Consider the following 71,061-nt stretch of genomic DNA (forward strand, 5'->3'; position numbering starts at 1 on the left):
TTTTAATAAACATAATGCTCCATAAGGAAAATTAGATACCTCCAGGATCCCTGGCCAATCTGGCCTGGAGGAAAACTGGGGTATGATTACCTGTTCTTCTACCCTCCAGGTGGCTGCTAGTGTGGTATATTGGTTAGATGTTGGACTAGATTCAGGCAGATCTTGGTTGGGCCTGCCACCCTCTCTCCAAGCCTAACCTACCTCACAGGGTGATGAAAATAAATGGCGGAGAGCCGAACTTTGGGTCCTCATTAAGGGGGAAAAGTGGGGTATAAATATTGAGATAAATACATTCGGATGGGTTGGTTTTGATTCCCCCCCCCCACACACACTATGATCATTGCCTTCAATGTTTAGTTATGGGCTTTTTCTTTTCCAAAACTGGACACTCCTTTCAAACATGGGGAGCGAAGCTTAAGAAATTAAAATGATCGGTCCGTCTCTGCATTCCGACTTGGACCCGAAAATGTGATAGACTGCTGCTCTCTGGAGGAAGCCTGAATCTGGGACACACCCACCAGAGGGCAGGCAGGCTCCATTAGTCTTCTGTCGCCATTCTTCCTAGTTTTGTGTTTGCAGTTTAGAGGTCAGTGTGGTCTCCGGTCCGCAAACTTTGTCGTAGCTTTTCTGGCAGGTCAAGGGTAGCATTTTTTTTTTTTTTTTTGGCAATCTCTTCTGTCTGCTGGGGCTCAGTTTACATTTCAGGCTAAACTAGCATTATATATTGAACTCTTGCATGCCATTCTAATGGACACTATAATTATGATTTTGGGAAAGCCCTAGATCAGCTTCTCATACAGAAGCATATCGATGTGTATATCTTTTTATTAAGTTATTTTCTCTTAATCCCTTCTTTGCAAACTGACCTTGGGATCTTTAAGGCCTTTGGCTCCCTCATTCTTGTGTCTCTATAATGTACTGATGTTATGGGGGCGGGGGGGTGAAACTGCTTTGCCAGCTTTGAGAAACATCCTTTTCGATCCGTGCTGTCTCTTTTGGCAATCCACCTTGTGCACGCTTGGGGTCGCATCCTCCAGTCGGCTTCCCTGGATCCCAATTTACCAAAGCGCTGAAAAATAACTCACTTCTTAGCTAGGGGCGGGCGGGCCGTTTAATTCCCAGGGAAAGTTCACGGTGGCCGTCTGCCCTGCAGGGCTGCTGGCTGCGAGGAGCAGGCAGAGCCAGGCCACTGGAGCTTTGCTTAGCACTCCCCGGGCCATTCAGCTTGGCTTTTGCTCTAGGGCCATTTTGGCTTCCTGCCTTACGTGGCTAAGTTTGGCAGATGTGGACTAAGACTGAGGCTGACTGAGACCACCTCTCCCAAGTGCGCGTTGTGGAATCTATGTCAGAGCTGCTGTGGATCGAAAACAGGTGTGAATTATTAACCCACATTTAGTGAGCTGGTTCACTGTGAGTATTCTTATAGGGCTTTCATCTTACAATGCAGTTGTGGGGGGAATGCAAAATAGATTTAAAGTTCTAAATAAAAGTATTTGGTTCAAAGCATCCGAAGATGAGGCTGGTTTTGCCACCTCTTCCCAGAGGAAAAAGCCATTTGCCACTTGAGGAAAAAATTGCTATCTATGGAGTGCTTCGTGCCCCAGAGCTCAAAGAGGCAGGGCCTGGCAGTAGAGGTAGAAATCCCCCTAACACGTTCTTAAATGTAGAGGGATGGGTTTAGTACAGAACTCTCTCTAGGGGCAGACTTAGTCTCTGTATTGCAGTCAACACTTTGCTTTCCGTATTGCAGTTCTGTGTTTGGGGGGGTTGTCCTGCAGGGAACATAAGAGGCCAACCTAAAAAAAATTTAAACAAACCAATGTAACTTTTGCATTGCATCCTCATGACCGAGAAGAAAAATTGGAAGACTTAAAGGCTGAGAAACCAGAATATATACAAATGCATGTTTGGTTGCATTTTATTATTTTTTAAATTATGGGCTGTTTCATTTTCCGGTCTTGCTGGCTGGTTCATAACCAGCGGCCATTTGAGTGTGTTTCTCCCTACTCTGTTTACTCTGGAAAGCAGAGTAGAAAAGCGCAGGCTGCAGCCTCCCCTTTTGCAGCACAGCTGTCAGTGAGGGCGCAGACAGACTAGGGAACGTTTGGGTTTTGTTTTTTGCATGGTCCAATCGCATCCATGCACTGACCTGTTGCCTGTGCCACCTGCCTAGTGCTGCTGGTGTCCATGGGGGCTGACGGGGAAACGCAATCTCAAGGGAAGGGCAAGAGGTCTGATGAGTGGATCAGAAGCACAGCAGGCCTGGGTGTAGCCACCCTCTCACCAGTCGTGGAGCAGGCTGCCCGTTGGGTCACTACTAGGAGCAGCCATTAGCTTCTCTTGAGAGTCACTAGTACACAAATCTGGGGGGGGGGGTTCAGCCACTGTTAGGGTTGCCAACCTACTAACTGGAGATCTCCTGTTATTACAACTGATCTCCAGCCGATAGAGATCATTTCGCCTGGAGAAAATGGCCGCTTTGGCAATTGGACTCTATGGCATTGAAGTCCCTCCCCAAACCCCGACCTCCTCAGGCTCCGCCCCAAAAACCTCCCGCCGGTGGCGAAGAAGGACCTGGCAACCCTAGCCACTGACCTAGTGGTCCCTGCCTCATGTGACCAGATGTGTGAAAGCAGGCTGTGCGGAAGGCAGGCCTTTCGCTCAGAAGTGCTCTCCTAATTTCCAGTAGCACCTGAAACACTCCTTTGCAGTTTTGCAATGGTTTCGCTTCAGATAATTGTGAGGGGTATCAGTTTTAGTCTACTGGTGCAAAGTAAAACAAGTCCAGTGGCACCTTAAAAGACTAACGACTCTTATTCCCATATGAGCTTTTGTGAGTTGGAGCTCACTTCTGAAGATGTGAGCTCTTACAAAAGCTCATGCTGGAATAAATGTTGCGAGTCTTTAAGGTGCCACTGGACTTCTGTCCTGTTTTGGTGCACTAACTGCAGTTATCAGGGCTTACCCCTTGCAAAACTGGCGCAAAGCATAAAATAATTTTCTCTGACATACTCATACCAAAATCCACTTTTTAAAAAATTAATAGTAGTAATTTGGTGTTCTTGCAGCACCAAGCATTTCTCAAAACAAATCAAGCTCACCAAGAAATATTAAAGGTATTTTTCTCTATGGTCGTTCAGTTGTAGAAAACCTTTGCAAAATTCTTCCATACATTCTTTCTGCCTGTTCTCCTGTGGAATACCCTCCACAGCATAGAAGGGACATGGCAGTTTTGGGAAAAGCAATCAGCAAACTGATATTGTAGTCTTAATTGCACCATTCCTAACCCACCATTGTGTTTAGTCTTCCCCTCTTTAATGTTTCAGCTGCATATATATATATATATTCATATTTTGTAGCATCCCTTTTAGCCCTGGCTAATAGTTGCCCCGGCTTTCCAGGATCTCAGACTTCTTTTGGATCACTTGTTGCTTGATCCTTTTAATTGGAGATGCTGGACTGAACCGCATGCCAAGCAGATGCTCTACCACTGAGCCACAGTCCCCTCTCCAAACTTTTAAGTGTAGTTACCTCGTAAATTTACAGCATGGTCTTTAGATCCTCTTAATTGCTTATTGATCTAATCCTCCTCTTCTTTTATGTCACCTGCTTTACTGATTTCTTTGCCGCAGTGGTGCCTCTGTAATTCTGGTTTTTGTTGGAATGGATTCTGAGGATTTTAAGAATGTCGTTCAATGAAAGTAGTGAAGCGCTGTATTAAAGGGATGCTTTTGTTGGGGATCAGATGGAGAGGAGAGTCTGGTTTGAGTGTACCGCTTGTGCCAGTAGGGCTCTGGAAATTAGCGGAAAGGATTGGGGATGGGCTTGAGGAAGAATTCGCAGGAACTGCAAAACTGTTCAGATTGTGCAGGGGACTTGTCTTTTTGGCTGGTTCTAAAATCCATCAAACTAGCTAGCCGGGGAGCTCAGAAACTCAATGCAGCTTATCTGCACAGCATCAAGTAATGGTCAGGTATTAGTCTCAGCCAGTCCTGGCTCTATGATGTCTCCAATGCTAGGTATGCCAGAAGTATGCATGGAGGCTTCAAGCCACAGCAGAAAAGCTTATTAAAAATGCCACTAAACTGGTCATTGCGTCTGGTTGGGTAGGGATTATGCGGTATGTTCAGAATCCAGGGCTTTTTGCTTGTCCACGAGGCCATTAGGTTTTCTCCCCCACCCCAAAGGCCTTGTGTAGAATGCAGCCTTCAAGGTTTGCAAGGCCTTTTGTGGTGGTAATGTCCAGAAGCTGTCTATAAGGGGTGCCCTGTGTAGTTTTCAGCTTTGTGGAGGCCATTTTCAAGTTGGCAGGGTATAGGCATGGGGGTTGTTCCACTGTTGACCATGCACTGGAGCTCTGGCTCCTGTGCAGGAAAATTTCACGGACTGCAAGTGTGCAAAATACTTGCTGCACCTGGGCTACCAGTTCCTTCAAGGTCCACGTACATGCCAACCTGGACCAATGTGTGTTTTGTCATGCGTTGCTGTGCACATGTTTTTCCTGCATGATAGCACTACCCCTATTGGAAAAGTATTTGGGGTGGGGTGTTGTGGCCTTTAAAAGTCGCCTTTGGTGTCTCTCCCCCCCCCTTCCCAGGGACAAAGGCGAAGGGGTATAAGTTAAATAAATAAAGGGTTTCCTTTATTGGGCAGTTCTTTACTGTGTGGCACTGCAGACACCCCCCTCCCCATGAACATGCGGGCTAAAATCTAAGCGCCATCTGAGACATTCCATCCACTGTGTTCCCCTCAGGTGCTTAGGTCTCCAAGGAAAGGTCGGGCCACTGTAAGATGCAGCGTAGCAACTCAGAGGCGCCACATCGTCACTTCCTGGGAGCGCTGCATTAGTGACCCCAGGGCCATTCTGCGTACGCCTGCCAGGACCGCCTCTCTTTGTAATCTGGCTGTAGACTTGGGTATATTTCCTGTTCTCCCGTGAGGCCTTCAGTGCTATGCTTAGGCTGGCACCCTCGGTGGCAAAAAAAACCTTTCCACAACTCCTTTCTGTATCTTTGGGGGTGGGGAGAGTGCCACCATTTGCTTCCTTGAAAAGCATGGAATGCATTTGAGACCTCTGGGTGTTTTTACTACCCCCCACTTTAAAATAAAAGTATTCTCAAGTCTACCTAGCTTTTTCCATGTGGAGGGCCTTTCTGGCAGGGTAGACAGAGTGCATTGGTGCATTGGTAAAAAAGCCTTTACAGATTTTTACTTCCCCCCCCAATCACCTTGACCGTGTGTGCCTCTTTGTATTGCAAATGTGAGCTGCAACTATTTGGGGACAAGGGTGGGAGGGTTGGTTTATATATATATAGAATATATAAATATATATTACAGATCTGTATTTCAGTATGTTTTTAATAGTCCTTGACCCACAAGCAATGTTTCTTCTCCCCCCCCCCAAAAAAAAAATCTCGCTCCCCCCGCCAATTAAACTGTCCTTGCCAAAACTTTTTAGCTATGTCTGAGTTTTCTTCCAGTTTGGTTCAATGTCCGCCTGCCACCTTCTCTGTTTCAACTTCAGGCGCATCTGTGGGCGTTTAGATCTCGCAATGCACTTCATTCAGGGTGTGTCTTGTCAACCGAACTGTTTGAAGATTCAGGTATTCTTGAGTCTTTTATGACATAGTCATCTTTCTGGTCCCCCCCCCCAAAAAAACCCTTCAGAGTAGAGGTTGCTCAGTATATCTATGTTTATCTCTAATTGGTTCTGCTTATGTCTAATGCCACAGGGCTAGATGTTGAGGAAATTACCAAATCCAGACTGCCAAACATTTATCAGAAAACTTTAAAAAAAAAATTCCCTGTAAAGGCTGAAGGGAATGCTGGTATAGTAAGAGGGAATGTTACATGTTCCTTATTTAGAAAAAAAATGAACTGAAATTCATATGGGCTTTGCAATATGAATCACAAAATGTTTGCCATTAAGAAAATGGTCTTTGCTTATGGGGCGGGGCGGGGGGCAGCTTGTGGCGTTGCTCACCCGGGCAGGAGGGGCAGGGAGCCGCTGGGCTTGGCTAAGGCACTGCCCAGCCTGCCTTTCTGGCTGTGCTGCTTCCCGCTCTCCTCAGCTTAAAAGAGTTGGGGCAATGCCACACTGGGGGGGGGTACATCTGTACTGTAGTGCTCATAAGAGTGATACACTCCTATTTTGAGTTACAGCGCGCTTGCCAAAGAGCTGGTCCACCTCTGGTTTTTACGGAACAACACAACGTGTCATGCTATAACCTAACATGCAGTGCCTCTGACATTCTGTTGCCATGTCACGAACACCCAGTTAGGTTAAAAAAAATCACCTTCAGATACCTGAAGATGCAGGTAAAGCATCGGGGCAAGTGGGCAACTTCAGATTTTCAGTAGCTGATATCTTTTTTTGGGGAGGGGTCAATCCATTGTGTGTTGAAACGTTGTCATGTCTGTTGATTGGAGTTACTCTTTTCTTGTCTAACATTCTGTCACTTACGAGTATGTAACCTTACCAAATTAAGTCATGGAAACTCCTGAGCCAAATCTGTCCCCAAAGTTGTTGGTTTTTTCCTGCGACAGATTCCACTCCTCTTTTTGTTCATTTTCTCTATACTGGAAGGACTCTATGTTGTTGTTTTTTTAACGTGAAACAAATTTTATTGGTTCTAGTGTTGCTTTGCTTCAGTTTGAAGTGTAACTTTCACTAAACTGCAATAAATAAGCTTTGCTCCAGAACTCAAGCTTGTGTTGGCACTCTTCATGTGGTTGGTCAGTCAGTCTTTATTACGGCCCCCAGGCCATTGAGAAGCAGAAAAAAACGCTATTATTGAGTGAATTGCCTACAGAAAATTTCAGCATACATCATTCATCCTAGTATATCTTGCAGTTTAAGGGTTAGAATCTCAGTAGAATATGCAACAGGACATTATCTGTGCCCATATTTTCATTGCAGAGAACATAAATTTAGCTACAAATATAGTAGTTCTTTGGTCAGCCCCCACCAATAAGATTTTGAGTCTTCTGCTCAGAGAACAGTTTTTTATATTAACTGACTCAGGTTCCAATAAATGCAAGCCCGCTTGTAGAATCTACAATGGAAAACATGTGAACCAACGTTCCAATCAGATTAGCAGAGAAAGGACAAAATCTACAATTGGATGGGATGTTTTTGTGTCTTCCTGTCAACAGTGCAGATGGTCACTCAAACATTAAACATAGAAAGACCATAAACACTAATGTTTGATATATTGTGCTAACATAATGCACACAAACTTAAACAGCAGTTATCCAATCAGGCCCGTAAATGCACTAGCAACTTACCTCGTGTCCAGTACACAAGCATCCAACACGACTTTAAATTTCTGTTCCCACCGTGCCGCCTTTCTCCGCTGCATTTGATAAGCCAGGATCAAATGAAGACCGCTGCGCTCCCACGCATGCCCAGTCGGCGCTCGAAGCAAGGATGGTGAGCAAGGAGGCAGGGGGGAGTGGGGGGGTGGGCTGGCAGCAAGAAGTGGGCTGGCAGCAGGAAGTGGATTGAACACAGATTGCATGTTAGCACTTTAAGGCTCCAGGTGAGGAAGACATTTCATTTTATTAATTCACCGTATAAGTGGATGCTCTTAACGCAAAGAAATTGTGCTCTGGAGACGTCTCCGGAATCCTTCGGTTGAGATGAAGTGCGAACATGCAAGGAAAGCCCGCAGAAATCGGAGCTGCAAACACGCAGTGCGGACATGGTCCAGAGCTCACAGGTAAGTATGTAAAATTCAATCAACAATAATGTAATGTCCAGGACAATTATAGAGCCATAGCATGAGTCCTGAAGTAATAAACACGTGTGAAGATAACCTCCTGTCGTGCAACTTCGTCAGTTTCTTGAAGCCATGTAATTACAAAATGATTCCATGTAGCTCATAGCTTACATCTCTAACGGATTGTTAACAATGTTCCAAAACAGGATACTCTTCATTAATCTAGCTAGTGGGGGGAGCTCAGAAACTCAATGCAGCTTATTTGCACAGTCTTTCTATGTTTAATTTTTGAGTGGTCATTTCATGTTACACAGAAGTGTTTTTTTCTGTCTAACGGTGCAGATGGTAGCATGTTAGATCTAGCCAGTGTGAACACATGGCAACATCTTAGAACAGTTAATATTGATAGATACTGTGCTTATTGATGTGGAAACTTTGGAGCTGTGTTGAATAGTAAGGGAGAACACACACTGTGGGCTTTAGCCAAAGTTTATTGAAAATCCATATCCTTTATACAGTTAAGTAAAGGTAAAGGTCCCCTGTGCAAGCACCAGGTCATTCCTGACCCATGGGGTGACGTCACATCCCAATGTTTACTAGGCAGACTTTGTTTGCGGGGTGGTTTGCCAGTGCCTTCCCCAGTCATCTTCCCTTTACCCCCAGCAAGCTGGGTCCTCATTTTACCGACCTCGGAAGGATGGAAGGCTGAGTTAACCTTGAGCTGGCTACCTGAAACCGACTTCTGTCGAGATCGAACTCAGGTCGTGAGCAGAGCTTGGACTGCAGTACTACAGCTTACCACTCTATGCCACGGGGCTCATTGATCGCCAAATTAGATTTATTTAGCCCTATGGATTTTAGAAAAGGAAGGGAAAGCCGAAAAGTAGTCAGTTTCTCATCTATTGGGTTAAGCCAAGTTGGAGTATAAGGATCAGTCATTAGGCTGTAAAGAAAATTGTTTTGATCACTGAGGAACGTAAGTCAGATTCTAAATCTAAAGGCTCTAGCCAGGCCAAATGTATAAGTGATGTAAGACCAGTTTCTAATCTGAGGGCCACAGAAGATGCACACCTAGGCATTTTAAGGATTGTTCTCAAGATTTTGAATTGAATAAATTCAATAGAAGGAGTAGCCACTTGCACCCAAACTGGAGCTGCGTATAAAAGCTGATTGGTAATCTTAATGGCAAATAATTGGAGTGCCAATGGAATATACTGCGCTCCTGTTGTGTAAAAGAATTTTACAATTGCTCCAATCTCCTTTTTGGCCTTCGCTAGGATTGATACAGCCTGCAATTTCCGACATAATTTGTCACTGAAAATAACCCCCGGATATTTTATATGACCAAATTTGTTCAATTTTATATTCTCCCATCACCCATCTATTTAATGGTATGTCATTGGGGTTGGAGTGAATAGAAATTTGTATGTCTAGGACTGTGCTTTACAGTTCAAATCACACCTTTAAACTCACCTGTTCAGTCCTGCTAAATCTCTGCTTCTGTTTTTAACTAATTCTTTCAGCTCTCATAGTTCCAAAACTCTTTCCTGTTACTGTAAGGTCTGAGTTCACCTGTTGAATCCCAATCACCAAACGTCCAGACAGGGTATTCTAAGAAGCTGGTTTATTTGGGAAGCATAAGGTGAGTAGCAGGAACTTACAGGGAAAGGTACAAGGACTCCAATGGGGGGGAAACGAGCAGGACAGAAAACCAAAGGCACAGTTGGATACCAAGCCAAGCCTGGTTCCCATGACAGATTACAGTTATCACATTAACGGAGAGCAAGCAGTAATAACAACCTTGGAGGGCAGCTGCGCTCTCTGAGCAACGTCACTGCTGTTGCTAGGTAAAGGTAGTCTCTGTGCAAGCACCAGGTCATTACTGACCCATGGGGTGACGTCACATACCAACGTTTACCAGGCAGACTGTGTTTACGGGGTGGTTTGCCATTGCCCTACCCAGTCGTTTACACTTTACCCCCAGTAAACTGGGTATTCATTTTACCGACCTCGGAAGGATGGGAGGCTGAGTCAACCTTGAGCCGGCTACCTGAAACCAACTTCCATCGGGATCAAACTCAGGTTGTGAGTACTGCAGCTTGCCACCCTGCGCAAACTCCCCCCAAAAACCTTCTGTCCATGTAGTTAGACTTCCTAAAAGCATGCAAGTGATGCCCAACCCTCGACTGCCTTTCTTGGCAATGGCATATGAACAAGTTCTCAAAGCAGTTTACATTAAAAAGTAAAGCTGAAACTTTGTGAAATAATAAAAGCTAACAGTGTGTAGCGCAAAGCAATATACTCTATGAAAGAAACATGATGGAGGGGGACTCTCTTCTCACCTTAGTAATGTGAGTTGGCTTGGAGGGAGGGGAGGGGTCCTTGGCTACGGCTGCATCCAGGCAGAGCCAGAGGGGGGCGGTGCAGCAATTGCCACTTCTCAATGGGTGAATTCACACTGTTAGTGTCAGACTACTATGATATGGGAAAGTCCAGGTTCAAATCCCCGCTGTACCATTTATTTATTTTGTTATTTATAGTCCTCTTTTCTCACTGAGACTCAAGGCTGATGACTTAGTATAAGTCCAATACAATCAACGATGGGAAGTTTAACACAGCACTGCACTTGGTCTTAGCCAAAAGGCTGAGAAGCACAATTAATCAGGAGGGAGGAGTACTAGAAACTGCCTCTTTAATGTGCGTGCTGTACAACTGAGCCAGTGGTATGAGGACGCAGAAACATGCACATAACAGGCTGGTGCCCCGCAGGGCCATCTTAACAGCATTATAACCCTCCCCCCGGGCAAAGCAGTGCACTGGGGCCCCTACCTACACAACTGATCACAGGAATAAAAATGTAAACGGTCGATAAAATTAAAGATATAGTTATTAGTGCTTCCATAAAGAACAAGTCCTTTCTTACATTATACTTCAGTATTTATTCTTAATCCAAACCCAAATTAACATTAATATTGCTCATTATCTTTAGTAAAACATGCTAAATATGCAAGTCACAACATACATAGATTAGCATGGGAGCCCTATGCTTGTGGGGTCCCCAGGCAACTGCCCAGCGTGCCCATGCGTTAAGACAGCCCTGTGCCCCTGCACAGTCTTCCAGCTAACCTAAAAAAAAAACACCTTTGGCTCACCATTTTTCTGGCCCAGTTCATGCTGTTTCTCTTCCAGGTCTCTTGACTCGTATGCCACACTGAGACTGGGCAAGCTTGCACAGCCCTCCCCACCCCCAAGGTGAGCCGATTATTGAAGTGGCCAAGGTTATCGGCATATTTGGTCATTCTTAACTAAGTTTCCTTCGTAGTGGTCAAGTCATTCTACAATTAATGTCAAGCTTTGGGCCAGGACAACGCGAATTAAAATAATGTTTCTGGACAATGAATTTTGCATCTAAGGCTTAAGGTACGTATGGAATGTGGCTAACCAATTAAGTTACACATTATGCGAATACAGGGGGAAGCAGCTGTTTAATCCTTTCCTCCCCTGCCGCTTGTCATCACAAATATTTATTTGGTTAGTGGACGTGTATCCCAAGGCAATGAACACTGAAGGCCATAAAATTCACAAAATAAAACCAGCAATACAACAGGTGAGAAAGAGATCCAATAAAAGATTGTTTTGTTTTCCTGTTGTTGTTGTTGCTTTTAAGTCCTTGCCCTAAAAGATAGTTATGTGTCGGTCCTGTTGGAATTCAGTGGAAAGAGGAACTCCATGGAGTCCCACAAGCCTTTTGGTTTCTCATGACTATCTGCCTAATCCTTAATGTAGGGTCACACAGAGAACAGCATCAGTATAATCTCAGTTGCTGGGTAGATTTGTATGAAGGTAAGTGATCCTGCAGATCCCCAGACCATTTAAACTTTGCTCAAAACCAAATCAGGAGCCCTCGCAGATCTTTCAAGCCTGGGAGAATCTTTTGCAGCATTTAAAGCTAAGCAGCATTACCGCACATTCTGCTTTACAAAATGTGAAAGGACGGATTCCTGCCTCAAGATTTACAATCTTTGGATACAGCTTAAAGGAAATAGCAACAGGGGAATGCTGAAGGTGTACATAAACAGAAGGATATTCTTTTGTTTTGGCTGCTGGTGCCGTAGGCTGGATTTCATAAGAACATAAGAAAAGCCCTGCTGGATCAGACCAAGGCCCATCAAGTCCAGCAGTCTGTTCACACAGTGGCCAACCAGATGCCTCTAGGAAGCACACAAACAAGACAACTGCAGCAGATGACCGCGCGTTCTAGTATGGGAGAGGGAGAAAAACTTCTCCCTGTCCACTCTCTCAGAACCATGCATAATTTTATAGATCTCGATCATGTCTCCCCTTAGCTGACTTCTTTCCAAGCTAAACAGCCCTAAGCGTCTTAACCGCTCCCCATAGGACAGTTGCTCTAGTCCCCTAGTCATGTTGGTTGCTCTTTTCTGCACCTTCTCAAGCTCTGTAATGTCCTTTTTTTTTTTCAAAGGGGAGGGGAGAGATAAGCATTGTGCCAAAGGAAATGTGGATTCTGAGGAGTGGTTTGAAGGAGTGAAGAGGGGTGGGCATCCTACAGGCAAGTTTCTTGGCAGATAGTTCCAGGCACGAGCAGCAGCAAAAGACAAAGAGGCAGATTTATTTGAGGGTTGGAGTGAAGGTTGTGGGCAGGGACGTTTTGAGGTATGAGATGGGGGGCAACGGGCACCTAGAAGGTGAGGATGAGAAGCTTGTGCTGGATATGAGTGTGCAGACGGTAGAACAGAGAGATGACAGCCTGTGTGGTATAGTGGCAAGAATATTGGACAGGGATCTGGGAGACCAATGTCCAAATCCCCTCTGTGCCATGGTAGCTTGTGGGGTGACTTGGGGCTCAGTCACACACACACTCCACCTAACCTACCTCACAGAATTGTTGTGAGGACAAAATAGAGGAGAGAGGAATGATGTAAGCTGCTTTGAGTCCCCATTGTGGGAGAAAGGTGGGCTATCAAATTTCGGTAGCAGAACGGCAGGGTGGAGGTACAACAAGTGAAAGCCAGAGAGGAGGAGATTGTAGGAGTGAAGGGTGGAGAGTGTGAAGCAGATTTTCTCATGAAGGGATAACTCGAGAGAGGCATAGTTGGTTCTCCAGCCAAGATACCCAAGCCACATCTCGAGGCGTCCCAATGTAGACCGTGGCGATACACTCAACAGCACAGGTAGGGTTGCCAAGTCCCTCTTCGCCACCAACAGGAGGTTTTGGGAGCAGAGCCTGAGGAGGGCGGGGTTTGGGGAGGACTTCAATACCATAGAGTCCAATTGCCCAAGTGGCCATTTTCTCCAGGTGAATTGATCTCGATCAGCAGGAGATCAGTTGTAATAACAGGAGGTCTCCACCTAGTACCTGGAGGTTGGCAACCCTAAGCACAGGAGACAACTGGCACTCCCTCCTGGGGCAAGCCAAGTTGGACCTGGCAGGGGCACTAGCCCAGCTGAGGATGGTTGTGTCTTGCTTCATGCAACCAACTACCTTGAGCCAGCCCAGAAGAGAGAAGGCCGCAGACTGGCCATGTCATTACAGATCTTCTGATCATAAACAGCATCATATGGGAAAGCAAAAGAGAGAGAAGAATAAAAGCAAGCCAAGGCCATATGCCAATGTGTGGCAGCAGGCTTTTGCAGTTTCCAAGGTTTGGGGGAGCCATTTATGCCGTGCTTCCTTTGAGGAGGCCTGTTGCACAATTTGTATTTATTCATTCCTTTATACCCTACCTTTCTCCCCAGGATGGCTTATGGTGTTCTCTCCGCCTCCATTTTATTCTCACAACAATCCTGTTAAGTAGGTTAGGCTGAGTATGTGACTGGGCCAAGGTCACCTAACAAACTTCCATGGTAGGGTTGCCAGGTCCCTCTTCGTCACCAGTGGGAGGTTTTTAGGGCAGAGCCTGAGGAAGGCAGGGTTTGGGGAGGGGAGGGACTTCAATGCTTAAAAGTCCAATTGCGGCCATTTTCTGCAGGTGAATTGATCTCTATCGAGATCTCCAGCTAGTACCTGGAGGTTTGGAAATCAGTACAGGAGCGAAACCAATTTAAACAAAGTGCAAAATTATAAGCTACCACATATAGTTCAAAACAATACAAGACAAAATGTACATCAAAACCCACAAAATTCCATATATACATATGTACAAAAGTTGTTTAACAAAGTTGTCTCAATTGTGAGTACAAAATCTTCTTATTGAAGGCAAATATCAGGTGGTAAGTTAGAGATCATCAGTTTGCGGAGGACAAACCGATGATCTCTAACTTACCACCTTCCTCCCCTTTGTGGGTTTTGATGTACATTTTGTCTTGTATTGTTTTGAACTATATGTGGTAGCTTATAAAGAATTTTGCACTTTGTGTAAATTGGTTTCGCTCCTGTACTGATTTCCAAATCCCTGGATACTTGTACAGTGGTGTCTATTTTGTTCTCCCAGTACCTAGAGGTTGGCAACCCTATTCCATGGCTGAGTGGGCATTCGCACCTGGGTCTCCAGATCCTAGTCCAGGAGACTACCCCCACCGCAGGTGCAATCAATTAAAACCATTTCAAGAGACAACCATCAAGGCAGCAGGTGCAGTCTGTTTTTTTTTAATGGATTTCTTAGCCAGGCTGTAAAACCCCAGATGGAGGTACCCAATCTCCTTTTTATATACTTCTCCAAGCCAAGCGATTCCCAGCTGTGAAGTCTTTCTCTCCTTAAGTCTCCCGGTTGCCATGGATATCCCCTCCCTCCCTTGTCAACAATTGCAGACGGATTCCGATTGGCGGTTGGGGACGGTGGCTGCTTGGCAACAGCCCGAGCGTGCTTAGCAACCAGACTGATAACATAAAGCAGCTGTAGGAAGCAGAGGTGGAGAAGAGGACAGTGGCTGGAGGGGAAGAGAGGGGGTAAGTGGATGGCACCGTGGAGTCCAGGGTGGGGGTGGGTCCTGTCTTTCTACAACTGACCCGTATTGCTTAAGTGCTCCCTCTTCAAACAGCTTAGGTTTTTCCCCTTATTTTGTCTAAATTGGGGTTCCCTGATCTTCTTTTACATATACACACACACACAATATCTACCAATCAATAATTTATTTGCAGTCATAGACCATCAAATAAAGCGAATTTACACAGTTAAATAGTATAGGGTAAAACAAATACAAAATGGATTTGCTATTAAAATGGTTAAAAATGGCCCAAAAAAAAATACAAAGAAAGAATATTAGGAAAAGAAAAATTAAAAAGCCATAATATTGTTGAAGGCTTTCACGGTCAGAGTTCATTGGTTCTTGTAGGTTATCCGGGCTGTGTGACCGTGGTCTTGGTATTTTCTTTCCTGACGTTTCGCCAGCAGCTGTGGCCGGCATCTTCAGAGGATTGACACTGTCCTTCAGTGTTACTCCTCTGAAGATGCCTGCCACAGCTGCTGGCGAAACGTCAGGAAAGAAAATACCAAGACCACGGTCACACAGCCCGGATAACCTACAAGAACCAATAAAAAGCCATAACTTGACAGCAGTTATAATTGCATCCATTACATTGACCCATATTGCTTAAGTGCTCCCTCTTCAAACAGCTTAGGTTTTTTTCCTTCTTTCGTCTAAACCAGGGGTCCCTGGTCTTTTAAAAGAACCTTTTAGATAGACAGATAGAAACAGAATACAAAAAAAGAATATTAGGAAAAGAAAAATTAAAAAGCCATAACTTGACAGCAGTTATAATTGCTTCCATTACATCAACCTTGTTGAGCCTATGGGGTCTTTTGGGTAGTTTTCAGAAAGGGTAGTGGGCATCACCACAAAATGGTGACCATGGGCAGCTGTTACAAAACATTGGAAGTGCCTAAGTCCTTTAATGTGGGGGGGGGGGGCAGTTGTTTCTGAATGTGTGCTCCCTGCAGACCCTGAGGAATCTTTTTTCCAACGGAGTGGAGAAAAACCAGGACTGGCTCTCTGCTTTTCAGGGAAGAATCAGGTGGGCAAAAGGAGGTCCCTTCTCTAAACAGCATTCTTGATGTGAAAACATCCTTGTTTTTTCTGTCACTTTCCATTATGAAGAGCGCCTCTCTCTATTTATCCTTCTGGCGGACACTCAAGGATCACCCAATATAAACAGTGCGATTAGACAGCAGTAAAATGTCCAATAAATAAATGCCATAGGACTAGGATTACAAAATTAGGAATCAGATGCAAAAGAAAAAAGTATCGTAGGTGATATAAAGAATGCAGAAAATATAATTTAAAAAGCAGAAGATAATCCAGTAAATGCATGATAAAACATACATTAAACATTGGCATAAATTACAATCCTGTTCCTTTTATAAAGAAGCATCCTCCCGAACCCTGTTCTCTTTATAAAAATGCCCTCCTGAACATTTATGTTTTGCACTGTTTGCAGAATGAGATAAGTATGAGAGCCTTTGCTAGCCTCCGCAGGTGAAGGTGGGAGCCACAACAGAAAATGAGTGTGTTATCTTACCTATTTGCGTGGTGGCATCATTAGGAGGTTTAGCTCAGAAGAGCGAAGCTGTCGTGGCAGAGCCTAGTGGGAGAGGCAGGACCTGCAGATAATGATGGCCCAAGGCCATGAAGGGCTTTGTAGGTGATAACCGGTACTTTGAACTGAATCCAGTAACTGATAGGTAACATTTAATAAGGGCTGGACTGAGGAGTTTTAGTATTGGAGTCAGAAGATGCAGATGGCACCATCTCCATCTCTTCTATTTGTTTACAAAATTTGTACCCTGCCTTTCTGCCCGGTCCAGGGCCACTAGGATGGCTAACAGTTAAAATAAAGCATTACAAACTAACGTTATAAATAAAAGCCAAACTTAAAATATATATATAAAAGCACAGAAAAACAGTAATTAAAAAATAAGGCAGGAAGGAAGGAATCATCAAGGGAATGGCAGACAAAGATATTCACCTGCAGGCATAGGGTTGCCAGCTCCGGGTTAGGAAACACCTGGAGATTGGGCAGTGGAGCCTGAGGAGGGCAGGGTTTGGGGAAGGGAAGGACCTCAGTGGGGTATAATGCCATAGAGTCCACCTTCCGAAGTGGCCATTTTCTCCAGGTGAACTGATCTCTGTTGCCTGGAGACCAGTTGTAATCCCAGGAGTTCACCAGGTACTCCCTGGGGGTTAGCAACCATAGCCCCAGGTAACTGAATGAGTGGATTTGTTCAAGAGGATGGGCATCAATCAGCCATTTCATAGGGGGCACAAATTTGACCTTAGGAAAAAATATTATTGGATTTATCTTAGTTAACAGATAAGGATTCAAACTTACAGTATTTGGTGAATATTTGGTGAATATTTTTAAAGTTTGACACATACCAGCCATAGAGAGTGAAAGCAAGGTAGTGTTTTCAGCATATAAAATAATATAAATTAGGTGACCAAACAGCTTAGGTGCATGTAGATCAGTAGAAGCAAATTTCTGAGGAAGATTGTATAAAAAAGATTAAGAAGATGGAGGGCAAGACCACAGCCCTCATGTATGCCTCTGGTGACTGTGACTGAACTAGAAAGAATGATATCATTCTTTCAACGAGGAAGACTTATATAATTGCTTAATTACAAATAACAACTGTCAAGATACTCTAAAGGTGATAGGTCAGGCAAAACTAAACACAAAAGCAGTGATGATGTCATTTTTAGTTCCTTTGTCGTAGGGGCATTAAGCCTTCTCTTTGCTGGCTAAGTTCAATTTTTTTTGCCTTATGATTTCTCACTTCTTACCACTGGGGGGGAAAAGAGAGAGGGTTATTGAAAGTGAAAATAAATCTATAGTTATCTGTAACACTCTCAAATAGTTCTCCAATTTGAAAGGCGGCTATTTTCCCCATGATGGAAGGTGATCTTCCCCATGATGGAAGATGATATTAGCATATAATCAACGAGGCTGCAGCCTCTAGAAGAAAGGTAAGTAAAATCTCCCTGTGAATCAGACTGATAGTTACCATTGACTGCATGTTTAATTAAGCAGGAGTTAGCCAAGGTGCTTGTCTGATCCTTTGCTGATCGATTCCCTAACATAGCCCGTGTCAAAGGGACCAAGCCGGGCATTTAAGACAACTAGCCAAAAAGACAGGAATAACAAGAAAATTGCAGTTTCAAGTTGTCACACAATTGTTCTAAGTGCAGCTGTTGTTCAAGAATTGTTCTAAGTGCAGCCATTGTTCAAGAATTTTCTTACTAGTAGATTGAGGAGGCAAGTAAACATTTATCAGAATTAGATTCACTTAAATGGATTGGATTAAAACAGCATTAATGAGAGGGTGAGCTGAAATTAACATCGTGCCTGATTTATTCTGTGCTTGTGAAACAAGGCAGCCACTTCCAATTCTTTTGTTATTTTTATATTTTTCCCATGCTTAGAATCTCTTTAAATACCAGTTCACAAAGTTTTCATAACACGATTTACAATACTAAACCACCATAGACAAGATAGATAAATTGTCCACAATGTCCTGCAATCCAAGTCCTCAAAGAGAAATTACAGATGTCTTGCTGCACAGTGTCGTCTTGCAATATGTCTTCTAAAAGCAAGCTGACCAATAGGATTCCTCTTTTGCACAGCCGTTTAACAATCCATACTCAGCATCCACCGTAGTGAATATATGCAGGCTAATGCAATGATAATATGACAAGCAACCGGTTATGCCTTGTTTCGCTGGATTTCTGCTTCTTCAGATAATTACAATTTCATCCGATCACAATTTTGCAATTCAAAGTTCCATGCTCATGAGCCTTATACTGCTGCAAGACATCTGTAATTTCTCTTTGAGGACTTGGATTGCAGGACATTGTGGACAATTTATCTATCTTGTCTATGTGGTTTAGTATTGTAAATCGTGTTATGAAAACTTTGTGAACTGGTATTTAAAGAGATACTAAGCATGGGGAAAATATAAAAATAACAAAAGAATTGGAAGTGGCTGCGTGTTGGGATATTTTTCCTTAACAGGAGATTAGCCAGCCTCTATATACAAAACGCTCTTACTTAATTGTGAAATAAGGCAGGCAAGCCCTTCTCTGGGCCTGGCATTTGTTGTAACTGCTGCAATGGCTACGGAGGTGTAGCCCAGGAATTCTAGCTGATCCACAACCCAAGTTTCCTGATGAAAATTATATCAAAAAGTCTTAAGTACTGGGACAGGTTTGGGTTGGCCAACTTACCTCTCCAGCCCACTATGCACCAGGACACAATTTCTTAGTAGCTTACTATCAGATCACCCTGCAAGTCACAGATCCATCTTATCTATCCTATCCATATTTTTTTCTGGGACACAGAGATATTACATGGTAGTCTCTGTATTACGGAGATCAGCTGTAATTCCATGAGATCTCCAGGCCCCACCTGGAGGTTGGCAGCCCCTCTCTCCCCTCCATTCTTATCATCGCAACAACACTGTGAGGTAGGCTAGGCTGAGAGAGTGATGGGCCCAGGGTCTCCCAGCAAGCTTCCACGGCAGAATAGGTATGTAAACCTGGGTCTCCCAGATCCCAGTCTAATACTAACCACTATGTAATGCTGTGTTCATAGTCCCAGGCAGGCAGCAAAGACAGAAAATTGATCTAGTCTCTGCTGAACCGATCCATCATCTATGAGCTGTGTTCACTTTGATGGGAGTAAGTTTGCACTATATAAATTCATAACCTTATAGGGCGGGGGCCAGGAATGCCCCTCCCATGGAGTGGGAGATGGCTACTTCCCTGTGGGTCTTCTGACAGCAACTAAAGTTTGCAATGCTCAAGGAAGCCTACAACAAATAAACTTGGACAGGTGGCAAATAAAATCCGTAAATAAGGGAAAAGAGCATTATTTTAGATCTAGGAGGGGGCGACCAAATGCAAGTTTCCTTTCCTTTCCCCCTTAGAAGCTCCTTGACCCATTGATCTTGAGCAGCATAGTTTTGAATCTAATATTTGGGAGATATAAGGACGGAGATAAATTTTGCCACTGCCAATGTAGCCTTGGGATCCCTATCACTTAATTAAAAAAGGCATTATATCGGACACAGAGTTATTGAATTTATGAATTAAAAGAGAGATATATCGTGCTCTAAGGTCCTCATAGAAACGGCATTCCAAGAGCACATGAGTCAATGAGTCAATGGAGCCAGAAGAGCACGGACAAGTCCTTTCCGAGTATGGTAAATTCAAAATTCTGCTTTGCATAACCATTGAAGGGTAAATGCAAGTCTCAGCACTGCAAAGTGGGGAGCACAGTTGCCTTATTGATGCAACCAACCAAGGGCCAGTCTGACTTTCCCCCTTCTTATCCTCTATAGTCAGGAGCTGTCATGGCCACTCTGAGCGTGAAGCCAGGCCAGAGGTTCACACTCCCGGACTGGTACACCAACTGCGACCTCCTCTCGACCAACGCAGAGAGGCAGCGGTCCGCGTCCCACCAGATCAGGCAGGAGGCTCGGTTTCTTCGCAATGAAACCAACAACCAGGTGAGTTGGCGTTTCAGCTTTCTGTGTGTGGTTTACGCACACCTGCTAGCCTCTGTGGCTTGTCGTGACCCTTTGCCTTCTCTCTTTCCTCTGCAGACAAGATGGGATGAACATGACAACCGCACACGTCTTAACGAACGGATTGACTGTGTCAATCAGTGGAAGGAGGCCCTGGACAAATGCCTTACGGACCTTGATGTTGAAATCAATGCCTTGACCCAAGTAGGTTGGCTTACTCTGAGCAGGTGGGAAATTCACAGGTATGAAAGGCCTCTGGCACAGTGCCAGGCATTCTGCAAAAAGGCCACAGAACTGGGGTGCAAAATTCACCATCCTGAGAATCTTAACCCCCCTCCCAAATCCCAAGTTTCTAGCCCTTAAGACTGTGAAGAAAGGGACGATGCCTGTTGAACGTTCAGATGCCAAAAGGGAATCCCTAGAAGTTTTTTTCCCCACTGGGCAGGAGTTCTCTTCCCCCTCCCTATGACTAGCAGACCCGTTTATTCAGGCTGTGAACTCCAAGGACTCTAGGAAATTCTGGGCATTCGTGTCAGGAGATTTTAGGGGAAATCTACCCTAAACGACGTTATACCAGCACATACCTGGCATGAATATTTTTAAAGGTATTTTATGATGATATGGCAAATTCTGTAGAGTGCCCTGAAATCAGGTTGGATAAAGTGGCCTCCTGATTCATGGACTGTGTGTGTGTGTGTGTAAAGTGCCGTCAAGTCGCAGCCGACTTATGGCGACCCCTTTTGGGGGTTTTATGGCAAGAGACTAACAGAGGGGTTTTTGCCAGTTCCTTCCTCTGCACAGCAATCCTGGTATTCCTTGGTAGTCTCCCATCCAAATACTAACCAAGGCTGACCCTGCTTAGCTTCTGAGATCTGATGAGATCAGGCTAGCGTGGGCCATCCAGGTCAGGGCAATTCATGGACTAGCAGACCCAAAATGATTAACTGGTGGGAGCACTTTGCCTATGAGGAAAAGCCGAAGAGTCTAGACTTCCCAGCTTAGAAAAAAGGTGACGTGGGGAACATGATAGCGGTTTGGAAAATTGTGCATGGGATACAGAAAGTGGATAGAGGAAGAGTTCCCCCCCTCTCTCTCCTATAATGCTAGAACTTGGGGGCACCCAATGAAACTGTGATATTCTCTGCCAGTGGAGGTAGTGATGGCCATGAGCGTAAATGGCTTCAAAAGAGGGTTAAATTGATTCGTGGAGGGGAGGGGTCCATCAATGGCTACTAGCTACTGTGAGTAAAGGGAAACTTCATATACAAAGGCAGAAAATCTCTGCTAGGAACCCCCATCAAGGGAATTCCTTGGCCTCTGTGCCCAGTTTGTTGGCCTTCTAAGGCACAGGGTTGGCTTGTGAAACAGGATGCTGGACTAGGTGGACCACTGCTCTGATCCAGCTACATTCTTCTTATGTTCTAGAAGCTTAACACATTGTAGAAACCTTGTGTAGCATGCATATGGATTATGGAATAGTGTGAGGGTTTTACCTTCTTTCAGAATTTTGATCTCATTGTTCTGTATATTAAAAAAGACTGATAGCCTTATGTTTATTGCCTGTCCTTTCAAGCTGGGTTTTTAAAAATCATCCCTGCTGTAAGTTCTATGTGTAGTTGCCAGAAGCAGGGCCGTTACAGAGATGGCTCCTGAAACTGAAATGGCATGTGGAGTTACATCTCCTTGCTTGATTTTTAAAAAGCTGTAAAGTATTTTCCCCCAGCTGCCTTTTAATTCAGTTGGTTAGGAGATAGGAATACTGTCAGGCAATTGTGGGTATATGGAAACCATTTTCCTTTTTATTATTATTTTTCTGATTCTTTTGATTTTAAGGTTTCTGTACACCGCATTGATCTCCTTAACAAAGCAGTTTTTAAATATTCAGAAACCCTCATATATTTAAAACTCTCTTCACCCTCTCCAACCATTCCTAAACAAGTAATTTGGAACAAGGTGGTCAGTTTCGTGAACCCAAGAACAGATGAAGCTGCCTTATACTGAATCAGACCCTCAGTCCATCAAAGTCAATATTGTCTACTCCGACCGGCACCGGCTCTCCAGGGTCTCAGGCAGAGGTTTTTCACATCATCTACTTGCCTAGTCCCTTTAACTGGAGATGCCGGGGATTGAACCTGGGACCTTCTGCATGCTAAGCAGATGCTCTACCACTGAGCCACAGCCCCTCCCCAAAGGAGGGACAAAGGAGGATTGAGTTGTTGGGTATCCTAACGGCTGCATAATAAAAATCGGGTTCCATGCCACCTGAGAAGCCATGGAAAGTACATGAAACAGATGTTAATAAATCTTGGTTTGAAGTGTGTGGTGGTAGAACCATCACTCGACTTGTTTCTCCACATGCCAAAGTCTACTACAATCCCCTTAGGCCCACCTGTGAAATATTTCCAAAGGAAACTTGGTTGGCCTGCAAGACTCACTCAATGTCCTGTTTGCGGGAAGTCCTGTCATGTCTCCAGAGAGGTGGAAAGAAACAGGCAGTGTCAATCCCTTACTCCATTTTAGTTTCTCCTCTTCAGATGAAGGAGGCAGCGGAGCATGCCCTGCAGGCAAAGAACTTGCCGTTGGATGTGGCCATCGAATGCCTCACCCTACGAGAGAGCCGTCGAGACGTCGACGTCGTGAAGGACCCAGCTGAGGACGAGCTGCACAAAGAGGTGGGGGTGATTGATGCGGCCAAGAGGGACCTCCAACAGAAAGTGAGCGAGGCCTTTGAGCAGCTCTGGTGAGCCGAGGGGCACGGTGGGTCGAGCAGAAGGTCTTATGTTGCTCAGTGGAGGGCTGGTTGCTTGAGTCCTGCAACCTGGGTTCAAAGATTGCACAATATGGAGGGTGGAAGGCAGAAAGTGTTGTGCTTTGTCCAAGAGGCTTAAAATTGCACACCAACCATTCTCTTTGCTGAAAGTAATATTTATTAACAAGCTCCCTATCCCCAGCGAAACATGCAGGGGAGAATAACATCTCCCCCCCACACACACACACCCACCATTGCTGAGCGAGCATGAGTTACCTTGGAGTTTGCTTGCGGTGGCAGCAGTATCTGGGAGCAGCTCCCAGTGTTCACCGCAGCTGGGCCCACAGCAGCTCTCTGAGTCTGCTGTCGCCGTGCCCAGGCCCTGAGTGGGTTTGAGTCTCCCTTAAGTGGTAGAGAAAGTCGCCATATAAAAACCAACACCTCTGCTTCTGCTTCTTCTGCTTCTTTCCTGAAAGCCACCATAGTCTCTCCCGTTTTCTTGCTTCATTCTCTCCTTCTTGTGTTGCCAAATTCCAGGTGGGGCCTGGAGATCTCCTGGAATCGCAACAGATCTCCCAGCTGCCTCCCAGCACCAGGTTGGAAAATTTCTGGAGATTTGGCAGTGGAGCCTCGGGAGGGTGACTTTTGGGGAGGGAAAGGACCTCAGCCAAGGTATAATGGTATAGAGCCCGCTCTCCAAAGCAGCTGCGTTCTCCAAGGGAACTGTTGTCTGTTAATCTGGAGAGCAGTTGCAATTCCGGGTGATCTCCGGCCTCCACTCGGAGGTTGGCAACCCTAGCTACCTGGAGGAAATTGCTATTTTGGAGGGTGGAGTCCATGGCCTTAACCTTTTGAGGTCCCTCTCATCCTCAACGCCACCTTCCCCAGGCTCCACCCTCCACATCTCTAGGAATTTTCTAACCCAGAAGTGGCAACCTTATCTTCTTCCTATCCAACAGCCAAACTATCTTTATCTGCCCCTCTGTCTTAAACTTTCCCTCTCACCCCCCTGCCAGCCTCTACCTAGGAAAACTGTTAGATTCTTAAGGGCTTACTGCTACCATTCAGAGGGAGTGGATCGTTGATCATGGTCTATTGAAAATAAAGGATTCACACATGTGCACAAAAAGACACAAGACGTTTGTCTTGGTAATAAACAAGATTTACTCTAAGCTCAGGGTAAAGGAAAATCACGGGGAGCAAAACAAATAATCCTTCCTACATTCTAGTTTCCTATGCTTGCCAGAAGCATCTGGCAGGCACTAAGCTTACTCATGAGTAGGCATTCTTAAACGACAAGAAAGCCTCTCCATCCTAGCAGGCTGGCTTCCAAAAAGAGTAGTAGGGAACTGAACTACTTTCACTTCCAAACAAAGGATATTGAAAGCAGTTAAACATGCAAATTGTCGTATACGTGACCACCAGGCACTATTGCAATGGCCATCATACTGACCACTTGGTCAGTTACAATATTAACCCTTAACTTTCTGACATGTAGCAAAGCTCGCTATCTAATACCCAACAAAAACTGTGATCCAGTTGTGTGGTGCCAGCCACTGGGCCAGGCCCACTTGTATGGTAGGGAGCCCTTATGGACTTGTGGGGTGGCACCTCACTTTTATCCTGTATCTAGGGTTGCCAGCTCTGGGTGGGGAAATATCTGGAGATTTGGGGGTGGAGCGTAAGGAGGGTGGGGTTTGGTAAGGGGAGGGGCTTCAGCAGAGTACAATGCCATAGAGTCCACCCTCCTGCGTGGTGTAGTGGTTAGGCGCGGTGGACTGTAATCTGGAGAACTAGGTTTGATTCCCCACTCCTCCACATGAGGCCTGCTGGGTGACCTTGGGATAGTCACAGTTCTCTCTGAACTCTCAGCCCCACCTACCTCAAAAGGTGTCTGTTGTGGGGAGAGGAAGGGGAGGAGATTGTAAACCAGTTTGATTCTCCTTAAAAGGTAGAGAAAGTTGCCATATAAAAACCAACACTCCTTCTCCTTCTTAGCAGCCATTTTCTCTAGGGGAACTGATCTTTATTGCCTGGGCTCAGTTGCAATAGCGGGGGATCTCCAGGCCTCACCTGGATGTTGGCAACCTCACATTCTCTCTTTTCCCTGCCTCATTCTCTCCTCCTTAGCCACTCATCAGCCTACCTTTTATCTGCCTCCCATCCTCAGCTATATTTATTATTTATTTACTTCATTTATACCCCACCTTTCTCCACATTGGGGACCAAAGCAGCTTACTTTATTCCCTTGTTCTCCATTTTGTCGTTACAACAACCCTGTGAGGTAGGTTAGGCTGAAAGTATGCGGCTGGTCCAAAATCCCCCAGTGAGCTTCCTCAGCAAGATGGGAATTCGAACCTGAGTCTTCCAGACCCTACTCTGTTCTAACTACTACATCACACTGACTTTCATAGGGTGGCTGCTGTTGAACAGTAGCAAGCAACAGGCCTAGTTGAGTCATGGATGTCATGTGGTATTAAGTCACCCAGGAGTGCTTCCAGGCCTAGGCTTGCCAAGCTCCAGGTGGAACCTGGAGATCTCCCATAATTACAACTGAACTGCAGACAACAAATATCTGTGCCCCTAGAGAAAATGGCTGCTTTGGAGGGTGGCCCCTGTGGCATTATATTCAGCTGAGGCCTCTCCCCTCCTCAAACCTTGCCCTCCTCAGACTGCACTACAAAATCTCCAGGAATTTCCTAGCCTGGAGCTGGCAACCCAACTCAGGCCTAGCCCCAATGAGTTCTCCCTCAAAGGCCAAAATAGGGCTGGAAAGGGTGCTGCCCCTTCCCCCTGCCTTTTACTGACAGAACCAAGCCTGGAATCTCTGGTTGCCTACCAACAGCCACTGAAGGAATCAGTTGCTTAAAGCTACAGGAGCAGCTTTTATCATTTTCAGGTTTTTAACACCTGTGTATTTTTCACATTTTTCTGCAACCCTAGGGCCCTTTTCAGGTTTGTAGAACGATCTGTCTTGCCAGTTTGGAGCTCCAGTCACTGGATTTAAATATCCTCAGATTTGGAAGAGTTCCTTATTAGAAGACAAGATGTTGTTTAATGGCCAAATTAAGGGGGAGGAAGATAATGTTTGGCTTCCTCTTCTTAATATCCACCTGCTGCCCTTCCTTTATAGTGATGGCCTCTAGTTTGAGGCTGTTCCTTGTTTCCCTTTCATAGCCTCTTGCAGGAAGCCCGCCACCAGCTTAACTTTGACCATCGGGGGAAAATGGAGGCCCTGGAGATCGACCGGACTTGCGTGTCACTCAACGTCAACTCGCCCAACATCTCGTACAAAGTCAACCCTACTCGAGTGCCAGTTGGGTAAGGATGTGTCAGCCATTCAAAGGATCAGCCCTTGTCCTGCTTTCTACCACAACAATTAACTTGCATGCCAGTATTAAGTTTCCTGCTTATGTGTTGGCTGGACGCAAGCGATATGTCTGCTATCTCTGCAAACGGGCCTGTATTAAGCACAGAGCTGTGCAGGAGAGAACTAAGCTGGAGCACTGAAGATAGTCCAGTAGAACCATCGTTATTCTGTAGTGGTCTCTGGTCAACCAGGTTTGCAAGACCTGTGAACCAAGAACCATAATGCGATGGAGCTGCCAGATGAGGGCCACCGTACTGATGTCACATTACATTTGGCTGGTGAGGTGGGGGGGTCTATCCTTTGTCTTTAGCTTCTGCATTTTAGAAATTAAGGGCCAGTTTCCACATTATGGAGTACACGGATTGGGTCCAGGGTCCTCGCCCTGTGTAACAGTCACAGGTTTTCATGTGGGTTTCTCCAATAGGCCATGTAGCACCCCCTTTCCCCAGACTAGTTAAGGTCAGGAAAACAGCATGGAGGGAAGGTTGAAGCCCCCTTTGTCTACGCTCATCGCAGTTGCAAAATCAGACACTGGGAATTGAGGAGCTAACGTGGAGCAGGACAGTGTAGGAATCCCAGGCCCGATCTATGGATTCTCTAATGTGGAAATTGGCCACTGAGGCTGGAGGTTGCGGTGATGGCAGACATGATCAGGTTTTGTGGGTTCAGATATTGCTGTGGAGGCATGGGGAAATGGGGCATCACGACTGCCCATCTAAAGCATGTGAACCACTGGCTTGTAAACAGCAAATCTTGGATTACGTTCTATTACTCACAAAAGGTCTCAAGAGCAGGGCACATTTTCATGGGAGCATTTTGGCCTTCCTCTAAGCTCAGCACACAAACAGGAAACAGTTTCGTTGCTGGTTGTTTGGAGGGGATGATCTCCTCATAACCTCCGTGCTAAGGCTGGTCCAAATTTTGCCAGAAATAAATAAATATATCTAAACGTTTTGCTAATTAACAGTGAGCGCTGGGAAATTCTGAGCAAGCCCTGTTGAAGTCCGGGGATCCATGCTGTTGTGCTGGTCCCATTTACTTCAGCTGGGGCTTGCACAAAAGAATTATCCAGTAGGTTGCATCCCGAGGATCAAATTTCTGTCCCGTGCCCTCCATTGCATCTTTTGTCTGCACCTGCCTGGCTTTTTGGCAGAGGGGCCCTCTTTGTTGTTCTGCCTCCTCCTCTGCTGTGAGCTTGGGCACAGTTCCCATTTGGTGTGGAGGCTGGGCACTTTGCATGTGCAGTTCCTGCCACCTGTGAAAACTCTAGTGTGGGCTGTGTCCCCAAAAGGTTCAGAAAACCAAAACCCCTAACAAATATCCCTGCAGTGATACCAATCTGTAGAATGGAATCTTGAAAACCCAAACTCTGTCTGAATGACTGAACCCATCCGATCCTTTGGGCTGTTGCAGATCTATCACTCCAGAACAGTGGGACCAATATAGCCATTACAACAAGGACCGAGCTGAGGCAGAAATGAAAGCAGCCGTGGAGCTGAGGGAAGCAATAGCGCTCACTATTGCCCAGGTAAGCAACTCAGAATCCTGATGGCTGATATGCCATCGGTGTAACTTAAATTATTGTTGCATGTTTATTTCGAAAAGCTGGTGTCTTGCATTCTGGCCACGCCCTGAAAGTATTGTCTAACATTCTACAGCAATGGAATGAAGGAGGGAACGCATAGAAAAAGGGTCAGGGCTTTGCAGACCGTCATGGGCTTAGTGGCTCATGGCTCCCACTAAGTTCAATGGAGCAAAAATAATTGCATTGCAATTGAACATATGAAGCTGCCTTATACTGAATCAGACCCCTGGTCCATCAAAGTCAGTATTGTCTACTCAGACCGGCAGTGGCTCCCCAGGGTCTCAGGCAGATAAAGGTCTTTCATATCACTTACCTGCCTAGTCCCTTTAACTGGAGATGCCGGGGATTGAACCTGGGACTTCTGCATGCTAAGCAGATGCTCTACAACTGAGCCACAGCCCCTTCCCATATTATTATTATTATTTCCTAATGGGATGGGATCAAAACTTCCCTTCCCCCGTTAAGACAGTGGGGTCATCAGAGGTAACGGGTTGGTTTAAACCCCTCTCCTCCACCCCAATTGTATGTGTTCGTTAATTTAGTTGGTTGTTTAAAAAGGCAAGCTTCTGATCATCAAGGGAACAAAAATCAAGCTTGCTGTTGTGTGAACAATGACTTCTTTCCAACCTAATGTGTTATGTGTGTTCTCCTCTCTAGACAGACAATGAGCTAGAAGCTCAGCGCGTGGCATCGGAATTTGCCTTCCGGAAGAGAATTCACGAATTGGAAAGAGCCCTGGATGAACTGAGGTGGCAGGAAAAAAATGTGAGTTTCTGGATAGTAGTAGACCAGCAAACTATCCCTTGTAAATTTGAAGGTGGAATACCTTCTCTTCTGTAGATCAATGTAAAAAACATGCAGCCAAATTGATCTATGCTAGAGGTAAGAGTTACACTCATTTTGATGCTCGGAGTGCATGTTCTCCCGTGCCCTGGGCTTGTTATCTAAGGGTAATCTTCCTTCCTATCTGGATTCTCTGGTTAGTCCAAAGCTATGTAGAATCTGCATTCAAGATTTAATTGCCTTTTTTCGAATGGTTTTGCTGGGCCGAATGCTAAACATCCCTTTTTCAGACTGGCTGTGTCCCTGCCCTCTTCAGTCAGTGGACTCCTTGGGACATATCCTTTTGCACTGTCCTGACGTGTACCAACTTAGGCTAAAATGGATGATACCATGTTTTAACAAATGGTCCGCATTTTCTTGAGCAACTTTGGAGCAAAAGACTCAGTTCCTCTTACAGGACTCTGACCCTTAGCATACCTATTTTGTTGCTCGTTTTTTGAAGGCTGCAGAGAAGAGTCGATGGGAGGTGTTTTCAAAAATGGCTCTTATTTAAGTTTTACGGTTTTATTGTTCAATACCTTGGTCTAAGAACAGGGGGAAACAAAGAAAGATTAGACAAGCAAAAGTATTAAGGTATAACGTGAAACTTGAGGGACAGTGTTATACACTGGCTAAAGAGGTCCAGGTTCAAATCCTCACTCAGCCACAAGGTTCACCACATAATCTCTCTCAAGCTAAGGGGTTACCACACTTGTATTCCCAGCGATGCATTAAGAGTTTGAAAATGTTATAAAAAATACTGTTCGCACTTTGTTTGGCCCCTTTAGCTGTGAAGACGTCTTCCAACAATTTTTAGCCGTGGTATCCAAAAACCCTTTCAAAGCGATGTTTTTTTATAACATTTTCAAACTCTTAATACATCCCTGGGAATACAAAGTGCGGTAACCCCCTTCATCTACCTTTCAGGGTTGTTGCAAAGCAGGGGGATGGGGGAGAACCATGTGAGCTGCCTTTCTCTCCTTAGAGGAAGGGAAAGGTGAACATGTATAGCTAGGAACTTGCACTGATCTCACAAGTTTGTGTTGAGTCAAGATGCTTTCTAGGGTCCAAGGCTTTTGCATTCTATTCAGTCCTCTGCCATGTTTCAGGATGTTCACTCTCACACAATTTCAGGGTAATCTCTTCTCTCCGTACCAAAGGATCAAAAATTACACTGTGTCCTCTGTCTGGCAATTAATGTTCCAAGGAGATGCAACTGAGAGAGCTCTAGCTGAATTCTGAATTGTCTTAAATGCAACCAATCCACCACCAAGTGACAACTGAATACAAGTTACTGTATGCTGGCAGTAAGAACAGCTGAATGAGGGTCGATATGGCTGCAGACTGGTTAGGAGGGGGACCCACGGGAATGAAATTTTGGGACCCTGACAATGCCATTGTTTGTTGGGCCCTAACACCATATACTTTATAATCACCAGTCACCCCACCCACCCAATTCCTATCCCTACTAACACTTCTCCTTTTGGGAGTGTGCTTATGGGAGGATGAGGAAGCTGTAAATAAGTACGGGTCAGTTGGCAAGGGCAAACTGTTCCTTTCCAATCCTCTGCTGAGGACCAGGCATCTGATACCTGGCTGTACCCCCAAGAATCTGCCTAATTTCCTCTGCCCCCTTGGAAAACCAGTGCCAGTCCCAGAGACTCTGCAGCACTCTTCTGATCTGAGGAGGCCCAGGAATGGTTGGTGATGCAGAGGAGCTGCAACTCTAACTGTGCCCACAGCAGACATGCTCAGAAAATGTTTGCTGCCGCAAGCCACTGCCTGGCTTGCTTGCGCAGTTGGGTCATCCCGGCCCAAGAAACACAGTGTCCATTAAGGTGAGCCCTAGAATTGAGGGCCTTTCTCACAGACAGCACAAAGCCTTAAACAATGCTGTCTTGGTCATTTGGGGTAGGGGAAGCACCATGTGCGTGGTTCTTCCCTGGATGACAACAGTGATTTGTGTCTTTTATCTAAAAAGGAATTGCCTGTGCTCTTAGGGGAGGTAACCTCAGTTTTGACCCAACCTCTCCGTTTAGCGTTGCCAAACTCCAGGTACTAGCTGGAGATCTCCTGCTATTACAACTGATCTCCAGCCAATAGAGATCAGTTCACCTGGAGAAAGTGGCTGCTTTGGCAACTGGACTCTATGGCATTGAAGTCCCTCCCCTCCCCAAACCCAACCCTACCTCCAATATACTCCTGCTTCTAACAGTTTTCTAACAGTTAGAGTAGTTCCTCAGTGGAACAGGCTTCCTGAGGAGGTGGTAAGCTCTCCTTCCCTGGAAGTTTTTAAGAAGAAGTTAGATGGCCATCTGTCAGCAATGCTGATTCTATGATCTTAGGCAGATCATGAGAGGGAGGGCACCGTGGCCATCTTCTGGGCATGAAGTATGGGTCACTGTGTGCGTGCGTGGGAGGTAGTTTGGAATTTCCTGCATTGTGCAGGGGGTTGGACTAGATGACCCTGGTGGTCCCTTCCAACTCTATGATTCTGTGATTCTAAACATTATTGTCCTGATCTTGATGGCCCAGGCTAGACTGATCTTTGTCAGACTAGGAAGCTAAACAGGGTTGGCCTTGGTTAGTAATTGGATGGGAGACCACCAAGGAAGTCCAGGATTACTTTGCATAGGCAGGCAATCGCAAGCCCCCTGTGTTTGTCTCTTGCTTGAAAATCTTATGAGGTTGCTGTAAGTTGGCTATGACTAGACATAGCAAACTCTGAAACGCTCACAGCCTTGGACTAAAGGTAGACATAACGTTTAAAAAGGTGTCTGAGTAGGTTCTTCAATCACAACTTGAGGTTTGGCATTTTGTAGATTTGTACATCTATTAAGTTGCATGCTTAATTGACCGTCTTGGTACTCGTCCCATTCCTCAAGCAGGCTGCCTGCTTTTTTCTTATTTTAAAAATGGAACATGTATGTTTTACCTGCACGTAAGTAAATCTTTCCCTTTGTGTGTTTAGGCATTTTAAGAACAATTATAGAAATGCTACAGGAATCTGGGGAGGATGGGAAATCTCTCACCATCTACTATAAGCATGCAAAACCATTTTTTGAAATTACCTGGCCCTGGAGCAGGGAAGATACATTTGCAATGAATGTGGTGGTTTTAATTCCTTCCCATCTGCTATTTTCTGCTCACTGTAAAGCTTCCTCCATCCCCCATCATGTATCTAAAATTGGTTTCCTCCCCACCACCACTCCAACTGCAAAAATCCCAGCACTCCCCATTTTACCCACAACCAACAACCTGTAAATAGAAAGATGATGGGGGAAAGATCTCTTCCCAAACAAAGGACAGGGCCTGGCACCAACTTGTAATGCAGATCCTGACTTCCCAATCCCATCCTATACATATTGCCTCATTAGAGAAAAATATTTCTGAATAGACCCTTTTGGAGGGGAGCTTCTCACACCCTGGAAAGGCTCTCCTCAGACTTATGATCCCATTTGATGACAGTAGTTTATTCTTTGACTGTCTGTAACAGCTTTTTGGATCCTCATTAGGAGGGAACTGATCAGGTGAGTGCCGGCGTGGACTATTGCTGGACTGGGATCTGGGAGGAGATCCAGGATCCCACCCCCTCTCTTCCATGGGTCATTTATGCATGGGTACTTTAACACCCCCTCCCCGTCTGTCTCGGTTGTCCCTTGGAGTTATGCATGAGTTTTCCCTCCATTAGGGATGACCTCGCTGCCAGCCCTCATAAAATTCCCGTCCCTCTATTAACCCTATTCTTCCCTCTCCCCTGAGCTCAGCCCGCTTGAAATCCCCATGCATAAGGCAAAGTGCAGGACACAGAAGCTTGGTTTCTCTCACAGCAAGCAGACAGCCAATTACAAAGCAGCATGTCAAGGGGTGGGGATTCAAATGCTTCCTCTGAGTTCTTTCTGAGCAGAAGACTTTTAAAAACAAGGCTTGCGCCCCCCCCCCCCCCGGTCCTTTCAATTAGCTCTGTTTTTTATTTTTGTTCTTAAAGGGAAAGGTAGTCCCCTGTGCAAGCACCAGGTAATTCCTGACCCATGGGGTGACGTCACATCCCGACATTAACTAGGCAGACTTTGTTTAAGGGGTGGTTTGCCGTTGCCTTCCCCAGTCATCTACACTTTACCCCCAGCAGCAAGCTGAGTACTCATTTTACCGACCTTGGAAGGATGGAAGGCTGAGTCAACCTTGAGCCAGCTACCTGAACCCGACTTCCGTCAGGATTGAACTCAGCTTGTGAGCAGAGCTTTTGACTGCAATACTGCAGCTTATCACTCTGTGCCATGGGGCTCTTCATTTTTGTTCTTAACATGCTATTAAAATGCTTTTTATGTGGCAATTGGGTTTTGGAGGGGGGAACTTTTCTCTCACTACAGCCTATTACAAAGCAGCATTTCAAGGGGCGGTGATTCAAATACTTCCTGATTTGAGCTTGGAGACTGCTGGTGCATAGCCTGCCAACAGGAAAGTGTGGGTACAGTGAGCAACGAACCTTAAGTAAAACTACTATGCATAAACTACCATGGAAGCTCGCTAGGTGACCCTGGGCCAATCACTGTCTCATGGCTGACCCTGCCTCACACTTTGTTGTGAGGATAAAACAGAAGAGGGGAGAACAGATCCCCATTGGAAAGAAAAGAGGGGTATAAATGTCTAAATAAATAGGTGTGCCTGGAGCTTGCTGAGCATACTGCATTGTGCCCCGATGACCTGTGGTCAGCCCCTCTTCCCATCATGATCTTGATTTCCTCAGACCCTCGAAGAAATTGCTGAGATGGAGGAGGACATCAGGCGCCTGGAGGAAGATATCCGAAGGAAGATGTGGAACCTGAAGCTAGCTCACACCCGCTTGGAGACCAGGACTTACCGGCCCCATATGGAGCTGTGCCGTGACCAGGTACTTTGAGCATCGAAGGGAGGAAAAGGATCAGGCTGCTTTCCCTTAAAGAGGGAAACAGCGGGTGTGAAGTGGCCAGTGATGTAGGTTTTCTGGGAAAGAGAAATATTTCCCAGTTCAAATTTAAACACATGAAGTATTTAAATAATGTTAGCAAAAGAAGGCAAACATAACCCGTACAAGCAGTGGGGTCTGACCATGCTTTATATCCCACATTTAGCCCACCTAACACAATGGATTTGCAAGCACAACAGCCCAGGGAACTATTGATAGACTATATTGACATATGGGCGGTGGAAATTTTTCCATGGAAAAATGTACCGTCAGAAGAAATTTGTCAGCCCCCATATCACTGGAAGTGGCTGCCAGAGTGGTGTAGTGGTTAAGAGCGGTAGTTTGGAGCGGTGGACTCCTGGAGAACCGGGTTTGATTCCCCACTCCTCCACATGAAGCCAGCTGGGTGACCTTGGGCTAGTCACAGTTCTCTTAGAGCTCTCTCAGCCCCACCTACCTCACAGGGTGTCTGTTGTGGGGAAGGGAAGGTGATTGTAAGCCAGTTTGATTCTTCCTTAAAAGGTAGAGAAAGTTGGCATATAAAAACCAACTCTTCTTCTTCCATTCGCTGGCCCTGAACAGAAGAGGGCAGTAAAACTAGGGTTGCCAACCTTCAGATGCTAGCTGGAGATCTCCCACTATTACAAGTCCCTCCCAAAACCCTGCCCTCCTCAGGCTCCAGCCCAAAAATCTCCGGGTATTTTCCAACCCAGAGCTGGCAACCCCAAGGCAAACAGCTGCTGGCCTAGATTGATGACCAAGACAAGGATACTACGTGTTGTATCTTTCAAGAATCTTTGTTTTAACTTGGGGCCATATCCAGAGTGTGAGCGCACCGTCATGCTCAGAGCATTTGCTTCGCCCACCTGCAGCTTTTGTTTTTTTAAAAAAAGACTAACAGTGCATTCCTATGCAGTTACACTCGTCTAAGCCCACTGAAATCAATGGGATTAGAATGGAGTAACTCTTTTTAGGATTAATATAAGAAAGGCTCTGCTGGATCAGACCAAGGCCCATCAAGTCCAGCAGTCTGATCACACAGTGGCCCAACCAGGTGCCTCTAGGAAGCCCACAAACAAGACAACTGCAGCAGCATTGTCCTGCCTGTGTTCCACCGCACCCAAAACAATAGGCATGCTCCTCTAATCCTGGAGAGAATAGGTATGCATCATAACTAGTAGCCATTGCACTGTAAGTCTTTTGAATTTGGGATATGACAATTTCCTTTTCAAACACAAGCATGTTTTCAGAATAGGATACTTTATGGTTCTAAAAAAAGACCTCTGCTACATAATACTGTCCAAAAATCATGTGTGCCTGTGCTCCAAACCCCACTTACCAGCAACAATTTCTCCCTTGCTCCAGACAGATTTCTCAAAACCACTTTCATCTTTGATGCTGAAGTAATCTTGAAGCGTTTCTCCCAAGCCAGTGTGACTGTGAGCATGGCCAGCATGATGTAGTAGTTAAGAGTATCAGGCTAGGAACTGGGAGACCCAGGTTCCATGGATCCCAGGCAACCTACTGTCACTCAGATAAGGTCACAGAAAGACACCCTGCGTGGGTCTCTAAACCTGGGCAGATTTGTATGGTCCTGGAAGAATCATCATCAAGTCTTTATGGCATTAGCAAAAAAAAAAGCCATAGCAACAATACAGAATAAGGTGGGAATTCCACCAAAATAAAACCAATAACATTAAAATTAGCAACATAATTTAAAGAATTAAACATTTCCCATAAAATACGAAAATGCAAATACAAATTCATCATTAAAATATATATCTAATAATAGGAAGGAAAGATCATACAATCCAGAGACAACTAAAAGATGACAGGTGACACAGAGTAGAGCAATTATTGGTCATAGATATTACGGTCAGCATGCCCCATCATCTTTTTATGCTTCATGATGGCGGCAGCAAGTCTTGCCATTTGGAAAGTGGTGAATTTGTCTCTGTATTTCAATAATATGACTAATTTCTCCTGATCTGACCTTCCTGGAAAGCGGGATAATATGGTCTGCAGAAATCGGTAATGCTCATCCTCATCTTTTGGACTAATTTGTATGGGTATAAGCAACTCTTCAGATCAGGAATCCAAACTTATTGAACCTTTGGGTCCTTTTGGATTCTGAAAACAGATTGTGGGTTCCACCAGAAAATGGCTTTTATAACTGGGCAGTCACAAAATGGTTGCCATGGGGACCCAGGCCAATCACCAACTGGAGTTTCCAGGCCAAATGTCCATCCTATGATGGAGGCATGTGCATCTTCTGAAGCACCTTCTGCTGCCATAAGCTTTGCTTTGAGAAAAGGAGGAAGTAGGAACCAGGGAATGCATTGGTGAGCGCCCTGGTGCTCACCGGGGGCACCGTGTTGGAAATTGCAGGTTCAGATGATTTTTTCCCCCCAGATTGTGTCAGCCTAGCCATGGTTGAGGAAGATGAGCAAAGTTGGCAGATAGAACAACTGCATTACCTAATGCTAGCATTTGGTGCGGATTAACCCTAATGGCCCTTGGCTGTTTTTCAGGCTCAGCATGGATTGACCGATGAAGTTCATCAACTGGAAGGAACAATTGCAGCTTTGAAGCAGAAGCTGGCACAATCTCAGTACGTGTCTCAGTTTTCCTTGAAGGGCAAAAAAAAAGGGGGGGGAAAGGAACATAGGATCCCTTAAACCACGCCTGCTTTGATTTTGGCAGCTCAGCAGGGCGTCACCTTGATTCAGTAACAAAACTGTTGCTGCAAGTAGAGTCATGGGATTATTCTTCAGGAGCTCTTAAATATCCAGCCAGCAGTCTGGCCCTATGGAGATAAATGGGGCCATGTACTAGAAGCTCCATCCACGCAAGTACAAGCATAACATGGTTGTAAAGAAGAGCCCCACAGGGTTGATAGAGCCTTGTTTTAAACCTGCTTGTCCTTGAACACATGAAGCTGCCTTATGTTGAATCAGACCCTTGGTCCATCAAAGTCAGTATTGTCTACTCAGACTGGCAGTGGCTCCTCAGGGTCACAGGCAGAGGTCTTTCACATCACCTACTTGCCTAGTCCCTTTAACTGGAGATGCCGGGGATTGAACCTGGGACCTTCTGCATGCCAAGCAGATGCTCTACCACTGAGCCACAGCCCCTCCCCTTCCCCCGCTATTATAAGTGCATGAGCATTCATGAGCACAAGTAGATTGTTCAGATGGGAATGGGTGACGTGCACACAGACTTCCCATTCCCTGCCTGTGCCTGTTCATGCTGTGCACTCATGTGTTTGCATGCGTTAGCAGGTTAAAAACAAGGTTTAGTTGGACCTTGTGGGGATTCTCCATGCAAAAGCTGAGCATCTGAACTTGATCGGGTTGAGCTCAAGGTATGCGCGCAAAAGGTACAACTTGTGTAGCTGTTTTAAATTTAAAAAGGCAGTCCGATGTGAATGACTTTCTATGGGAAATACAAAGAAGTTGCAAAAATGGTCATCACATTAATAGTAGTTTTTGAGGAGGGGAGCATCTCTGTGTCCACAATCTGATTTCCAGGGGCTGCAAGCAGCAGTAGATTACTATATAACACTAGGGGACAAAGCATGTATACGATATGCACACAACAGATACTGTACATGGTTTTTCCTCTCCTAAAAGGTAAAGGTCCTCTGTGCAAGCACCGGGTCATTCCTGACCCATGGGGTGACGTCACATTGTTTACGGGGTGGTTTGCCAGTGCCTTCCCCAGTCATCTCCCCTTTACCCCAGCAAGCTGGGTACTCCTTTTACCGACCTCGGAAGGATGGAAGGCTGAGTCAACCTTCCGCCGGCTATCTGAAACCGATTTCCGTCGGGATTGAACTCAGGTTGTGAGCAGAGCTTTGGACTGCAGCTGACCACTCTGCGCCACGGGGCTCCTACATCAATCTAAACTCTTGCAGGGAAAAAGCCATGTGTAAAAGTTTCCTATCACGGGACTAAAAATCCAGTTTCCTCCAAGGTTGCTAGACCTTATTAACATACAGCTACTGAAATGGAAAATACAATCTCATGAATGCCTCTCCATTGATAATGAAGAGGTTTTTTCCCTTACGGTTCAGCACGCATGTCAAACAGATGGTTTGCTGAGTGGGTCCTTTTGGATTTCCTCTCAAGAGAGGCATGTGCAGTTTTACTCTTTTAAAATTATTATCGTCATCTTGTTGAATCTGCCAGCAGAAGCACTTTCTTTGGCAGGAGGGGCCTTCCCCTGGTACAAGGCGCTCAGAAGAGCATCTTATATCATGAGTAGGCAACTTCCGCTGGAGGCAAGTGCCTCCACTAGTGGAATGGATCTGTACACCAGCGTGGTGTAGTGGTTAAGAGCGGTGGTTTGGAGCGGTGGACTCTAATCTGGAGAACCGGGTTTGATTCCCCACTCCTCCACATGAGCAGCAGACACTAATCTGGTTAACCAGGTTGGTTTCCCCACTCCTACACGTGAAGCCAGCTGGGTGACCTTGGGCTAGTCACAGCGGTCTTAGAGCTCTCTCAGCCTCACCTACCCCACAGAGTGTCTGTTGTGAGGAGGGGAAGGGAAGGTGATTGTGAGCTGGTTTGATTCTTCCTTAAGTGATAAAGCTGGCATATAAAAACCAACTCCTCTTCTTCTACAATCTAACCCTAATTCCCCCCCCTCTAAATTTTCTTTGAATACAGTTTGGACCAGCAGCATGTTAATTTTAAAATTAAAGAGCCAGAAGCTTTGGCCTTCTATGCACAGGTTGTTTCCGTGGCAATCACCCCCCCCCACTACTTTGGGGCTTTGTTTTCATTATGCATGTCTTTTCTGACCTTTAGAAGTCACATCTCTCTCTCCCTGCATTTTCTGGATGCTGCTTCTGGCAGCATCCAGTGTGGAGAGAGTGAAGTGACTTCTAAAGCTCGGGAAAGATGTGCATAATGAAAACAAAGCCCCAAAGTAGTGTGTGTGTGTTATCACCACGGAAACAGCCCGTGCAAAAAAAGCGTTTGATTCAAAGGTCAGCCCTAATCACCTCATCTTGCCTTTCTACAGGGATGCTTTGGATGCTCTGTACAAACACTTGTACCGCATCCAGGCAGACATTACCTACAAAACCAACTCCCTGATGCTCGATAACAAATGCATGGACTCCAGACGGAAGCTGACGGTCCCTGCTGAGAAATTTGTGCCGGAGGTGGACACGTTCAACCGGACCACTAACCGCACCCTCTCGCCCCTCAAGAGCCGGCAGCTGGAGCTGGCGTAGTATACTGGGCTCAATGTGTGATCCCTGAAAGAATGCTGAAGAGAGAATTGGTTTGGAAAGTGGGTGCCATTTCCCTCCTAATGGCTCCATGTCAAGGTAACCTGCCACCTGTGACGAGTTCGAATGAAGTTTGTTTCCTCCTTTTTCTTTCTGCCCCAGAGTTGTATGCCTGCCCCTTTCTTTGACTGTTTAAAGTGGCAACCAATAAACAAACCTGACCTCAGTGACTGGCTTTGTTGTGCCCTTGGCCCTCTGCAAAATGTTTCTGGCATTTCAGGTTCCCAGTCTTAATGGTTGTATCCATTTAAATTTTGTAAGGTGCGATGCGGGAAATCCAACCGGCTTCCCAGATAATGTGCTGTAACAAAACCAGCAATAAAGACAAGCCAATCACCTGCTTGCATCTCACAGAGCATGCGTGTCAGATCAGGTTGGAACATCATGGGCTGAAAACTTTGCTTCTAAAATTTTTGTAACATCAAGCTGGCTAAGTAGTTCTGGTGAACTCAAAAGCCCGCACAATGTTTTGTGGCAACTTGGTTGGTCCTAATAAAAAGCATTACACATATTTTGACTTGTTTGGGAGATTTTGTGTGGACCACCATGACTGCAAAACCTTCTTTTTTCCTATGTCAAAGATACCTGATTTCAGCCACGGAAATAAAGAATTGTCAACAGAATAAAAGCAGAGATGAGTAAAGACTGTAATCTCAAAACAAGGCAATACCCTCTGATTTGGCTTTAATTCTGCAACACCTTACATTTATCTCAAACACTAAGGAACTTCCAGGGAAACTGTGTTTCTTGTTTGGAGTTTGAAACCATTTTGGATGGCCTTGGAGTGGTTTCTGCATTTTAGTGAAATACCAAAGAATGGAGGGGCTGTGGCTCAGTGGTAGAGCATCTGCTTGGCATGCAGAAGGTCCCAGGTTCAATCCCTGGCACCTCCAGTTAAAGGGACTAGGCAAGTAGCTGATGAGCAAGACCTGTACCTGAGACCCTGGAGAGCCGGTGCTGGTCTGAGTAGACAATACTGACTTTGATGGACCAAGGGTCTGATTCAGTATAAGGCAGCTTCATGTTCATGTGATAATATGGACCGAGTTTAGCTTTGCCACTAGTGAATGTGTTGAGTTGTTACCAAACCCCATTCACACTGCAATAAAATTAAGCTTGCTTGCTTCCCTGAGAAATGCCCACAAGATCATGGCCTGAAAGAATGGCTTTTCCCCACTCTCTTTATCTTTAATTTTTTTGGTAACATCTAGCCTGGTGAAGAGTTCTGGCCAGCTTGAAAGCTTGCACTGTAATTTTTTGGGGGTCAATTTTGTGGTTGTTCCTAATAAAAGATACTATGTGTGTTTCAGTCTTTTTAGCATTCAGGTGGCACCTTTGAAAGATCAACATTTATTTCAGCATGAAAACAGACTAGTCTCCAAAGATCCCCACCCCCTCAGATTCCTGTTCATGGCCACTGCAAAATAAAACATCTAGTGATACCTTTAAAGTCTAACTTCTATTTCAATATGTGCTTTCAGCCCATTCTGTAAGACATCTGATGAAGTGAGCAGTGACACACAAAAACTCATGTTTTAGTAAATGCTGTTAAGTCTTTAAGCTGCCATTAGATTTTTTTTTAATTTGCCAGTAGCCATGAACAGGACCTGGGGGTGGGGGTCACCTTTAGAGGGGATGTACTAAAAGGAATGACAGGATTGCCCACTAGAAACAATGGAAGAGGACTGAAGGCACATTGCAGATAATGGGAGCCAGGAATGCCAATTGACTTGCATGGACTTACAGCACAAAGAGTGGAATGACAGTCCCTAGGAATCGAATCAGTGCTCTGGGACTGGAATGACAAGTCGCAGAGTAGAATGACAGCACCTGGGAGTAGCAGAAGTGTTATGGGACTGGAAAGCCAGCCCCCAGAGTGGAATGATGGTCCCTAGGAACAGAATCAGTGCTCTGGGACTAGAATGACAGCCTCAGAGCCTTTTATCTGGGCCCAGAGACCTTTACTGGAAATCTGTTCTACATTTTCATGGCAACTTTTTTTGTGCTGTAATGTATTTTGATGGAGCCCATGCAAGTCAATTGGCATTCCTGGCTCCCATTATCTGCAATGGGCCTTCAATCATCTCATAAGAACATAAGAAAGGCCATGCTGGATCAGACTAAGGGTCCATCAAGCCCAGCAGTCTGTTCACACAGTGGTCAACCAGGTGCCTCTAGGAAGCCCACAAACAAGACGACTACAGCAGCATCCTGCCTGTGTTCCACAGAACCTAATATCATAGGCATGCTCCTCTGATACTAGACAGAATAGGTATGTGTCGTAACTAGTATCCATTTTGATTAGTAGCCATGGATAGCCCTCTCCTCCACGAACATGTCCACTCCCCTCTTAAAGCCTTCCAAGTTGGCAGCCATCACCACATCCTGGGGCAGGGAGTTCCACAATTTAACTATGCATTGTGTGAAGAAATACTTTTCTTTTTATCTGTTTTGAATCTCTCCCATTGTTTCCAGCGGGCAATCCTGCCATTCCTTTTAGTACATCCCATTCAGAGGTGCCACCCAAATGCTAAAAATATGACCGAAATCCTAGATTTTTTTTGTTTTATTTTGCTAACGCAGAAGAACATAACACCTTTGCAATCGTGACGCCTACTGCTGCTGCCCCCCAGTTCTGCACGAAGCCGCCTGTTTGGCAACAGGGGGGGGGGGTCAGGAAAACGAAGGTCCAGGTGAACACAAGAAAAGCCCTGCTGGATCAGACCGAGGCCCATCAAGTCCAGCAGTCTGTTCACACAGTGGCCCAACCAGGTGCCTCTAGGAAGCCCACAAACAAGACGGCTGCAGCAGCAGCATCCTGCCTGTGCTCCAAAGCACCTAAGAAAACAGGCATGCTCCTCTGGTCCTGGAGAGAACAGGTATGCATCATGACTAGGATCCATTTTTACTAGTAGCCATGGATAGCCCTCTCTTCCATGAACATGTCTACTTAAGGCCTTCCAAGTTGGCAGCCGTCACCACATCCTGGGGCAGGGAGTTCCACATGCGTTGGGTGAAGAAATACTTCCTTTTATCTGTTTTAAGAAGATAAAGGCCCTGCTGGATCAGACCGAGGCCCATCAAGTCCAGCAGCCTGCTCACACACCGTGTGAGCAGGCTGCTGGACTTGATGAGCCTCGGTCTGATCCAGCAGGGCCTTTCTTCTTAAAACAGATAAAAGGAAATTCACAGTGGGTAGCCGTGCTAGTCTATCTGCAGTAGTAGAAAAGAGTCCAGTAGCACCTTGAAGACTAACAAAAATATTTTCTGATAGGGTATGAGCGTTCGTGAGCCACAGCTCACTTCTTCCGATTCCACTGAAGAAGTGAGCTGTGGCTCACGAAAGCCCATACCCTGCCAGAAGATATTTTTGTTCGTCTTTAAGGTGCTACTGGACTCTTGCCCTTTTCTACTACTGTGAATTATCTTATTAAAGATGATAAGAACCTGAAGAAGGGAGCTGTGGCTCACGAAAGCCCACACCCTGCCAGGAAATATTTTTGTTCGTCTTTAAGGTGCTACTGGACTCTGGCCCTTTTCTACTAAAGTGAGCTGAAGAAGGGAGCTGTGGCTCACGAAAGCTCACACCCTGCCAGGAAATATTCTTGTTCGTCTTTAAGGTGCTACTGGACTCTGGCCCTTTTCTACTACTGCAGATAAAAGGAAGCATTTCTTCCTAGAGTCCAGGAAGCCCCCAAACAAGACAACTGCCGCAGCGCCGTCCTGCCTGTGTCCCACAGCACCTGAGATAACAGGCCTAGCGCCTCTGGTCCTGGAGAGAACAGGTGTGCCTCATGACTAGTCTCCATCCTCCCTCACAGCCACGGACCGCCCTCCCTCTCCTCCACGAGCCAGTCATAGGCCGAGAGGGCCGCCCGTCAGCGGCGGGGGCGGCCTGCTTAATGATAGCCACAAGGGCTGGCCAATCAGCACCGAGCACATCTGGGGGCCCGCGGGGCGTCGCCGTTCCCCTCAGCGGAGGGCGGCCAAGATGGCGGGCAGCGGCTTGGCGGCGTCGGGCCCGCTGCTCCTCAGCCGGAGCCGGTTCCGGGGCTGCCTCCTCGGGGCCCTGCTGGGCGACTGCCTGGGCGGCGGCTTCGAGGCCCTGGAGACCGTCGAGCTGGCGGAGCTGCTGCGCTTCGTGCGCTCCTTGCAGCCGCGGGAGAAAGGCGAGGAGGGGGTCGCGGGAGACAGGAGTGAGTGGCTGGGGGGTTTTAACTCTTGAGCGGGGGGGGAATGGCCTCACCCCCCCCCATCCACTCCAGGCATACCTTGGAGGGACGAGGGTGAGCCCCGCAGCCTTTCATTCAAGGCAAGGTCTCACTCCCCACACCCAGGGTTGCCAGCCTCCAGGTGGTTATGCAAAAAAATAGTATTCAGCTCACACAAATTATGCAAAAGTGTGATGTTATTGGTTCTTGTGGGTTATCCGGGGTGTGTGACCGTGGTCTTGGTGTTTTCTTTCCTGACTTTTCGCTGGCATCTTCAGAGGAGCAACACTGAAGGACTGTGTCTCTCAGTGTCAAGTGTGTAGGAAGAGTAATATAGTCAGAAAGGGGTTGGGTTTGAGCTGAATCATTGTCCTGCAAAAAGTATCAAAGGTAATGTGCTAATTAGGTAATTAGGTAATTAGCACATTACCTTTGATACTTTTTGCAGGACAATGATTCAGCTCAAACCCAACCCCTTTCTGACTATATATTACTCTTCCTACACACTTGACACTGAGAGACACTGTCCTTCAGTGTTGCTCCTCTGAAGATGCCTGCCACAGCTGCTGGCGAAACGTCAGGAAAGAAAATACCAAGACCACGGTCACACAGAACTCTGACCGTGAAAGCCTTCGACAATATTTTGTGATGTTATTATTTACAAGTGCAAGAAGCCAACAATAATAGAGATACATGCAACAAAATAGACGCAAAGCACCTGTGCCTTAGAGCACAAGCAGTATTATTCAAGCAGCCAACTAGGCAGAGAAGAGAGAGACATACAAGCTAGGAATATTCATTGTTTATTGAAGGAAAAACTACTTTGGTGTGGCTATGGGCTGAAGAAGCTGTCTTCTTCGCGAAAGCGTTGAATTCACCCGGAAGGCGCTCCCCAGCTTTGGCGTTGTCCAGCTGTGTTTATGCTTCAGTCTCGTAATCTTTCTGGAAGAAAGAAATAGAAAAGTCATTGTACTTACCTTTAAAAGACTTTCCAGGTTGAAACTGACCATCTGAATTGGTAGCTCTACACCTACACTTTATCTTTGTATATATTTTGTTGCATGTATCAACTTTCCAGGTTGAAACTGACCATCTGAATTGGTAGCTCTACACCTACACTTTATCTTTGTATATATTTTGTTGCATGTATCTCTATTATTGTTGGCTTCTTGCACTTGTAAATAATAACATCACACTTTTGCATAATTTGTGTGAGCTGAATACTATTTTTTTACATAGCTAGTCTACTTAGTATTGAGTGCTTCTTTTTGCTAAACCTCCAGGTGGTGGCTGGAGATCTGCTATAGCAACTGATCTCCAGGTGATAGAGATCAGTTCCCCTGGAGAAAATGGCCGCTTTGGCAATTGGACTCTATGGCATTGAAGTCCCTCCCCTCCACAAACCCTGCCCTCCTCAGGCTCCACCCCAAAAACCTCTTGCCGGTAGTGAAGAGGAACCTGGCAACCCTAATTCCCATGCATTCCCTATCCGAATTCTGCATGGGGGCTTATTGTTGAGTTTTGAGAATTTGAATGAGGAAAATGTGTATCTAAAGAGTGGCAAATCCAAGGCAAAACTTCCCATGCATAAATGGCCTATATTTGCAGGGGATAGCCCTGTTTGTCTGCGGTAGAACAGTTAGGTTCAACTCCAGTAGCCCCTTAGAAACCAACAAGATTTTCAGGGTATAAACTTTCCAGAGTCAAAGCTTTCTTCGTCAGACATTGTAAATTATGGTGTGCGGAGGGGGTTGAGCCTGGTTTGGGGGGCCCCTCCCTTTATCTGTATCTGGTTTCCACAGGTAGCTTAAAGTATCTTCCTGGAAGGAGGAAAAGACTGTGACATTTTCCCATGTGGGAGAAGAACAGGACACCCCAAGGATAAATGTCTGAATGGTGGGGAAAGTAGACAGTAGGGCTGATTGATTGATTGCTGTCAAGTCACAGCTGACTTATGGCAACCCTATAGGGCAAGGGTGTTGAACTCATTTGTTTTGAGGTCCAGATATGACATAAATGTCACTTTGTTGGGCCGGGCCATGTGTACCATAAAATTTAATGCCAGAGATACAAACTTTATGGAAGCCACAGGCAAAGCCAATTAGTGACATTATTGTTACTTTTTTTTTTTACTTAAAATACAAACATGCTTAACACAATAACAGTTTTTGAACACTGACACCTTAGGAGTGGGGGTGTGGTGGCTGGCGAGCCCGCAGTTTCTGCTTGACCTCACATAGTTTGCATATGTGTTTTTGCTCCCCTGGTTTGGGGGACTTTCTGTGACATGTCATTCCCCGGACTGGAATTCCCCCAAGTTATGTTCTGGTGACCTCTCCACAGAACACACGTCTTGTATCACCGAACCACGGCTCCTTCCTGGTAGCCTTTCCACAGAACACACATGCAGCTGCCTTATACTAGCCCTGTTCAAAAGTTACCGTAAACGGCACATGCAATCCGTGTGCAGTACACACGTGACTTTTCTTCACGTGTGGGTTAATTCTCATGTGACATTCAAGGAATGTACAGTTGAACATGTGGTTTAAACCCCATGTTTTATCTACGTACTAGCTCCCAGTTTCGTTTGTAAAGCGAACGTGTATTGGCTCTTTCTTACAAAGAGATGTGTGTCCATATATGCGGGATGTACATGTGTCTGCTGTAATATGTGAACGGGGCTATTGAGTCAGACCTTTGTGTATCAAGGTATTGTCTACTCTGACTGGCACTGGCTGTCTAGACCAGTGAGTCTCAACCTTTTTCCGACCTTGGCCCCCTTCCGACCTTGTTTCCTTCCTGTGGCTCCCCTGTCGTACAGGTAGAAAGGTAGCTATTTAAATGTTTTGTTTGTGAATAGCCAAGGAACAAAGAAGCATAAACAGCTGCACAAAATGCGCACACACAGTTCTTATTGGGAAACAGAAATTTACAAAAAATACTCCACAAAAAGGGAATACAACATGCTAATAAACAACAATGTTCACATACAAGGGAGAACAAAGCCTCTACCACTGTTTTGTATTTTCTTCACGTCTCTGTTTTCTTTTCTCAGTCACTTCTCTGTTTTCTTCACTTCTCGATTCCCTCTGTGGCCCCCTAGTCTCATGCCGTGGCTGCCCATTTATGCAATTTTTGCCTGTGCCCCCCTTGGAATATCCTGGGGCCCCCTGGGGGGCCAATATGGCCCCAGGTTGAGAACTACTGATCTAGACTTCTTGCCTTTCGCACCGCCTACTAACTAATTCTTTTAACTGGAAACGGCTGGGTTTGGGACCTTCTGTATGCAAAACAGATGCTCTAGCTGCAGCCCACCTCTTCTTGGTGCTGTAAACACACCAGCAACAAAGGAAACATCTGAGTGCGTTCTTTGGCCCCACAGTTGACATTTTCCCTCTTAAGCCTTCCTACGAGTGCCCACTCTCTTTCTATTAACAGAGAATGACTTTCATCATGCCTCAAGTCTGATTCTTTTTTTTAAAAAATCCTTATTTTATAGTTACTTGTAAAAACATCACACAACCCGATAATACATTTACAAAAAGAGGCAGCATGGTGTAGTGATTAGAGTGCTGAACTAAGTTCTGGAGGATCTGGGTTTTGAATCACCGCTTTGCAGTTCAAGCTGTCTGAGTGACCTTGGCCCAGTCACCCTCTCTTAGCCTAACCTTCCTCACAGGGTCGTTGTTAAAGGATAAAATGGAGAATTATATTGTGAGCTGCTTTGGGGTTTTTATATATACAAGTAGAAGTCCCGTTCCAAGAATAATAAAAATGATTGCCTTTTCTGAAGAAAGTGACTTGTGTGTCTGTTACTCTGCTTGGTTTCAAGTTGTACTGTTGTTTTATTCAATGTTGAATGAGTTACCGTACTTCTTCAAACTTTCGTATTAATGGTAGTAGTTTGTGTTGTGTTGCAGTCTGAAAAGCTGTTATCCTTTTAAGACGTACAAGAATGTTTTGGTATCATGTTACATTTAATAAGATAGTTACTGTCCTGCCAAGCAGAATATTATGATAATGTGCTGTGTGTAATAAGGTTATGATGGTGTTTTCTTATGGAACACAATTGATAATTTAAATGCGTGATGCTACAGACAGGATGGTAGTTGGGTGTGACTCCTTTGAAACTATGGGGATCTCTTCCCTCTCCCATGTCCCTGTTTAGTTTTAACTCCTGGAACCTGTTTTGAATGCCAGAGGGTTGCTCAGTCCTCTAGGAAGGGGCGAACTCCTAACTAGGTAGGGACGGCCTTCTTTGAATGTGTGCCCAAAGCCCTTTTGTTCTCTTTGTGAGCAATTGCTTCTCCGCCAGTCTAACTGAGGCCGCCTGACATTCTCTTTTTAATGCCTTCCATCTTGCTTTGAGTGGAAAGAGAAGTACCTGTTCTCTGTCTCTTGAGGAGTGGGATCCTATTTTGTAAGATGTCGGATTGACCCTAACCATTACTTTATTTATTATTATAACTTGTTTGATCTTACAGTCTCAGTGAGGTGGTAGTGATGATGATATAATTTGGCAGCATTTCCCAAAGTATGCTGCGAGAGAATTCTTAGGGTGCTTTGAGAATTAGCAGAACAGTTAAAAGGCCATATGAGCCCAAGGAGCAGTATTATAGACGAAGCTATTTGTTGCATCTCTGTCTGATTTATGATTCTGACTTCACCTCGTGGGCCACAACACCAGCAAGTCCAAATCCATCCAGGACAGGGCCTGCTCGGGTCGGTGTTTCACCTACAGCATTCCCAACACCTTTCCCCAGCCCGCAGAAACTCTGGTGCACTTCGACTCCTGCATGCCTGCTCAGTCTTTGTGGGAAATTGTGACACTGGATTGCCCCACCGCGTGTACAGGCTGGTGAAGATCCTTCATTGCAGCTACCAGGCTTGCGGGAATTAGAGAGCCAAGAGGGGATGCTCTTCAACATCTATCGGAATGCTGATGAAAGCCTTCCCACCACTCCCAAAAAATGGAGGATGATGCCACTGCCTCTCACCACCACCACCAACCAGAAGAAGACGACCAAGGAGTGAGCACCATCCTCCCAGGACTCCCCAACAGATGGGGGATGATGCCTCTGCCTCTCACCACCATCACCAACCAGAAGAAGACAACCAAGGCGTGAGCACCATCCTCCCAGGGCTGTCCCCTTCAGCAGAGACTGGGACATCTTTCCTTTCTCTCGAATACCCACCATGCTTTGATCTTAGCCATTGTGCTGTTGGGAAAGGGGCCGAGCGGAAGCGGAAACTTTACTGGAGCACAGCCGACACACAGGGACAAAATGGCAGCTGCTGAGAGAATGGGGGGCTGGGGGGTGTTTGAATATAAGAAATTGCACGTTGTGGTAATATATTGGTGGGGGAGGAAGAGACTTAGTAAGGGGGCTGGTGGGCCTGGTGGTACAGATCTTTCTCCTGGAGACCTGCTTAGACATCAACTGATGACAGATTCTCAGTTGCTCTGAGGATGTTTTCCTGGAGGGGAGCATGTATCAGAGGAGCATGCCTATTATATTAGGTGCTGTGGAACACAGGCAGGACAATGCTGCTGCAGTTGTCTTGTTTGTGGCTTCCTAGAGGCACCTTGTTGGCCACTGTGTGAACAGACTGCTGGACTTGATGGGCCTTGGTCTGATCCAGCAGGGCCTTATGTTCTTATGGGAGACCCGCTGGCTCTGATCTGCCATGCAAAACTGAGATGCTGGCTCGGGGAAGCTGAAATGGGTGGCATTGGACACCTCTAGAAAAGGTGCCTCAACTGGATGCCAGCATCAAAGAAAAGAGAGGTATACCGTGCTGTCTGTCCTGTGTGCTGGGCGCACCATGTTCCTTCTGAAAAAGCAATTCTGGAAAAAGGATGACATTTCCAGATCTTCAAAGAAGTCTGTTTCTTGACTGTGGGACTTGGATTCTGCATCTTTGTCTGATTTATGGTTCTGACCTTGCCTTCTTATGGCCCAAGGTTTGTCCTTATTTTGTGTCTAGTGTGATTAGATTGTTATGCACTCCTGATTTAGCGGAACTAAATCTGTCCTTAGAACAGGCATGTTCAGAGCAGGGACTTAATTGCAGTGCAATCCTATACCTAGTTAATCCAGTCTAAACCCATTGATTTCAGCGCGTTTAGTGCAGTAACTCTGCATAGGCCTTCACTGTTCATAATATAGAAGTAAAGCTCTTCTGAGGGCACACTAGCTTTTTTCTCTTACTCTAAATGTAGCCCTTTTTACTGTAAAACTGAAGCTCACCTTCACTTTTAATTTAGAAAAAATAATGTTTCAGCTATGGATGATATCTTTCTGGGGGGAGGCTTTACATTTTATTACATATCATTAACATGGTGCTTTAGTTGATTTTTTTCTTCCTTATGCTAGTAATGTGTGGCTCTTTCCTCTTCCCAGGGGGTTGTTTTACATGCATAGAGGTGTGTTTTACTAAGGAACTAACTGAATCTCTGGTTTTCTGAGAGATATCTCTTTGTTCTTCTTGCCCTGACTGTCATACTTCAGGGGGGCTGCACTTTCTTTTGAGTTCTTGTGGGATGTACATTTATTTATGCCCTCATCTCTAATGTTTATGTTTAACCCATATGTTTCCATATGTTCCACCGTTATGCTTTAGTTAGTCATGGTGCTGCATGCCAGTGTTGTGGAAAAGGAAATGATGGGCTGCCTTGTGTCGTTATTGTGCAAGATCTGTTTCTGAATGGCCGTCTCCTTCAGAGCTGTAGATGGCAAATTAAATACATTCATGTTTTCTAAAGCATGGTTTTGTTTCTGTCCTTTTGATACTTCACTCGGTGCGTTGATGAGATTCACGTTCTTTGTTCTTCCATTTTACTTTAGACCCAGCAGTCTCTAAGGAATACAGAGATGTGTTGTGACTTTTTCTCCCGAGCAGACATCTCCCACCAAAAAGTGTATATGAACATTACTGTCTCCCCTCAGATCTTGCTAGGGAAGTCTTTGGTGCAGCATCTGAATTTGCCTGTCATATATTTCTTTATTATTCTCTTATGTTTCAGAGACCCTCTACTACAGTGATGACACAGCTATGACCCACTCTGTAGTGAGGTCGCTGTTGGCCAAGCGAGACTTTGATGAAGTGGATATGGCAAAGCGGTAAGGAGTAAGACGGAGCTATGAGCAAGGCTGTAAACCCTGCCAATGAAACAGGCCTTTTGCTTGACTTGGTAGAGAAAGAGATGCGCTTCAGCAAGCATTTCTCCTCTCAGATCTTAAGCAGTTTCTGACCATCACCACCACCCTCCTTTTCTGGACATACATCTCAGATTCTCATCTGTTATCCCTACATGCATCTCAGATTCTCATGCATCTCAGATTCTCATGTTATCCCTGCTTGCATCTCAGATTCTCATCTGTTATGCCTACATGCATCTCAAGATTCTCATGCCTCTCAGATTCTCATCTGTTATCCCTACATGCATCTCAGATTCTCATCTGTTATGTGCCTCTCTAGTAAAGAATCCATTCACATCTTTGTTTATATTTTCTAAATGCATCCAAGAAATAAAATTGGGAGCCGCCTAAGGCGTGTGTATCTTTGAAGAGAATCTGCAGCATGAGCTACCATCTTTTAAATGACAGTAGAATTTGTCAGTGCTAGCTGGATTTATATGAACAGTCAATCCACCCATCTGGATAAAGTATTTATTGCTGCTAGGCAGGCTGGCATGTATGTTTCTTACACAGCTCCTCAAAATTTATCCACAGTGATTGATGTCTGATCCAAATATAGTTAGTCTTTTCTGACATTAGTAGCTGTATATACAAAGCCCACAGTAGTCCTGTTCACGTTTCACATGTTACGGTGAACATGTGAATATTCTGCAGCGGCTGGATAAATGTAGCATTTAAATCATACGTTCAGCTGTACATGCGTTGAACATAACATGAGAATTGAGCAATACATGTGTAAAGAAAAATCAAGTGTACGCAGGTGCATTCCCTGTAACTTGTGAACAGGACTGCAATGTAAGTGTAGTGAGCTTTAACGCAGTCTCTCTTTGGCAGGTTTGCTGAGGAATACAAGAAAGACCCTGACCGGACCTATGGAAGGGGTGTGATTACTGTGTTCAAGAAACTCCTCAGCCCCAAATGCAGAGATGTTTTTGAGCCAGCAAGACAGCAGTTTAATGGGAAAGGCTCCTATGGTAATGGTGGTGCCATGAGAGTAGCAGGCATCTCACTGGCTTACTCTAATGTTCAAGATGTGAAGAAGGTACCATTTGTCTTATGGGTTTCCTGCCAGAGTAATACTTAGTATCTACGTAATGCTTTTTCCTAAGTGCTCCAAGCCTGACACACACATTGGCTTGGTTCAGATTCAATGCCAGGCCATGATTTGGCCCTTCGAGAATGTGTCTGGAAGGAGTCTGAGGTTTAACTGCCTTCATCCCCTGCCCCCTATTTTTTCCTCTGATGTATTGTAAATTAATTAGTAATTGAGTGGCTTGTGGAAACATAGTTACATTCTAACTTGCACACCCTAGTTTGCACTTTTAGTACAAGCCAGCATTACAAACCATAGATTGTTCCCTGTTTTCAGTCCTGGTTTGCCAGGCGGGGCAAGCCCCTGCTGTTTCAAATGTAATGGCAACATTTGGTTTACTGCAAGCCAAGAAGATGCTATTTAGTTGCAAGGAGAAAAGAGACTGTGTGAGCAAGTCTTGTTCACGTAGTACCAAACCACGGTTTGATGCTATAGCTGAACCAAACCATCTGTGCTACAGCAGGTTGCTCTTATTCCCCCCCCCCCAAAGTTTCTCCTGCAGTCATTTGTTGCTTTTTCATTGAGGATTGCAGGGGAGGAAACCGTTCAGCCTAGAGAAGCCTATATCTGTGGGGTCATTGTTGAGTGGTTTCAATTGTAGTGATATTGGTGGGGCTGTCAAAGGCTGTTGTTGGTTAGAGGGACACCCAAACTATTGTTTACGAACACTGCAGACAGATCACGACTGGTAGCCTGTGTTAGTCTGTCTATAGCTATTGGAGAAGCTCTTTTCATGTGCAAAGTTACCTTACAGCATAATTCAAGAAGTATTGGGAGGGAGGGACACAGAGAGTTATTAAAAAAAAGACTCACTAGAAAGTGATGGGGAGAACTTTCTTTTACAGAATACGAGGTTGATTAAGTTCACTATTTAGGTATGCTGTGAAGTCCAACAAGAAAGATTTAGATATATTAATTGAAGAGAGTCCCATCCAAGACTTGAAGTTAGCAGAGTCAATCTGAAGGATATAGCCTTTCTACTAGGGGTGTTGAACGGATGAACACATGAAGCTTCCTTATACTGAATCAGACCCTTGGTCCATCAAAGTCAGTACTGTCTACTCAGACCAGCAGTGGCTCTCCAGGGTCTCAGGTAGAGGTCTTTCACATCACCTACTTGCCTAGTCCCTGTAACTGGAAATGCCGGGGATTGAACCTGGGACCTTCTGCATGCCAAGCAGATGCTCTACCACTGAGTCACAGCCCCTCCCCTGTTTCTAGAGGAAGGCTTACGCACAATGGGTTTGTGCTCAACTGCACATGCTATCTTGGTTCAAGCTTTGACTGAAACGATCATAGATATAGTGGTACTCTAAATGAATCAGCATGGCCTCGATTGATGCCTTCTGTCTAGCTTTCTTTTTCAGTCAGCCCTTCCAGCTGCAACATGGTGGTCTAAGTTGACAGTCAGTGAACACTAAAAGTGAAAATCTACCTGGATTTATTTTTGTAAATATTTTTTCCTGCCTTTACCGTAAACTCTGACAAGTGATTAGCAAATGTTAAACGATCAGCAAGATAATGTGTTGGGAGTTTATTAATTACCCCCAAGCTGTTGATTCGTGCCATAGCTGGGACTTGGAACAAAGACACTGCGTTTGTGATCTTGGCACTACTTCCCAGAGTGGTACCTGTTGTCAGAAAGTTGTTAAGGGTCGTTTATGCATGGGAGTTTTACCTGAGGTTTGTTGCTCGCTGGTCCCACACTTTCTTGTTGGGGGTCTATGCACCAGCAGCCTCCAAGCTCAAATCAAGTCCCCGCCCCTTTAAATGCTGCTTTGTAATTGGCTTACTTTGTAGTGCTTACTGTGAGAGAAAAGCACCCCCCCAACCCAATGGCAGCATAAAAAAGCATTTTAAGAACAAAGAACAAAAAATGAGCAATCTGAAAGGGGGGGTGGGAAATCCAAGCCTCTGTTTTAAAAAGCCTCTCTTCTGCTCAGAAAGAGCTCCCAGGAAGCAGGAAGCATTTGAATCCCTGTCTGTTTACACGCTGCTTTGTAATTGGCTGTGAGAGAAACCACGCTTGCGGGTCCCGCACTTTGCCTTATGCATGGGGATTTCACCTGGGCTGAGCTCAGGAGAGATGAAAGAGTTAACAGAGGAATGGGAAGTCCCGGGATTTGTGAGGGCTGGCAGCGAGGTCATCTCTAATGGACGGAAAACTCATGCATAACTCCAAGGAACAACCGAGACAGACTGGGGGCGAACGTGAGTGAAAGTACCCATGCACAAACCTGCTTGTTTGTTTTTCGCTTCATCAGGCTTAGCTTTTCAAACACTGTCTTCTGCAGTTTGCTAAACTGAGCGCTGAGCTGACCCACTCCAACTCCTTGGGCTACAACGGAGCCATTCTGCAGGCTTTGGCAGTTCACTATGCCCTCCAGGGGGAGCTGAATCGAGACAGATTCCTGGAGCAGCTGATAGGCCACATGGAAGACATAGAAATGGATGATAAATCTGTGGCCGACGCACGAACGTAAGTAATATCTGCCAGGAGGAATTGACTTACTGCTCCTCTGTCAACTTCACTTGAACACACGAAGCTGCTTTATTCTGAATCAGAACCTTGGTCCATCAAAGTCGGTATTGTCTACTCAGACCGGCAGCGGCTCTACAGGGTCTCAGGCTAGGGGTTGGTTTTTATATGTCAGCTTTCTCTACCACTTAAGGGAGACTCAACCCGGCTTACAATCACCTTCCCTTCCCCTCCCCACAACAGACACCCTGTGAGGTAGGTGGGGCTGAGAGAGCTGTGACTAGCTTAAGGTCACCCAGCTGGCTTTGTGTATAGGAGTGGGGAAACGAATCTAGTTCACCAGATTAGCCTCCGCTGCTCATGTGGAGGAGTGTGGAATCAAACCTGGTTCTCCAGATCAGAGTCCACTGCTCTAAACCACCACTCTAACCACTACACCACATCACCTACTTGCCTAGTCCCTTTAACTGGAAATGCCGGGGATTGAACCTGCAACCTTTTGCATACCAAGCAGATGCTCTTCAAACTGAGCTACAGCCCCTTCCCAGAGATGTTCTGTCATCTTGAGATGTGACCAAAGGAAGACCTTCCGTTTTACATAAACCATTCAAGTGGTGGATTTACATTTTTTTTCTGGAGTTAGGAGGGATGAATGTTAGGGTTGAAAGAACTGGGCTCTTAACTTTAAGGAAGTTTCCCTGGGGTGTTGTGCCAGCTGCCAGCATTATTTGGAAAGTTCTCTGTCATGGCTGCACCGGGCAGAAGAATGTGCCAAGTCATCTATTTTGTAGTGGACTAACTGCTTGCTGTGTTCGAGTCTGCACATAGCTACCATTCTGATATGGATATTTCATCCTTATTTTATGTTATGGCTTGACCCGTTATTTTACTTTGCCACTACTTGCTGTTTATATAGAGGAGGCTGGGGTTGATGACGAGGATTTGAGACAGCTATCGGGAGGGGTATTTTATTAGGCCCTGACCTGGATGGCCCAGGCTAGCCTGATCTTGTCAGATCTCAGAAGCTAAGCAGGGTCAGCCCTGGTTAGTATTTGGATGGGAGACCACCAAGGAAGTCCAGGGTTGCTGTGCAGAGGAAGGCACTGGCAAACCACCTCTGTTAGTCTATTGCCTTGAAAACCCCATAAGGGGTCGCCATAAGTCGGCTGCGATTTGACGGCACTTTACACACACACATTTTATTAGAGGGAGATTGACCAGTATACGTAAGAAGGTGTCCATCGGTGGCTTAAGGGGAAAAATACTTCCATGCTGTAATGAGCCTTGGGGATTATTTAACCAGCTTTAATTTGGCCAAGGCAAAAGGAAATATGCTGATCAACTAGACCTGGGCTGCTTCCACACCAGGGTGTTTTTTGTGGTAGTCTGCTTGCTGATGTCATTCTGTGTGAAATCGCCTCGCAAAGTTGATTCCAGACAGCCCAGGGTAATTTGTTTTCTTTCCACTGTTAACAAAGTTTTCCTTTCACAACTGATGTGTATTGAAATCCCTCCCTGCTGTGTTCTTGCATGAACCTCAGGATTCTCCACCCACCCTGTTTGTCTTTTTATATTTTGAGGAACATGGGTAACACTGCACAGAAATAATGCAATACCTTTTTTAAAAATCCTTTAAAAAACTATATGTATTTGCAGGCACCACCAACGATCTCCTCCATAAAAGGCAGGCTGAGCTGCCACAGTCCCCTTTGCTAAAAGAGAGGAGATTCTCTTATGTTAATTTCTTATGAGGGCTGGCTTTGCATCAACAAATGAATAAAGCAACTGAGAAGCACTTTGAGGTTTTTCCCCTTTTCAGACACAAGAAACTGCTGGTGTTGATAGTGTCTTGCCCATAAAACATGTTTTTCTTACATGTTTAAAATACAGATATTTATTTATTTATGGATGGAACCGGCTATTAACAGTCTGTGCACAAATTGAGGAAGATATGTGGAAACATGGGGACAAAAACACACTTGTTGGGTGGCTGAAATGTGTGATATCCTTGGTGTGGAAGCAGCTCTGGAGCTGAAGCAGAACCAATCCACTGATTGAATTCCAAGCACTTTTTTATGGAGATCAATACTATAACCCCCCTTGCCAGCATCTTTCTTTTAGTTGTGGAACAGTCTGTAGTCTCCAGAGAATTTATTTCCCAGAGTTTCCCTGTCACAGTGAGAATAAATTATTATATATTTTAGGGGGTTCTGATCTGAAATAACAGACTGCTAGAATAAGCAATATCCAGTTAATTAAATTTTAAGTGATAATTTTATTATGGCTGAAATGTCAGATAATTATTTGCATTTTTCCAGGTAAAACTGGCTCGCCTGTTCATCTGAGTGGGAAAAAAAGCCTTCATAACTCCTCTGTCTGCGTGCATATTTCTCCCCAAGGATTATGACCTAGTCCAGTATTTACCCAAAATAGCTAAGAATGTTCTGTGTAACTCAAAAACATGAATAATTTATAGGGACACAGCCACAATTTTTAGCGATTATTGCTCTGTATGCATCAATTTAGCATAGTTTTATTATGTATATTTATTATCCATCTAGCATTTTATTAATCTAGTAATTTCCTTTTATTATATATTTGTGGTATTGTTGACATATTTGTAATGGCCTAAGGCTATATGCAAATAAAACCATTCATAATCATGAATAACTTACAGAAATCAGGTCCGTAAATGGGGCATTTGACTAGTCTCAATACTGCTAAACGTACATGCATGATACTCTGGGAATTGGGGGAAGAGAAGGCAGGGAATGCATATACTTAGATGTGACACAAGAGGGCAGCACGCAGAAGCATTTGTTTCACCCTGTCTCTCTCATCTCCAGGCTTGGCTACGAAGAATTACCCTTTTCGAAACGGCTAAAGAAGATCAAAGAATTTCTGGAGCAGAGCACCGTGCCAAATTCAGATGTGCTGGTTGAGTTAGGTAGGCGCATCTTTTTGCTTTCTCTTCCACAGCAGAAGTACTTAGCCGTCCCCCCTATAGCAGCAGCAACTGCTGCTGTTGTTTCTGGTGAAGGTAGGGGGGCAGAATGGGGAGGCTGTAACCCAGAGCTGGCCAAGCCCCTTGGTTGTCTCCCTCATTCAGCCAGTCCTGTAGAGCCTACTGCTTCTGCCCATCCTTGTGGTTGCACAATCACGATTAAGAGCACAGTAAGTATCACTGGGGAAGGCAAGGCAGCATGGTATATCCTGATCTCATCAGATCTCAGAAGCTAAGCAGGGTCAGCCCTGGTTAGTACTTGGATGGGAGACCTCCAAGGAATACCAGGGTTGCTATTCAGAGGAAGGCACTGGCAGACCACCTCTGAACGTCTCTTGCCTTGAAAACCCCATAAGGGGTCATCATAAGTCAACTGTGATTTGACAGGACTTTACACACACACACACACACACATACATCAGTGATAGAAAAGATTGTGTGATCACTAGCTCCTTGTACCATGCACTCTCTCTGTGATGCATCGAAACTGAAGTTGTTCTGCAGAAGGAGAACTAAAGCTCAGAGAAAATAAGTGGCTTAAGGCTGATGACACCGAGTGGGGGAGGACTCGAAGCCCAGCTAGGGTTGCCAGGTCCCTCTTTGCCACCGGTGGGAGGTTTTTGGGGTGGAGCCTGAGGAGGGTGGGGTTTGGAGAGGGACTTTAATGCCATAGAGTCCCATTGCCAAAGCGGCCATTTTCTCCAGGTGAACTCATCTCTATCGGCTGGAGATCAGTTGTAATAGCAGATCTCCAGCTAGTACCTGGAGGTTGGCAACCCTAAGCCCAGCCATCCAGTCTCCAATGGATCAGATGTCAAGACTTATCTGAGATTTGTCTCTGTGCCAGCATCATGTATGCTTTGATACAACTGGTGTAATGGCTTCCTGTGTCAGTGTTTCATTGCTACAATATAGGCAAGGAAGGCCTTTAAATCACCCGCCTTGCATTAACTTGGAACTTAATGGGAGCTTCGCAGTAGACGGCAAAGCGCATCTGAAGCGCTTTGCTACAAGTTGATTCTTTTTTCCTCAGGCAATGGCATTGCAGCTCTGCATTCAGTCCCCACTGCCATATATTCCTTCCTGCGCTGCATGGAATCTCATCCAGATATCCCTGAGGAGTACAACTGCCTGCAGCGGACCATCATCTACTGCATCTCGCTGGGCGGGGACACAGATACTATTGCGACCATGGCCGGAGCCATCGCTGGGGCTTACTACGGAGAAGAGCAAGTGCCCCAAAGCTGGAAGCATTGCTGTGAGTCTTTTGAGGAGACCGAGAAAATGGCCGACAGTTTGTATGAACTCTACTGTCAGCGGCAGAGGGACTCTGGTACTAAATAATGCACTGTCGGGCCCTGTGATCTCTATTCTCTTTGAGACCTTCAGAGGATGTGACGGTCATCTGAAATAAAGGGGATCCTTCTGTCAAGGGAAGCGCTGACTGGCTGATCATTATTCCTTATATCCAAATGCCTGGAAGCTCCATTTGCTTTATGCTGCATATAATTAAAAAAAAAAACTGGTTTCAAGTTGTATTACTTTTAAATGTCATTGGTGTCAAATAGAGGGACCTCTTAGTTCTCTGTGCCAGGTGTCTGTGAGGGCTCTTGGACTAAAGTGAGCAGTGGAACAGGCTTCCTCGGAAGGTGATAGGCTCTTCTTCCCTGGAGGTTTTTCAGAGGTTAGATGGCCATCTGTCAGCAGTGCTGATTCTATGACCTTAGGCAGATCATGAGAGGGAGGGCATCTTGGCCATCATCTGGGCATGGAGTAGGGGTCACTGGGGGTGTGGGGGGGAGGTAGTTGTGAATGTCCTGCATTGTGCAGGGGGTTGGACTAGATAACCCTGGTGGTCCCTTCCAACTCTATGATTCTATGAGCTTCACAGAGGTTTGGCAAACGGGCTTCTTGCCCTGTGTAGCGGTTGTGCTAGGGGGAAGAATGAGAAGGCGTGTTTGTAAGCCTAGTCCTGCAGCTCACATTCTGGTGGAAATTCATGGAACGAGTCTTCTGGATCTTCAATGTAAGTTGCCTTTTCCCTCTGTTACAGGACACCCTCTTGTAACTGAGTAATTAGGACTCTTGGAGACTGATTTTTCTGCATATCTTTCATATAAAAATAAGTCATAATTTTTTTTAAAAAAGCTGCTACCTAAAAATCAAAGGTATTAAGGGTACCTTTTGTATTTTGTTACAGGGAACGAAGTAACCAAGTTTGAGCTCGTACATATTGACAAATAAGGTTCCAACCGAAAGCGCTGCAATTCCCCAGTTCACAAAGGGTGCAAGGGCTTTCCCTATTCATTTCAATACTAGCGGTACCCAAACCCTTGGAAGTGGGGGAGCCGCCCTGACTGGATCAGTCCTTAAATGGAAGTGGTGGCCCCTGACTGGATCAGTCCTTGAATGGAGGGGTGTGGCAGGGAGGCCGGGCTGTTCATATTCTCCTGGCTTATGACCCTCCTGAATATTTCCTTTCATGATGCAAATTAGGATTGAAGAAAGTCATGCAAATGTTTGTACATAGGCTTAATTTTCTTACAGGGGTTGACTGAAATACTTATTTTTTTTTGTAAAATAAGATTTATTGATGTTGGGTCAATACAATCAAGTACTGTAGTTTCAGTTCAGAAGTGAAGGCCAGTTTTTGATCACAAAACGAGTGCATTTTAAACCAAATTTACTATGACACAGTGCATGTAACATAAGTATTTACAAAACTAAAAAAACCCCTCTTTATATACTAGGTTAGAAATAATTATACTAGAGGCAAACTTTTTTTTTTAAAGTAAGAATTGGTATATAAAAATGCATATTGTAATGCAAACTTGAAAGAAGTCTTCAAACCTGATCTTTCTACTGACTGAAACCAAAATTCCTCCTGCTTTTGCGCATGAAAACCCAACATTTCTCTCAGACAAATACCAGGTTTATTTTCACTTCAGTAAAAATAAGTGAATCCATGACTTGCAAAAAAGCCTGTTCATTTGTGTAATAATGATACCTTTTGATATGCTGTGTTTAAAAGTTAAAAAGTTACATGAATGCAAACATTTTTACTGCTTTGTATCAGAATAGTGAGGTTGCAAAATGGTACTTATAGAACTGAATCTGTTAATGTCACTGAGTTTGAGCAGTTTGTCATTTATGTTTTCGTGCCAGCCAGAACACAAGTAAGGAATCTACAAAAGGGAAAAAAATATGATTGTCTGTGTTAGAATACAGTATAAATAAATTGTGTACAAGGCACCTGGGAGCAGATCTTGGATTTAGTAAGATCCTAAACTGCTGTTAGAATACTTATCTACCACTCTTTCCACCTCTGGCAGTGTGACTCTGTTAAACAGTGACATTTTCTTTGATCCAAAGGTGTTAAAAATGCAAGTTTTAATGCTGTTCTCCACGGGAACATACTTTTAAATCGAGAACACAAGACTCCAATCACTCCTTTTCCAATATCAGTCACATAGGACTTGTGTGCAGTGGGACATATTCAAACTGAGCCTGTTATGACCCAGCATGAAACCAAAAATCTTACTGCAAGTGCGCTATGCCTTTGGGCATTCTCCCTGTCTTCAGGGATTTTTGAAACCATCAGATGGAATAGGAAATCTTAGGCCTCTATTTAGGGGTGTCTAAGTCACACCATGTGTCAGAGGAAGGAGGCAGCGCAGCCAAAAACAGATTACCCAAGTCCCTCAATGCTCTTTTTGTTACTCCTGCTTTCTGTAATCCAGATGGGGGGGGGGTCCCTCCCCCCACCCCCACCTTTTGCAGTGGAACCCTTGTCACAAACTCAGCATTGATTGTGTCATTTCTTTAACATGGTTTAAATATTTCTATCTACAGTAAACCTGGAGAATCATACCAAATCACTGGCCATACTGTGGGCATCCTGGATGCGTGAACAGAATAGTCTTTGAACACAAACTGAATTTGTTCTTCAGTTCTATACAGAAAGGGATTCTTGGCAAAGTTTTATGTGGTATCATTTAAAGAGCATCTCATTTCTCTCGGTCGGTCGGTCGGTCTCTCTCTCTCTCTCTCTCTCTCTCTCGATATTCACATGACCAACAATCCATCCCTCCTCTTCTCAAAAGCTGAGTAACCTTGTAACCCAGAGTAAGATGGGTGACATTTCAAGCATTAGTGAGACAGTGGTTAAAAAAAAGACAATGAAATTATTCCTTTTTCTCTTAATCACAGAAATCTTTGCACATAACATTTTTGCACCTTTTTTTGTGATAGATATTGCACTATACTTGTGAATAACATTAAGTAGCTAATAGCACCGTTGTAAAAACAAAACAAAAAAACCAACCGAATGGAAAGTTATAAATGGACTCTACTTTTTTTAAAATCAAAAATTTCATGGAGGCTGGTTGCTTCCACCACCCTCACCGACAATAACCAAAAAAAGTACATGTCCAGAAAAAAAAGTCTATTAACTGGCACTTTGAAAATAGTGTGACACATCCTTTCCTAGCTAACTAAGCGAGCATTGGAAGCTGTGCCTTTTTACTGGAAGTGTCAGACACCTCTTTACAGGCCCGTTGATGTTTTGGGGGCCACTGCCTTGCACAAGGTGTGGGTGTCAAGTATTTTTACTTGCCAAAAGATTAACATGACTTTTAGAGAGTCTTGGGGGGGGGGGGGCATAAGATCACAACAGCCTCTGAATGGCTTTGGACTATGTTTTGCTTGCCACCCTTGTTCTCTATATACCTCGGACAGGATACTGTAGAGATGCTGTAGAAGCCGTTCATGCAAAGTGTTCTGCCCTTCGACGATTCACCCTGTTGAGTCTTTATTACCCCAAGAGACTGACTTGGATCACATTTTTACAACAGAATACTAAAACATGAGCAAATGCTAAGTTTGGAAGAAGATGCCTCAATCTGATAAGGCCCTCTACACCTTTATACGTTGCAGGCTGTAGAGTTCTCCACATGCTGCCATCGATCAAATGCCTTCTGTGCGTTTTAAGATAATTGACTGGCAACTAATCCCCAAGTTAGCATCCGTGTCTGATGTACAGTCACTAGGGAAAAAACTAAATTCTGAGTACAAAGACGGATACTGAAAACACTTGTCAATAAAGTCTCTCTTCTAATGATCTTCTCTTCTTGGCCAAAATAGTTCCTCAGTACCAGTTTGTACCATCTTCCCAGTGATGTTTTGTATTTATTCTTTTGAAAGACAGTTTATGGCTAAAGTAGATAAAAGGAGATATTTCCAACAGCTGTTATGTGGGGCAGATAAGGAATCCAGAAAAAGAAGAATGGATATATTCTGTGGAGTACAAACCATTGGCTTGATCCGATGGCATCTGGATCCAGACTTGGTCATTTTCTTTTAGTTCAAGCACGGCACTACCGGAAGCCTGGTCCAAGTAGCCCTTTTTGTATTCATCATAAGTATAGGTGGCAGGTACATTGTTCTTGTAAAGTGCCACCCAGACATTAGTTCCTTTAACATGGACATGATAGGCAAAGTAGTAGATGCCGGAGATGGGACATGTGAAGATCCCCGTCACTGGATTATAGCCATTATGCCCGTTGTACAAAGTCCTATCGAATTTTACTGGCATACCCGAGGCTGGGAATGGCGAGGACAAGATGGCGGTGAATGCAGGTACCATCTGGGCAGATAGTTCCCCTCTGCCATACTGTGGCTTTCCGTGCTTGCCGTTCCCCAGCACTGCTCCCTCTACACCTCCATCTGGCAAATGAAGGCCAGCGATGCCTGTCTCGTCAAACATCCCTGGTGCGCCAGGTGGTCCCGGTGGCCCTGGAGGTCCTGGTGGCCCATTTAATCCTGGATTTCCAGGAACCCCTGGTGGCCCCATGGGACCAACAATTCCGGGCTCGCCTACTTTGCCATTTCCTGGTGGCCCTGGGAAGCCAGGCTCCCCCTTTAAGCCTGGTAAGCCTTGAGGGCCCATTGGACCAGAAGGCCCCTGTAAACCTGGTATGCCTGATGGGCCTCGAAGGCCTGGTTGCCCCGGGATACCTCCGTCGCCCTTAGGGCCCATGACCCCTGTTTGTCCTGGCACCCCAGGAAGCCCTATGAAACCATTTTCCCCTTTGGGGCCCATTGGGCCAGGCATCCCTTGAGTCCCAGGTAACCCCCTCTCTCCAGGAATCCCCGGCTTCCCCACAAAACCACTGGGCCCTTGGTCCCCACGCATGCCTGGTTGTCCTGCAGGCCCACCTGGTCCAGGCTCACCTTTAGGGCCTGGAATTCCATGCTTGCCTGGCATACCCATAGAACCAGGAGGGCCTGGTGACCCAGTAACGCCAGGGGGGCCCATCTCTCCTGGCTCACCATCCATTCCAGGCTCCCCTTTGTCACCAAGGGCTCCAGGTATGCCTGGTTGGCCACGGTCTCCCTTTAAGCCAGGCAGACCTGGCTTCCCATACCCTGTAGGCCCAGGCATACCAGGAAGACCACGGAGGCCAGGTTCCCCCTTAGGACCCAGATGGCCTTGCATGCCTGGTATACCAGCGACACCTGGTATGCCAATTCCATCCACTCCAGGTGGGCCACGAGGACCCATAGGGCCAGGCTGCCCATTGACACCTGGCTCGCCTGGAGGGCCCAAGTCACCTTTCTCACCTGGAGCACCAGGCAATCCATCAAGTCCAGGTTTCCCAATGCCCATAGCGCCTGGAGGCCCCGCAGGGCCAGGGGCTCCTCCGTTCCCTCGCGGCCCGGACAACCCTGGTTTTCCAACTCCGTTTTCACCCTTCATGCCACGCTCCCCACGGGGGCCAGGCTCTCCTTTTGCTCCAGGCTCCCCTCGGAATCCTGGTAGGCCTGGACTGCCTGATGAGCCTGGTTTGCCATTAACGGAAATACCAGCAGGCCCAGGCAATCCTGGTGGTCCTGGCAAGCCTCTTGGCCCTTGGTCTCCTCTTATGCCAGGTTCACCTTTCATACCAGGCATCCCTTTCATCCCTGCCTTGCCGGGAAGGCCAGGGATACCCGGTTTGCCTATGCCAGAAAATCCAGGTGGGCCAGCAGGGCCTGGTTGGCCATGAAGCCCTGGTTTGCCGGTGCCCGGTTTCCCAGGGTAGCCAGGTGGGCCAGGAGGACCTTTTGGGCCAGGCTTCCCAGGAGGTCCAGGTTCCCCTTTGAGGTCCATTGGCAGTAGCGGTGGCGGCATATCTGCAAAGAGAAAAGAGGCACGGCAATAGGAATTACGGAGAAGAGAGTGCTGCTTCTAGCATTTAGCAAATGTCCTGTTAAAGTCCTAGAAAAAATGCAGACTTTTTTTTCCTTGCAACTGCAAATGGCTCTAAAACTCGGCTCCACCACATCACATCTAACATGTGAACCAAGTGTTTTAGCTTCTGAGAGTCTGAGCACAGATGTGGTATTGATGCCAAAATAGGTAGAAGAAGAAGAGCTGGTTTTTATATACTGACCTTTTCTGCCACTTAAGGGAGAATCAAACCAACTTACAATCACCTTCACTTCCCCTCCCCACATCAGACACCCTGTGAGGTAGGTGAGACTGAGAGAGTGTGACTTGCCCAAGGTCACCCAGCTGGCCTCCTGTGAAGGAACAGGGACCAAAACCAGTTCACCAGATTAGCCTCCGCCGCTCATGTGGAGGAGTGGGGAATAAAACCCGGTTCTCCAGATCAGACTCCACCGCTCCAAAACACCACTCTTAACCACTACACTACGCAGATACTGTTTCAAAGTACTGATGCCCTTAGACTTGAGGCCCTCTGGAATAAGTCTGGTGCTTATCTGACTTTCTGCATGGTGACACTTGATTAAACAGTGCAGCCCACAACTGAACCTTAAAAATAAACAGGGAAGGGTGATACCTTTTGCAAGGCTAGGGAGAGATGATATGCTTTGAGAAAATGGAACAGAAGGGAAAATTGCGCCCCCCCCCACCTCAATCACACAAATCATTTTTGGAGACCCTCATGGCTCCTTTAACACAATACCTATATCCTATTACAGATCTCTGTGCATTTCATCTAATTTGACCTTCAGTTTTGTTTCAGTATCCAGGATCTGCTAAAGAGGGCGGGGCACTGATGACAGATCAGCAGTTATTACAAAAACCACCTCTTAACAAAAATGATAGTCCCCCAAACCCCTTAAGTTGCATAACAATGCAAACTGGTCCGGCAGGCCTTAGTTTCTGGTTGCTATTCATATAATACCAAAGGGTTAACGAAATCCTGAGCACCAGATCGCCACAGTGCACAGAAATTTTCATTATGGCTCCTAATATTTTTGACAACGGCAAACCCCGAGCCTCTTGACTCTTAATGTAGCTGATGTTGCTCCTGACAGCTCTTGCGCTTCCCCCTCTCCTTTCCATGGCCATGGTCCGAAGACCCCCACTCGCTAACAATGGCCGTCTCTTAATTTGCCTCTGCTGCTCCTGACAGCTCTTGCCCACTCCCTCTCTCTGTAGTTATAATCGAGGACTCAACTAGCTTTGGAAATCTCTGCCCCATCCTGATGGTTAGGGATGAGGCAGATATTTATGGGATGAAAAAGCATAATGTGACATTCATATTGCATCAGTGTATCTTAGGAAATGGTAGTTTGAGTCCTGAAGAGGTGTTGCGTGCCTGTGCAGATTAGGGGTGCGCACAGAAAAAAAATTGGTCTTTTTCAGATTACGGTATATTAAACCTGAAATTCTTTTGGCAGTTTCCCCAAAATCCCAAGTCCCCATACTGGTATGGGTTTATGTTTGGGGGAATTTTTTTGGGAATCTTGAAAAAATTTGGCTCCACTATATGATATGGAGAATATTTCTGGAGCTTTGGGCCCCCCCTGTTTGTTTTTAAGATAGAGGCACCAAATTTATGGCATAGCTGCTGGTGACTCTCCTTAGAAGAGCTCCTGAATTTGGTAAATATTGGTTCAGAGGGTCCAATTTTATTGGCTCCCATGAGGGGCCAATAAAATTGGACTCCCTAACCCAATCTTTACCAAACTCCTAGGTTCGTCTAAGCCAGGAGAGTCACTAGCAGCTATGTCATACATTTGGTGCATCTTCCTTAAAAAACAGCCCCCCCCAAACCCCAGAAAGAGTCCCCATAGCCTTTAATGGAGACGAAATGGGGGATTAAAGTTTAAATCCCCACAAAACCTGGTGCAAACCAAAGCAGGTTTCGGGGAATTTCTTCCCTGTGTTGTAGCTGGGGATCCCGAAACAGGACTGAAAAAGCTGATTTTTCAGCTTTTTCAGAATCAGGATTTTCAGCAACAGTTAAAAGATGCCTTTTTTTTGGTTCGGATTTACCAAATACACACCCCTAGTGCACATCCCTTGGGTATGTTTCTATTAGATGTTTATTTTACATTTATGCAGTTGTTCAGAAATGGGTATTTTAGATTGGGGTTAGGGTTTGTTTTTTTGTGGCGAGGACAACCATGGTAACCCCTATGTTTATTTTACACACTTCGCTTAACTGAATTTAGGATTAGGTTTTGTGCTAGCAATTAGAACATGTCATTGTTAAAATACAGAGCCCTGATGTTGATGGCAGCAGGAAAAGAGGAAGACCCAACAAGAGATGGATTGACTCAATAAAGGAAGCCATGGCCTTCAATTTGCAGGATCTGAGCAGGGCTGTCAAAGATAGGACATTTTGGAGGACTTTCATTCATAGGGTCGCCATGAGTCGGAAGCGACTTGACTGCACTTAACACACACACACACACGATGTCTGAAAAAATAAGCCTGGCTCCTAATTGTTTGGGCTGGGTGCTAGATCCAAAGAAAATTCGTTGCCCTGTTGTACTTGACTGTCCCAGCCATACTCCTAAGACACCCAGCCATACTAGGTTAAGGTCTCCACAAAGTTTCCTATTAAGGTGCATAAAACCACAGTGCCCAATGGAGTCTTAGGACTCATTGGGCACTGTGGTTTTATGCACCTTAATAGGAAACTTTGTGGAGACCTTAACCTATGCAAAGAATGCTCTGTTTAAAGGGTCTTCTCCAGACATATCCCCTTATTATTGGTTCTTGTATTTCCTTTACAGTAGGTTATCCGGGCTGTGTGACCGTGGTCTTGGTATTTTCTTTCCTGACGTTTCGCCAGCAGCTGTGGCAGGCATCTTCAGAGGAGTAACACTGAAGGACAGTGTCTCTCAGTATCAAGTGTGTAGGAAGAGTAATATATAGTCAGAAAGGGGTTGGGTTTGAGCTGAATCATTGTCCTGCAAAAAGTATCAAAGGTAATGTGCTAATCATTGTCCTGTAAGTATCAAGATAATGTGCTAATGAGGGTGTGGGTATGTTAATATGGAACCATTGTATCCTGAAGTGATCTCTTAACGTGTGAAATCCAAAGCTAATCCGCATGGCTATTGTGGACTGTAGTCTTTGTTAGTCTGGAGGTTTTCAGGACAGGAAGCCAAGCCTTATTCATTCTTAAACTCTCTTCTGTTAAAGTTGTGCTGATGTTTATGAATTTCAGTGGCTTCTCTGTGCAATCTGACAAAATAGTTGGTAGAACAAGGATCAGGATTTGCAGTTGTGGACAAGTTTACACCGGGACCACAAAACGCAGCATACAAACAAGGATAAAAGAACATGAAAGATACTGCAGACTTGGCCAACCTGAGAAATCAGCAGTGGCTGAACATGGACTGACACAAACAGGACACAGGGTCTTATTCCAAGACACTGAAAGACTGGACAATTCTACCAACTGGTTCTTGTAGGTTGTCTGGGCCGTTTCGCCAGCAGCTGTGGCAGGCATCTTCAGAGGAGTAACACTGAAGGACAGTGTCTCTCCAAGAAGCGTTAGTTTTTATATGCCAACTTTCTCTACCACTTAAGGAAGAATCAAACAGTCTTACAATCTCCTTCCCTTCCCCTCCCCACAACAGACACCCTGTGAGATAGGTGGGGCTGAGAGAGCTCTAAGAGAGCTGTGACTAGCCCAAGGCCACCCAGCTGGCTTCAGGTGTAGGAGTGGGGAAACCAACCCGGTTCACCAGATTAGCCTCCGTTGCTCATGTGAAGGAGTGGGGAATCAAACCCGGTTCTCCAGATCAGAGTCCACTGCTCTTAACCACTACACTACGCTGGTTAGGTTAATAACTACCTCTTCGAAGAAACTGCAAAGAAAGATCAGTGATTGTTTAAACCATTTCCTTCAGCCAATAGGAAATTATTGAACCAAAATGAAGGAAACAAATGGCGCTGAGTGAACAGCTCCCAGTGCAGTATCATAGTGAGTTTATCTTGGGGTTTTTTATATCAGAGGAATTAGCCCTGGAAATTCCTGATCTTATTTTTCTTCTGTTAGCAGAAGCCGTTCTGAGCTTATCTGCATATCAAAGACTGGCCCGCATCCACTGCCCTAATAAAGGTCACATGGACATCATGTTGAAAGAAATTCTTGCCAACTAGCTTTGCCACTTGAATAATGCAGCCAGAGAGAGAACTGTATAAGCTTGTATGCTTAAACGAGACTTCTTCTTTCGGCATCCGGAAAAATGCCTTCCCAGGGAAAATTATTTCAATATGTTCTTATGATGGAGTTGATAGTTTAAAGAGAATTTGTTTTCTAGGTCATTGAAACAAGGAAGCAGTCAAGCCCGCAAGAGGAGGGAACGTAAGTGAAAGAGGGGAAAAAAACAACACCCAGTCTTATGAAAAGAAAAGGGGAGGGGGGAGAGCAAGGAACAGATACAACTTGCCAACTTCTAGCCGGCCAAGAGAGCAGACAGGAAAACCAAACCGGGGACGCTGGCGCAGGGAAAGTGGACGATGTAGCCCTGATGCGATCTTATTTCAAAAGACCATGTCTCACCGCAGAAATGGAGTCTCTGTTGAATAGAAATGGTGTGGGGTTTTTGTACCCTCCCACTGAGGCACAAGGAGCACTTCCATTAGTACTAGATGCCGGCGGTGACCGCAGGAACAGAAAAAAAAAGGTTTCTAGAAACACCAGAATGTTTAGCTAGCCTCCAACTCTGGCACACCTGAGCATGTACCTTTTTGCATGGTGATGAGAGAAGATTCTTCCCACCTAAGGAAGAATCAAACCGGCTTACAATCACCTTCCCTCCCCCTCCCCACAACAGACACCCTGTGAGGTAGGTGGGGCTGAGAGAGCTTGAAGAGAAATGTGACTAGCCCAAGGTCACCCAGCTGACTTCATGTGGAGGAGTGGGGAATCCAACCCGGTTCACCAGATTAGTGTCCACAGCTCATGTGGAGGAGTGGGGGATCAAACCTGGTATTCATCAGCCTTTCTTACATGATCTTGTTGTTTTATTTTCATTTTGACAGGGCGAGAATGAAGCTCAGGGGCTCTGGTCTCGCTCTGAGGAAGCAGCCAGAGAGCCAAGTCCTTGGGGCTGTCAGAAAGACCTTGTTTCACACGTGCACTGGGAGCTCTGTGCCTCCCAGGTTTGTTTGAGCTTTATTCCAACTGTGGCATTTATGGAAAAGCTCCCCCCACCACCACCCTGGTGCCATTTTTCCAAAATGAAACGGCCTGGGAGAGTGCTCTTTCGAGAAGCTTGCATGTAACAGCTTTGCGAACATATCTGGAGCAAACAGCAGCTTCCTAGGAATGTTTGGTGTTATGTATGCAGGCAGAGCGGGGAGCTGACATCCCCTCGTCCACATGCACGGCAGTCATGATCAGACGACGCCCCCCCCCCCAAGTGCCTGGTTGGTATGGAACTCCTGGCACATGTGAATCAGACTGTGTGGCAGCTGTGGAGCAGTTCTCTGCTCTCTTGTAGAGGTTTTCAATCTTAGGGTATATTCCCAGTCTTTACTGGTTGAGCATGCAAATCCTAGTTCCGTGTGAGTGTGTGCTTTTTTAAACAAGCAAAAACCTCACACCATTTTGAGTAATATATGTAAGTTTTAAGCAAGTTCTTTTTTTAAAAAAGTCAGAAGAAATGGCCGGGGGGAAAGCCCTGTATACAAAAATAGAATAAAAACTGAAGTGACAATCTTATGTCAAGAAAAGAAAGTATTCAAGAGTCCCCCAAAACGAGCATTTTAATAGATGGCTCCGGCCCCTTGAACCATCCTTTTGTACTTACAATAAAGGTGGTTCAAGGGTAAGAGAAGGGGATGTTCGAGACATGATTATAGCTTAAATGGAGAATGGCCCTTTACGTTAGCAGGTGAGCAAGAAAGGGGCAGATTATTCTGTATTAATAAACATAGTGGACAAAAATGCGGTACTTGAAAGAAGAAAAGAAATAATTTTTATTATGGCGTTGCCATTCTAAAAAAAATAATACTTAATAAAATTATCCACAGTTCAAGTTCATACATTAATTTAAAATGCAAAATGCAAATCCATCAGATTAGGTTTTACTTATCCCCCTAAATTAAAATTAGACCTATCTATGAGGAAACCTTTGAGAGGCGAACTTTAAGTGCTATTGCGCCGAACCTAGCTGTGGCTAAGGTAACCTGTTCTTTTTCCCCCTCCAGAAGAGTCCACAATATTACTGATCCTGAGGGCTCTCTAGGGCCCTTCAGCGAAGGGAGAATGTACTTGGTACACGCCTCTACGTACCAGGGACATCTTAATAGCACATGAGCCACTGTTTCCATTTCTCCAGTTCCACACGGACAAAGCCTGTCACTGACCGGGGTCCTTTTAAAACGCCCCTCTACCATTGCTGAGGGGAGAGCTTGGAAGCGGGTCAATGTGAAGGCTTCTCCTAAGACTTGGACGGTCTAACTGATACAAATAGGATGCTGGAGCCACTTTATACTTATTGTTTGAAGAGATCCTATAATCCGGGCATTTTCCCAGGTCGTCCTGTCTTTCAATGTCCCAAATTCTTTGTTGTATGAACCTTTTGGCTTGGCCATAGGCCATTTTCTGCACAGCCTGTGAATCAATACCCAGACTGTCCATTTTCCTATAAACCGCCTGTGGTACTTGATATGTGGTAGTAGCCTGAATAGCCCAGTAAAGCTTGCAGGATCAGCCATGGTTACCACTGCTTCTACCCTTAGGACTGTTACAAGAATCATTTAGGCTCCTAAATGGTTTGTGCTCTGTGGGTTTTTTTCCTGTTTTGTGCTCTGAATTATTGTTGTTGTTGTTGTTATT

General features: G+C 45.4%; 3 protein-coding genes and 1 non-coding gene across 4 annotated transcripts in view; 2 read left to right on the forward strand and 2 right to left on the reverse strand.

Moving 5' to 3' along the window:
- The first annotated feature begins 20,014 nt into the window (after positions 1-20,014).
- Positions 20,015-38,968, forward strand: TEKT2 (tektin 2). Its single transcript, XM_056847215.1, has 9 exons — positions 20,015-20,182; positions 20,279-20,404; positions 22,735-22,940; positions 26,127-26,270; positions 27,733-27,847; positions 28,562-28,669; positions 33,474-33,617; positions 36,203-36,282; positions 38,703-38,968. The coding sequence occupies exons 1-9, from the start codon at positions 20,027-20,029 to the stop codon at positions 38,914-38,916; spliced, it is 1,293 nt and encodes a 430-aa protein (XP_056703193.1). The 5' UTR covers positions 20,015-20,026; the 3' UTR covers positions 38,917-38,968.
- On the reverse strand, positions 22,312-22,383 carry TRNAA-AGC (transfer RNA alanine (anticodon AGC)). The gene has a single exon. It is a non-coding gene; the product is annotated as a tRNA-Ala (tRNA).
- Positions 38,969-50,214: 11,246 nt separating the features above from the next.
- Positions 50,215-58,382, forward strand: ADPRS (ADP-ribosylserine hydrolase). The gene is made up of 5 exons (XM_056846979.1): positions 50,215-50,308; positions 51,221-51,428; positions 53,774-53,958; positions 56,805-56,905; positions 57,996-58,382. Exons 1-5 carry the CDS (start codon positions 50,241-50,243, stop codon positions 58,304-58,306), a joined length of 873 nt encoding a protein of 290 aa, XP_056702957.1. The 5' UTR covers positions 50,215-50,240; the 3' UTR covers positions 58,307-58,382.
- A 3,710-nt stretch (positions 58,383-62,092) lies between these two features.
- The window catches only part of COL8A2 (collagen type VIII alpha 2 chain), a 21,732-nt gene continuing 12,763 nt past the window's right edge, over positions 62,093-71,061 (reverse strand). Inside the window, exon 2 of the mRNA XM_056846686.1 lies at positions 62,093-64,135. Within this exon, the coding sequence (XP_056702664.1) occupies positions 62,211-64,135 (1,925 nt within the window). The 3' untranslated portion in view covers positions 62,093-62,210. The remainder of the gene's footprint in view (positions 64,136-71,061) is intronic.

The sequence above is a fragment of the Euleptes europaea genome, chromosome 3 (assembly GCF_029931775.1).
Source record: "Euleptes europaea isolate rEulEur1 chromosome 3, rEulEur1.hap1, whole genome shotgun sequence".
Taxonomy (NCBI): domain Eukaryota; kingdom Metazoa; phylum Chordata; class Lepidosauria; order Squamata; family Sphaerodactylidae; genus Euleptes; species Euleptes europaea.

Bases quoted from the DNA above. Each gene is read 5' to 3' on its own strand.
- TEKT2 (XM_056847215.1), top strand. From the start codon at position 20,027: ATGGCCACTCTGAGCGTGAAGCCAGGCCAGAGGTTCACACTCCCGGAC. The intron at 20,405-22,734 runs GTAGGTTGGCTT...TCTCCTCTTCAG, and splicing joins AAATCAATGCCTTGACCCAA to ATGAAGGAGGCAGCGGAGCA. The intron at 33,618-36,202 runs GTACTTTGAGCA...GCTGTTTTTCAG, and splicing joins TGGAGCTGTGCCGTGACCAG to GCTCAGCATGGATTGACCGA.
- ADPRS (XM_056846979.1), top strand. From the start codon at position 50,241: ATGACCCACTCTGTAGTGAGGTCGCTGTTGGCCAAGCGAGACTTTGAT. The intron at 50,309-51,220 runs GTAAGGAGTAAG...TCTCTTTGGCAG, and splicing joins GAAGTGGATATGGCAAAGCG to GTTTGCTGAGGAATACAAGA. The intron at 51,429-53,773 runs GTACCATTTGTC...TGTCTTCTGCAG, and splicing joins ATGTTCAAGATGTGAAGAAG to TTTGCTAAACTGAGCGCTGA.